We start from the raw sequence: 72089 nt of genomic DNA on the forward strand, positions 1-72089 counted from the left end.
CGAGCCAAAGCAAAGAGAATTGTGAAATTATGTAGTGTGTACACATAATAGCTGTCCCAAAATTTATTTTCAAAAACCAAAGTAGTTTCCCAAATGTTTTCTACTTTCTCAAAGGGACTTTTCTAGGACCAAACATCCCTTCAGAAAAAGGTGTTTTCTTTACAGAAAAGCAATTTTGATATTAACATGTCCACGGGTATCACACTGCAAACCCTCATGAATGCAGATTGCTTCATTGAGTAGTTTTCTAGAAAACGTATCTAGGAATAATTTGTTCATGTTAGTAAATATTGTAGGAATAATGCTGCTAAGTCTGAACAGAATGCATGCACTAAGCTCCCAAAAATCCATCCAAAGCATCCCAAAATCTTTCTTAGCCCAAATATGAAGGGGAGAGGAATTAGAAGGGAAAGGCACAAAATACAACAAATAAATTAGGGAGAGATGATTCTCAGGCGTGCCTAAAATTTATTAAGGCCAAGTGCATTCTGGGAAACAAATCTTTTTTTCAATCAAAATAAATTTTCTATTACTTGTTTTAAAGGACATAGTATTTTGCTGAAAGATATTAAAGTCTATGGATAACATGTTTCCCAAAAACTAGAAATGCTGAACATAGTACATGCAAACCATGATTGCCAACTTAATGGAATTCACGATAAAATGCATAAAAATGTCCACTTTCATTTACTCCTGCTAAACTCAATTTTGCATTATTTGCCTGTACCAATCCCCCCAAAGCAATTCCTCTCTGCAACTAATTTTATCTGTATTAAACTAGTCACAGTTCTGCAAAATTCTGATAATGAAATTAGGAGTTTAAGCACTGTTAGCGGACATAAGAAAGCCATAATCAGCTTTAGTGTAATAACTTGCATCACAGAAATTCAAACTGTAAAAATAATGAACAGGCATATTTCCATATCTTCTATTAAAATGACAATTTGCGTAGGATTCTCTCCCATGTCATAGGATGTGGCGAGCATACATTTTGAGCCTTCTCAGAAATCAGATTACTTTGAACATTGAAGCTAACTGTTTCATTAAAGGGATTTTAGACTAATGTGGTGAGAATCCCAGAGTAAGAGTAAAATGATTTTATTTTATTGCAAACAAACGGCTAAAGTTAATTTCTCCACCCACTTTCTTTAAAGTAAATCAGCAGGCTAAGGAGACACACCCATCTGAAAACTAACATGATTAAAAATTAGATATAAAATGGGTGAATCACAAGTTCATTTGTTTACAAAATGGTGGAGTATACTACTACAAGCACACTAAATACAGTTTTGTGGGGAAAGGGTTACAGACACACAGCTAACTTCATATAGATCCCATTAGACAACTGGATTTACAACAAGTTTGTTTAATAAGAAATGGGCAGAGCCAGCTTTTTCAGAATCAAAATGCAGAACAATGGAAAAAGTTGTTGATGGTGTGTACCTTCACAAGTTGAGCCTCTACAGAGAAATGCAACCAGATTAGATGTGCACTCCACCTTCACTATTTAGCTTTAAGGTTTGTTTTACTTCTTCAAAAAACATTGCCAGATTAAAAACAACAACAACAGGAATATCCCTTTATTGCCAAAAGACTGATTTGATTTTTCTTCCCTCTTCCATACCTAAAAACTGTGTAGAGAATGGAGTGGAAGATGGAGTGTAATGATTATTTACATTGTGTTATTTGGGGAGGGGAGGCACAAAATAGCCTGGTTGCTAAATATTCTGTTTTGATGACTCACGACTGTTTCCTAGAAATTGAGGGGAGGGGAGAAAAAAAAATCTTTAATCAGAGGACACCAGATACAAAGCAACATTTTACTTTTGTTGTGGTAAAAAAAAATCACATTTTACAGATAAAATGTAAGAACCCTGAAATACTGACACATTCGCTTATCGTGCACAATGCTGAGGTTCTTTTTAAGATTCACTTTAAAACTGCAATTAAAAATGTACAAAAAGAAAAAAGAAAACCAAAAACCAAAACCCACAAAGCTTCTAAAAAAGGAACCTGCAGGCACTTCCTCTTGTGGAATGTTTAAAAAGTTAGCCTACTAAAGAAAACAGTCGATTTCTTGTGAAGGTTTTGAAGAAATATGGATCAGTTCATTTTTATTTGGGAATTCAATAATATCCTTGGTGGTAATGCTGACTCCATGGCTTCTGACCCCAGAATTGCTGCAAAAGAACAAAGAGAACACAATGTGATATCAAATTTAAGTTTATGGTTTACTTATGAGTCTTATAAAAAGAATGAGGTATTTACAAATTATGTTTTATTTAAAATTGAGAAGCACACTTACACCCTGCTGCCACTGGTTGTAACCCTGAGATTGATTTTTGTAGCCACGATTGTTTCCCCTTCCTCTGAAATTCTACAGCAAAACAAGAAATGGTTTAAACTGGGTTATCTGTTGAACACTAACCCCTCAATCCAATCAAGTAGTTGAGAAAAATAGGTTTTGTATTCCAGCTGGATATAAATTCTATTAAGAAAATACTAAACTTATTACTAAGAGCATGTCTCCAATACACCGTAGTATATTTCTTATCAAACACAAGAGCCATGAACCATTTAGAAAGAAGCCTAAAAGCTTTGTTCAGGTTAATAGCTGTGATTATACTTATGTGATACTGCACTAAATACAAAAGAGGTGAGAATTCTAGATTAAAATGTACTATTTTATAAAACAAATACTGAGTCAACCTACAAGTAACAGTTTAGGAATAGATTCATTTAGCTTAACCATTATTTGGGGGGGGGGGGGAAATGTAGGGATTGGGGAACCAACTGATTGCACATTTGTATTAACACTAAATGTGATTTGTGATGTTATGTTTATGTCTTTATAATCTTAACCATTTGGAGTCTTGTACACAAAATGGCATTACAAATAATGATATCATTATTAGGATATCATCCTTTGATTAGAGATCACTGGAATCGGATAACGCATGTAAGGAAAAAAACCCTGATTCAAAGTAAAAGTGACTGGAACAACTTTAGACATACTGTTAGCAACAGGCTCATTCAAGTTTAGTTATCAGAGCTACATTCTACTTTTAATTAAAGGTAGATTACTGAAAGCAAATTATTTAAGAAAATAAGACCATCTTCTTGGTTTTAACAACACATTTACCTGATTATAGTTCCCTCTGTTGGGCATTCCACCTCTGTTATAATTTCCTCTGTTTGAATAGCCTCCACCTCCACCTCCTCCTCTTACTGGGAAGACAGGACCACGAGGATATGGATAGCCTATGGCTCCACCACTGCCGCCACCACCACCTCCACGCTGGGGCATATTGCCACCTCTCCTGTTATAGCCGCCACGATTTCCAGGGACTGTGAAGGAAAAAAAATGCTACTCATACTATGTCTTTTTTTTTTTAAAAAAAAAAACAACTATTACCCCAGAAAGGCATACACAACTACAAGCAACTGCTATTCTTCATTGGTTAGCCTCTGCCCAACACCCAGATATGCCATATGGAAAAACTACAACATGAAAACCTTGCAGCTAGAATCCAAAACCTCAACTGGCAAACCTCTGCAGGACCCCAAACAGAGTTCCTTTAAGAATTACTGTAATGAAAGGAAGTGACAAGTCCCAACTTTTTCAGCCACCATCTGTCACTTTCATATTAACCATGAATCAAGACAATCTCTACAAAAGGGATACTCAACAGCTGTATAGCAGTCATTATCCTACTTTACAAATACTGATACTGCCTTGTGTCTGAGCCTGAGAACTTTCTGGAAGTAGATATAGGTAGCTGTAAACCCTTCATAGCTTTTCTCTTCTTTAGGATCAGGCATTTAAGATTCCTACAATATATGGAACATAGGACAAATTGCACTACTGTCTACCTCCTCCTCTGAAGTTGCCACGCATGTTAAATCCACCACGTCCTCTCTGTCCACCTCTGTTAAACTGGTTTTTACCACTCTTTTTATTACTTTTCTTTGAACCAGTATTCTGCTTTTTTTCTGGAGGAAGGGCCTTCTTGCTTTCTTCTTTGTACTGCTCCAGAAGTTTTTGGGCTTCATCTTTTTGCAACTCTACGTAGATTATTTCATCAAAACATTCTGACACCTCTGGCAGAGTAAAATTTCCTATAAGACAGAGAGCCCTCAATATTCAGTATTTATTTCTGAAACCATCAGAACAAGCCAAAGTTCCCCTCCTATATAAAAGGAATATAAGACAGGTAATCTTCACTCAAGATGCTAAAAGCAAGATTCTTGAACACTTGACACATTCTCCCTATAAGGTTGAACTGGGAATACATGCCCACTAAACATGTTCAGCTTCGTTTTCTAGGGCACTTTAATGCCAAGACAGCTTTGTGCATCTGCATGAAGCATATCATGACTGAATAGTGTTAAGGACTGCAGCAGAGGGAACACAATATAGTGTTGTCTTAACAAAGTTACAGAAGTCTTCCAGTTTTTTTTAAAGAGGCATTAATTGTTTAAGGCAAAGAAATTTTGAATCTTTATAGATTTTACATTACTCCTTTAAACAGATACTCAACATCCTAGAACACAGTATAGATTATGTTCCATGCCTTTCATTTTGAGCACTGCATGCTCTGGAAGATCTTTTCCCTCCACCTCTGCCTTCTTTTGTGTTCTTTGCTTGTAGTCTTCATCTTTTGGGCAAACAACAACTGCTTTGCGCTGGAAGCCTGCAAACAGGCACATTTTTCTCCTCTGCGCAGCTGCAGACACATTTGTCTGAAAAAAATGCAGTAACTTACTACACGTAGCTGTCATTGTTAGAGCGAAGTTAAATTAGTGTGCTTAGATTTCACCTCCACATGTATAACGCAATGAAGTTTACAAGTAGAAGGAAGTTATGTACGTTAGGCCTAGACTCTAGGGTAACCATTTTCCCCGATTTTAACTGTACTTTGAGCACAATTGCTGTAATTTCAACTTTATGCCTCAAACACTTATTTCCCACTGAAGTTTAGACTCTATGCCCCTTAAACTGCAGCTTATTTGTCTTAGTAACATAAAGAATTCTCGCCCCCATACCTGATCCAGAATAAAGTTCCGTTTCTTACGAGCAGCAATTTCAATAAATTTGCCAAGACACTGAGGTGCTCTTTGAAGCAACGTGTTAAGTTTTCCAGTGTCAGCCATTTGCCGCTTAAAACCTGCAACCTATAAAAATCAAAGTAGCATATATTAGCATAACTGATTTTAAGTTTACTTTATTATGTTTTAAGCTTAATAAATTAAAATTTCTAAAATAAAGCCACTTTATCCTTTCACACACCAAATCTTAAGAATTAAACATGCTATCCCAATTTATTTTCAAAGTGTCAACTTGATTAGCCAGTTGCAACATCTTGCAAAATCAGAATACTGATTATTGGAATGTTAAAGAAATATCAAAAAGAACTGCTTCATGTGAACAGCCAGGATAGTTTTAATAGTATCTGTCAATCAAGAATCTGAAAAAACATTAACAGCCACATTTCCAAATATGGTGATCAATGTAATGAATTCCCAACTCACTTGAACTGTCCTTGGCCCTTTCCATAATGTCACATCCTCAATAGAAAGCACACTACAACTGATAAGACTAATCAACTAAATGACCTGTAATTCCACTGCCAATTTACAATTTAAGTTGCTATATTTAAAAATTGTGCAATAAATTAGTACAGTAATACCTTACCATCATTTTGTCCATAATAGTATTTGTTCCAAGGATGTTGTACTTTCCAGGATTTTCTGTTGAATGTTTGGTGACCCATGTAGTCTTCCCAGCCCCAGGCAAACCAATCATCATGACCACCTGACGAAAATTTAGTCATGATTTTAATTATAAGGCCTCAAAATAAAACACTTCATTATCTACCAAGTGTTTGACTTGTACTATGAGCTTTCAGCATTGCAGGACATAGGTACCATAAAAAATAATCCTTTCTGAAAATAATAAGCTTTTATATTAATTCAAAAATGGGCTATTACTTACTTCACAGTCTTTCTTATGTTCAGGTCCTTTGGGTCCTCTAACTCTATCTTCCAGATTAACATTTTGGATGAACGTATACCCCTCTGGTATGGGAAAATAAGGCTCATCCTTCTGGCCAAAGTTGAATTCCACTGCACAGTTATGGCAGAGGACATGTGGGAAAATGGGCCGTTCAGAAAGAACTTCTTTAGGGATCTTGAAAGCAATTCCAAGGTCCTGCCCATTCTTTGAGTAAGAGAGTTCCACCTCATCACCATCAAAATTCTGTCATAACAAAAAATACTTTATTAACATAATGGCAATTCCTCAGTAGTTTAAGATATCAGAAAGAATCCCTAAATCTAAACAGATTACTAGTTAAGATTTAACAGTAAATTTTAGAGTGAAAGTCAAGCTAAGCTGCAACAAAACTAGAGAAACAATGAGTCCGAGAAATGTTCTGACCTCATTAAGTGTTTTGGTTCACTTTTAGACAAATGCTAAACCTCCTCCCTGACTATCCTGTTTCAAAGAAGTTCAGTGCTATTAAGTAACTCTCCAAAAAGGAGTTAAGACATGAGGTTCCAGATGAAATATATTACTTTAATATTTATCTCTTGAACATCTCAAATAACTTCCAGTTCAGAGGATTTATTTTTGGAAAGTCTCTGAAATGATATGGTACAGGAGAAAATTCAGCAGTCTTAAAGGGAACATTCCCAAATTTTCCAGAAAATTCTCATTATTGCAATAAAGTTACCAAGTTAGTTGTTCAATTATTAAAAATTACACTAACACATAACAGCAAAAATGGAATATTTACAACCCAAATAAAAACTTACAGCAAAGCATCCGATCACATCATTTTCATCAAATTTCTCACCAAAATCTTCAATCTCACAATTGCAGGTTTTTATCCCTTTTAATGAGTATCCATAAGAGAATTCCTCCTCACCTAATAAATGTGAACAATTACAGATGAGGCTTTCAAACTGTAGAAAACACAAAAACGTACTACTAATGGCACAAGGCAAATTACATATTGGAGAAAAACAGCTGTAGTTCTTTGGGAGGGATGTTAAAATGCCTATGCCAATGGAACAAATTCCACTGTTGTTTATCCAATGAGATTTTATCACTCTATGCCAACCTCTGAAAAATTATTAGGTCAAGTAAACCTATTATCGTAAATGGGGTAAAGCAGGTAAGAGAGAGCACAGCTAAACAACAAAAATGAGTGATGCTTCTAAAAGTTATTTATTACTTTCTTTGACATGAGAATTCTTTCCAGTATTACCCTACATAGAGGAAGGAGCTACACTTATTCTAATTCTAAGAACTTCCAAAAGTAAAAACAAGTTTTTTTGGTAACATGTATTGATTTCTTACATTTTAATCACTGCACTGTGTGGCTTGGACGTTTAACACAAAACTATTCAATTTGACTTGTGAATACAAAATTCAGTTTCAGAAGCAAATCATATCCATGAATGTTTCAACTTTGATAACACCAATGCAACTAAAACAATTCAAGACAAATGTTTTGTATACCCTAGCACGTATATAAAATATAAATCACATACAAGCTGTTTTATCTTCCCATTATTAAGAGAACCAAAGGATAAAATGTTTAGCTAAGAATGGGAGATGGGGGAAGAAGGACAAGAGATACCTAACTGGCCTACTGTTATATGTACGCTTAATTACATTTTATTTATATATATAACAAATTTAGCTAAATCTAAACAGGCTATAATTAACCAAAGTTTTAAAAAAATTGAACAGTTTTTCCTCTCTCATCTCAGAATGGCAGAAAAAAAATCTTACCAAGCAGCATCCCACTTGTGTTTAGTGACCAGCCAACTCTTACTTCATGTATGTCAATGTCTTTTGTATACAGATGCTTAACAGGAATTTTTTCAGTTACCTATCCCACAGAAAATAGAATTTAGTTTTGACAAAAGTAGGCTAAAAATATATTACAAAACCAGGAATTTCTCTTCAGAATTTCTGCGACACACCCATCTTTCCTCTCCACTTTTCATGCTATAATATGTATACGAACATGGACATTTTCTTGCTATTTTTGCAAACCTAAACCCAAAGACATATTTCTTCTTGTGTGTAGATGATGCTATTTTGGTTACATAGATAGAACTCTGTATTTTATTTTAATAAACTGTTTAGGATTAATATACAATATCTACATTTTTCCCAAGAACCAACAATTCTTTCCTGGTTAGCTTTTTCTTTAAAAGCAAAGGGAGCATTATACTCTAAGTATTAAAGTTATTTTTAATTAAACCTGGTACATATTCATAATACCTTCAGATACCAACAAAGTATCTTCTTTGCCTTTACAAGTTGTGATTCAGCAAAAACACTATCAACATCAATGAGGACCTAAGACCACTATTATTTTCACTTACTTTCATCTCAAAACAGACTTTTCCTTTCGAAACTCCATAGGAGGCTCGTCCTCCAGCCCACAGAAAGGCAAAACTTTCCATAGTTAATGAAGAAGCACTAAAACGATCTCTTGAAATTTTAAAGTGTAGGTCACAGTTATCTGTCTCAAAAAAAGGGGGGAGGTGGGATATAGTTGAAATCTGTTGTAGTACGTTATAATATAAAAATGAGCATCTTTAAAAAAATGTGGTTCACATTATTTTGATTTAAAAACAACTTGCATGTATTTCTGAATTACCATGGGTGTATTTGCAAATGAATTCATCCCAAACAAAAACAAAAGCTACAAAACAAAGTCGCAAGATCTATGTATAGGATACTTAAATTGACTCCAGAATTAAAATTTTCTACATGCAGCTTAGGTATAAGGTGTGATTATCATGCAATTAAACAAATGTGGATAGAAAATCTACCCATTACCTGATGATTGGATGACTTATAAAAAATTTCCAAACTCTTTTTTTAACAACTCACAGAATGTCAACGTTCAAGTTGCCCTTATATCAATTATTTCATATCCTTTATTTACAAAGTTACCTTTGACCAAGAGCTTTTAATGCTCCATGAATCAGATTTTGAGTTCTGTGAGTATCCCAGATCAATACCCAGATAACTATGCAAACAATTTCAATTAGGTTGCAGTAACCACATAATTTGCTTTAGTCCGTTACCTAACTTGCTTAGTTTCCTTCTGTGTGTTCACCAACATGTATCTAGCATAGGATTGTGGACACAATACTAGTAGCAAAATAAATGCCAAAATTTTGCTGAACCTTCATTTGGGGTATGCTTTGCTATGTCTAAAATTCAAGATGGTTTTCAAGATAACGGGTATCAGGTTAAGCAATTTTCAATGGTGCTTTAAAAGCTTTTTAACAAAGAACACCAAATAATTAAACTTCCCAAACTAATGTTAACCTAATACCATATTACAGATACAAGCCATATGCAATAGCTAAAACTAGGTTTCAGAGATAACTTAGAATTTTTGATAACCTGGTTTTTACATTAACCTATTCATATTGCATGACAGTATCCAATATCATTACAGTAAGCATCATATTAAGGTACTTCCTATTTTCTTCCCGTATTTCCAAAAATTTCTATATCATTTCCAGCTTGTGATGTACCTCTAGATTTATAGATGGGTACAAAGAAAAATATTTTCCATCAATTTCAATTTCTTCTGGCAGATACTACTGCATTTCACTCAAAAGCAGCATAATTTTATATTACAGTATTCAGATTTTTTTGCCTTTAATGACAAACCTAAGTTTGACCCCTTAACAGGACTTAATAAACTTATTCAGAACTAAATCTCCATGATCTAGTCGCTCTCTATCCCAAAATCAAGCTCACAGTTCATTCAAAACTACAGTGAACATGCAAGTGATAGGCTCTTTTGTAAAAGAGAATAGTTTTCTTCTCCAATAGTCATGCTTCATGTATTAGGTATACTTTTCTTTTTTTTAAAAAAAAGAGCTTTAATATAATCACTCATCAGTTAAACCGTTCATGGGCAACACAGCATGACAAAACTGAACCAACCTGCAGCAAAGAAAAATCTGATTTACTGTAAACTTGGTATAGACAAGCATTTATAAACTGGTTTCTATCAGTTTGTAATATTTACCAATGCAAGCTTATGTGCCTCATTCCAGCATTTAATAATAATTTATTACAGCTCTGAAAGTGGTATCCACAATATAAAATTCCGCTAGCTTTTTGTGGAAGATGTTATTTTAAAAATTCATCAGTAATTAGTATGTTGTATCATATTGGCTTTCGTGGGATTATTTGTTATGATGTCTCTATAACAATAACTAGAATATGCCTGCAGAGTTAATTTTAAAAGATAAAAGTTAGGCTTAGGTACAAAATACACTCAATCTATACCCGTGTATGTTGTACCACTTTCTCATTTGGCTTTTCATCATTAGCATATTTCTAAACAATCTTGATAAATTATGATAGTGATGGATATTGAACAATCAATTCAAATAAAAGCAGAAATTGTACCTCAGGTGTGGTATTAAGCATAAGTAGATCCTCAAAGTCTTACCCAAGAAGTACTTTTTAAGAGACCAGCACACTTTTTTTTTACTTACAAGTATCAAGACAAACCACTGTGTCATCAAAGTGTTCATCCTCTTCTTCAACAGGTGGCTGTGGTGATTTGGCCCTGATCAATTAAAAAAGGCACTTGAATTCATCTATCGGAAAACATTTAAGTATTTCATTAAAAAAACTAAATACCACTTATTACCTGCTATATTTGTTTTCTTCAATATACTCAAAATAGCCTCGTCCATGGTCTTCCCGTGGTCTTTTCACTCCCCTTTTTTTCTCACCAGGTTTTTGTTCAGATTTAGTTTCTCCTTGGAAATTTTAGAGGAAAAAATAAAGTACGTTAGAAACAACATAGTAAAATGCAAAGGGACAAAAACCCTGCTCTGGAAACGATACGCCCTGCAGCTGACTAAGCAACAATCCGTCGCTATATTCATCCACCGCTTTCCGTTTTATTTCCACAAGTAGCCGGCCATTTCGTGGCTTCAGGCATCATTTCCGCTCACTGAATTTGAAGACGGCTCCAAAGAGACTCGTAACCCTCACCCAAAGAAACAAGCCGCTGCGAGAGGCCTCCATCGGAAGAAAAGGACTCGCCCGCCTCCATCGCAGTTCGCGTTTGAACTCGAAGAGGCCTCAGCGCCTCACGAGCGGATATGACGCAGAGGCGCCCAAACGCTCCCCCGCGCGTTCCACAGCGCGCCCCAGCGGCTCCTCTGCGCCGCCCTTCCCCCGCGCCCCTTCCTCATTGCTCTCGCGAAATGGCGCAAGCGCCCCTCCCCCCTCCGAAACACGCGGCGCGCGAGGCCTGGAAATCCCCGAAGGACGAGTTGCCGCGGCCGCCGAAAGAAAAAGAAGATGGCGGCGCTCCCCGACCCCGCGAAGAAGCCACCAACCGCCTCCGCCCATCTGGGCTCCGCGAAGTACTCACCCGCAGGGCGAGCGGGCCCGCCAGGCTTTTGCTGCTGCTGCTGCTGCTGCGGCTGCTGGGTGGGCGAAAGCTGCTTGGCGCTGGGCTGACCCGAGGACGCAGGAGTTGGAGTCGGAGTCGAAGCCGAAGCCTCGGGAGCGACGGCGCCCTTGCCAGACGATTCTTTCCCCACGGCGCCATGGCCGTTGGCGTTCCCGCTGCTGCTAGTGGTGGACGGGGCGGCGGCGGCGGCCTCTTCCTCCTCATCTTCCCCCTCCTGAAAGCCTTGGTCGTCGCCATTCTCGTCGTCTTCTAGATCGTCGGCCGCCTCTTCTTCACCGGCGGTCACCCCCTCGCCGTTCTCTTCGCCCAGCTCCATGCCTTCTTCCTCCTCCTCCTCCTCCCCCTGGCAGCCGCCGAACTCCGCCTCCTCATCGTCGTCGCAGGCCGCGGCCTGGTCGGGGCCTCCGCCTCCCGAAGCCATCCCCAATTGCTCCTGGGCACCTCCGCTGCCCGGAGCGGCTTCCCCCAACTCCTCGATGTTGCCATTGCCGGGCTCGGTGCCGGCTAAGCCCCCTCCACCGGTCTCCTCTTGGTCGAGCGCGGCTTGGAGCCGTTCCATGAGATCGGCCTTGAGGCCCTTGTCGGAGAGGCGCCGCTTCTTCAGCTCCTCCTTGAGCTCAGAAACCTTCAACTTTTTCACGTTCACCGGCGAGCAGCTCATGGCGGCAGCGGCGACGGCGGCAGGGAATCGATGCGGTCTGGGCGTGGGCGGCTGGCTCGTATGGCTGCGGCAGCTGCAGAAAGAGACCCGCCTGGCGCCAAATCCTTTCACCGAGGCTCGCGAGGCAGGAACGAGGAGCGCGACTCACGGGCTCGAGCACGTAACGCAACGTTTTCCCCGCCCCCGCCGCGCGCCTCCTATATAGCCTCGCCCACCTTGCCCCACCACCTTAGCTCTCCTCTCTGGCGGAATCCGGCTATAAGTCTTGGGCGGGCCGATCTTCCACATCACGGGCTAAACAGACTCGCTTGATGCCAGGCCCTGTGCCTTCCCTCCAAAAACATACCTGACTGAATTAGAGACAGAATATTGCTTATGGTTTTTTTTCTAGCAAATGGTAGGTTTTAGGTTGTTTTGGGCACAAGTTGCAATTTTTTATTTATTTTATTTTATTAGATTTATATACCGCCCTTTCCCGGAGGACTCAGGGCGGTTTACAGGGCATTTTAAAATCACATCAATACAAAATACAAGTTAGAAGACAAATAAAAGATTAAATTATCCCTGAAAATAAAACCCCAGTTAAAATTCTCAGCCTGGGTCAGAGAGCTCAAAGAGCCAAGAGTTCAGGTCTCGGCGGAATGAACGGAGGTCAGGGGCAGTTCTGAGCTCCACGGGCAGCTGGTTCCAGAGGGCAGGCGCTCCCGCAGAAAAGGCTCTACCCCTGGGTGTTATCCGCCGGCATCGGCGGCACCCTGAGAAGACCCTCCTTCTGTGAGCGCACTGGACGAAGGGAACTTGATGCTGGCAGCAGGTGTTCCCTTAAATATCCCGGACCCAAGCCATTTAGGGCTTTATAGGTCATCACCAGCACCTTGAATTTTACAGGAAAGTTATCATTTATGACTACATTAAAAAGTATGTAGACAGAAAATGGAAATATAATAGGACCGAGGATTGTATTGGTTGCCATATATTGTAATGACTTAGATTAGAAGCTGCGCATGTGCACATACGCTAAAAGGAAAAAAAGCACCCTGAATTCCACCTTTGTCCGTGGCATCTTATTAAAAATTGTTCAATTTCCACTATCTCAGACTTTCAATTCAATGATGGTTGAATGTCCTTAACCAAGGAACAGTAGCAGTTAAGATGGCTACACTGGTATCTTTGGAGATTTGGAGATTCCAAAGATTGTCCATCACTGCCCAAAGATACCAAATTAGAATACCTTACATCTCTGCATATGCACTTTGAATTCATATTCTATTGTATACCATTCAGTTATTCAGCATAATCTTTTAATTCTGTAATCTTTAATTGCTCTCTGCATTTGTTGGGTTTTATAGAGCAGCAGGTTTTGAACATTCTTTAAACAACAAAGGTCAAAGAATAAAACTTTAAATTATATATTAGGCAAATTGAGGCAGCCAATGACAAACATAAGGCCTACATAGAGGTAAGAACAATTCACTAGTAAGACACTGTTTTTAATGGGATATTAATAAGTTGGAAGGGTCCTTGGAGGTCATCTAGTCCAACCCCCTGCTCAGGCAGGAAACCCTATACCATTTCAGGCAAATGGCTGTCCAGTCTCTTTTTTAAAACTTCCAGTGTAGGAGCATTCACTTCTGGAGGCAGGTTGTTCCACTGGTTAATTGTTAGCTAGTTATCAGTTTTTTCATGTGATATTAATATTTCAGCATACCTCTCACATATTACAGATTCCTAGTGTGCTGAATATGTGGATGAGGTGACAATTACATGCTTTTTATCTGCCTTACAAATTAGACAATACATTTATGTAAGTGCACTACTGCTGTTTAGAAACCAATGTACATAAAATAACGAACAGTTCATTTCCATCACTTAAGGCAAACATTTCATTTTCAAATATTGTCCGATCTTATTTTTTGGATAATATACAAGAAAATGATTAGAAATTAAGTTATCAAAACAATATCAAAAGTTGCTTAAAAAGCTCTCTCTGATTATATTACCGAAGTAAATCAAAATTACATTTAAGTCTAGTTTTTCTGCTTTCTCATCTCTATCTGCTTTCCAATTTTACATGTTATCTTCAGAGATACATGCAAATATAGTATCAATTAGAAAAATTCGTAAATTTTATAAATATATACGTGTGTATGTATATGTATTTGTATATATATATATATATATATATATATATATATATATATATATATATATACACATACATATATATATATATATATATACACACATACATACATATAATGAATTTCACAATAGTTAGTTCTCTTTCTCGTGGCTAAGTTAAACTGCACCAGTATAAAATATGCTCCTATTGGCAATACTTGATCTATCACAGGCATTATGGAGTGAAAAATACACAATGGTAGAAATACATGTACCCTTTTACCTTAAATGGCCTAGCCTTCATAATCAGATGGATGAATCAATTGCTCAGCAGAAAATGACAACTGAAGGAAGATGCAGTCACAAACTGGCAGTTTCGAGAACAGTGTATGTTGAACAGTGAAGGTGATGGCAGTAACAGAGAATTTCAGAACATGTCAATTGAATCCTTGCCAAAGGCCCAAGCAAGTGAAAGCAGATCAAGTCACTGGGATTTAGACAATGGGGCCAGGGCACTAGCCGTCACCATGTAAAGACCCAAGATACTAACCCTTGGGGACTCACGGATTAGTAGTTTTAAAAGTCCATAGTAGTGGTAATGAAACAGCAGCATCTCATGCTAAAGCAGAATACTCTGAAAAGCCTGGAGCAAAGTCATCCATCCTCAGAAAGTCAAAATGGTAGGTGACTAGGACATGAGTTGACTGTTAACAGGAATTGTTGGTCCAGGAAAGGGAGTAACTGGTGCACAACCCACAGTTGCATAAAAGCCCTCCTGGCCACGATTGCCACCTGCTCCTTGAGCAGGAGTCGTGAGTCCAGAACAACCCTCAGATTACACGTTGGGTCTGTTTGGGACAGTGCCACCTCATTTAAGACCAAAGGTAGCAATTCTCCACAGACCAAAGAATCCAAAATGCAGAGCCACTCGTTCTTGCCAGGGTTCAGTTTCAGCCCATTGCTTCCCAGCCAGCCTTTAACAGCATTGCTTAGTTCACCATGGGCCGAGACATACAGCTGGGTGTCATCAGTATATTGATGATATCTCAGTCCATGATGGCAAATGATCTCACCCAGTGGCTTCACATATTGTTAAACCGAAGTGAAGAGAGTACTGAGCCCTGCAGCACTCTGCAGAACAGTGGATGAGGACTGGACATCTTGCTTCCTATCAACCCCAAGCGGCCACAGAGGAAGGAAATGAACCGGGAAAGCACAGAACCCACCACTCCCATACCTGAAGCCACACCAGAAGGATATCATGGTCGATGGTATTGAAGTTCTCTGAGAGATCAAGTAGAGCAAAGATGAATGCACTACCCCCTCCCCCTTCCACCAGAATTTATCAAAAGTGCAAACAACTGCCATTTCCATCCTGTATCCAGGCCTGAGCATGTACCGGAAAGGATCTACATAATCCATTTCATCCAGAAACTTTTGGAGCAATATATGAATTAATGTCTGCTTAGTTCTTGCTTTATTATTTTTATACGTAAATGAGTAAACCATCTAGTTACTTTGTTGATCAGTAATCAATCAAGACTCACTTTGGTTTTCCATGCATGTGCTCAAAGGAAGCCTTGCTATCAATACTAGACTGCTTTTGGTTTACTGCTATTCCAGAACAGCAGATAGAACAAGCAGTTATTATGCCTTAGTCTCTTTCCTGATGCACACATCTTCAGCGGTAAAATCTTTCCTCACTCCAGCAATTTCATTGTGTCTAAGTTAATCACTTTGGAATTAAGTGAATCTAATAGGACAGCACAGTTAGGCTTGGGTACCATATGTCTGGGAATGATATTCTTCATAGTCCTTTTTCTCAAATTGCAAAAAGTTTTTTTCCCTGAATCTTCTTCTTGGTTACCTATTTTTTTCTGTAAAAATTTTCCACCCACAAAACAGGATTTGCATTATGTTATGGTATGTGTCCCATTTACAAAAACTGTTTAAAATATGCCATTTTGGTCTGATCCTCAAGACACATATTGTAATAAAGATGAACCATTAGAATCTCAACAATAACAGTAAAAGGCTTCTTTTATTTATATGGGCAGTAGCGTTTTTCTATTCTCTCTCTGCTCCATTTCAACAATAATCTTATTATCTTAATACAATAGAACTAATTTCTATTATTTTCCCAACTTTTCTAAAAATTGGATTATTCTTAACCATGTTGATTTCACCAGACGGTATATATAGAGTATTTTGTACTGCAGAAATTATGCCTGATTCTACCCATGCTGACACAGTGCCAAGACTTTGAATATATGTGGAAAGTAACCATGATGTCTACTGTTCTGAGAATTGCAAACTCTAAGCCTTTTTATCCTGTACTTTTCTAGTTTTCTCATCTATGGAATTAACATGAAGTTACTAAATTATCTTCCTAAAAGTTTCTGTGACATAATATCCATTCCCTTTCAAATGTATTTACTAAAGAATCAGTGCAATCAACCTTGAAGAATCCCCTGTAAAGAATGCTATTTCTCTGCTAACATGTTCCTTACTAGGCTTTATTTAGATCTCTTATTAACTTCAGGTCCGTCTGAAGATCTGTTTTCTGAAATATGATCATTAATTCTCCCTTGATCTTCTTGATATCTGGATATATTCTCAAAATTCCTCCAGACAATCATAAAATCACTGAATTAAAATGCACCATGGAGATCTAGTCCAATATACCTACTGTAGATACTTCTTACGCAGACTTGTCATCTCCACTTGTGCTTTTTATTATACCGTAATTCTCAGGTGAGGGTGCACACTCATTTTAAAAGCCTTTGACTCTACACTGAGGCCACATGAGATCTCTGATAATCCATTTGCACTACACATTCACCAACATTTTCTTTCTGGGTGACTACCTCTATTCATTGTATTATCATCTTTCCATTTCTCTGAAAGACTATGCATTCACTACCCCCTTGAATCTTTTCCTCCCCTGTTATCATCCTTCCCAGTTGTCTTTCCCATCTTTTGGCCTATTTTTTCTCATTTCTTTCTATTTGCTGTCTCCATAGTTTCACTGATACCTCTGTTCTTCTTCAATTTACCATGTTTTCCTTATTAATTCAGTATTTTGGAGCAGACATGGAGCAGTTATAAGGAAAGAACTGAAATCCATTCATATAACAATGGATAGATTTTCATTTTTTATAAGGACTGAGGTTCATCACCCTGAAGTTCTGGTGCAAAATATCAGATCTAGAAGATAAAGAAATATTAAAAATTAGGGGAGATGATTTTCTAAATTCTTGAATAAATGACAGATAAGAATTGCAAATTTGCCATCTAGCTTAGGAGGAAATGAAACATTTTGTTATTTTTTTATTATTAGTTGTGTCTTAAGGATGTTTCTTGCAATATTTCCTAATAGTTCCAAAATAGCATCCTTCTCTATCGGCTCTACAATATTACGTATGTAATTGCTGTAGAATAAGTAAAAGTGAACATGATGATATTATCCATTCAGTTATGTCCGATTCTTGACAATTCTATGGACCGGGTCTCTCCATGTCTTCCAATCTTGCACTACTTCATTGAGTTGTTACTATGCTTTGTCTGGTATTCACTTTGATGGTATCCAACCATTGTGTTCTTTGGCAGCCTGGTTTCCTTTTACTGCTAACTCTTCCAAGCATAATTGCTTTCTCCAATAAATTCCCCCACATGACGTGGCCAAAATAATTGAGATGCAGTTTTGTGATTTTTGCCTTCAAGTGACATGTCTGGTGTTATACGCTCCAGTACTTGCTTGCTAGTCACTTTTGCGGTCCAAAGAATACACAGGAGCCTTCTCCAGCACCACAGCTCAATGATTTTCTTCTTAAACTGAAAACTGAGCACAGACTACAGATTAAAGATTAAACATGAATAGTACTACACAAAAATGCATCACTCACAATGAGCCATGCAAACCAATTCTCACTGAAATTGAAGTATGCAAATACTGTATAATAAGCATTCAAATTTCACTAATCACACTGGAATTACCATAGATAACACTTAGAGTGCTGATCTAACTTCATTTTCTAGTACTAGAAGTGCTTATAAGTAGCAAATATCTTCTAAGACGGGGGTTCCCAAGCCCCGGACTGCAGACCAGTACCGGTCTATCGGCCACTGGGAACCAGCCTGTGCAAGCAGCATGCGAAGCTTCATTTGCACATGTGCGGAAACTAGGTTGCGTGCACAAAACCATCCCCCCCTCATGCCGCTGCTACTCCTGCTGAAACCAGAAAGATTGGGGACTGCTGTTCTAAAATATCTTGGATACTAATATCTCTACTATATAGAATTTCAGTATACCCCTTCCATCTTTGTTTATTCATATTGAAATAAAGTATTATCTGTTCATTTAGTGTACAGTAGCTATTTGAGGTTCTAACTTCCAACAAGTTTGGAGATCTTCTGAAGACTTGCCTTGCTTTTATGTCTGTTTCCATCTTTATTGTCTTTACAGATGTAATACTCCTTGTTGTCTCTTCTACCAGCTATCTGAAATTCTTTGTTAAATTTCTTCCTTAGATCTTTGTCTTTCTTAGATTTGACATCTCTTTTTAACAAATTCCATTATTTTGTTCTGACATCCAGTTTTACTTCTAGAGAGAAGTAAGCAGTGGGGTACCACTAGGTTCCGTCTTAGGCCCAGTACTCTTCAATATCTTCATCAATGACTTAGATGAGGGCATTGAAGGGGAACTCATCAAATCTGGAGATGACACCAAACTGGCAGGAGTAGCCAACACCCCAGAAGACAAACTGAGGATCCAAAAAGATCTTGACAAACTTGAACAATGGGCCCTATCCAACAAAATGAGTTTCAATGTGGAGAAAACTGTGAGGGGGACCTTGGAGTCCCTAGTGGACGATCACTGAACCATGAGCCAACAGTGTGCAGCAGCAGCCAAAAAAGCAAATACAATCCTGGATTGTATAAACAGAGGTATAAAATCAAGATCACGTGAGGTATTAGTACTGCTTTATAAAACCCTAGTAAGATCACACCTGGAATACTGCAGCCAATTTGGTCACCATATCACAAAAAAGATGTTGAGAGTCTGGAAAAAATTCAGAGAAGAGCAACTAAGTTACTAAGATGATCAAAGGCCTGGAGACTAAAACATATGAAGAATGGCTGCAGGACTTGGGTTTGACTAGTCTAAAGAAAAGAAGAAATAGGGAAGACATGATAGCAATATTCCTGTATTTGAGGGGCTGCCACAAAGAAGAGGGAGTCACGTTATTCACCAAAGCACCAGAGGGCAGGACAAGAAACAATGGTTGGAAACTGATCAAAGAGAGAAGCAACCTGGAATTAAGAAGAAACTTCCTGACTGTGAGGACAATTAATCAGTGGAATAGCCTGCCCACAGAAATTGTGGGCGCTCCATCAGTGGAGATTTTTTAAAAAAGGCTAGACAGTCACTTGTCTGAGATGGTATAGGTTCTCCTGCTTAAGCAGGGGGCTGGGCTAGAAGACCTCCAAGGTCCCTTCCTATTCTATTCTATTCTATTCTATTCTATTCTATTCTATTCTATTCTATTCTATTCTATTCTATTCTATTCTATTCTATTAATTCTAATTCTATTCCTATTCTATTCTTTTCTAAAGTTTTTCTGTTTCTTGATCTCTGAGTGCCTCTTTTCACATTTATTCTTAACAACTTCTAAGATTTCCTTCCACAGTTCCCCAGATTCCCTATCAATGAGGTTAAGGAATTCAAAATAATTCCTGATGTTCTGTTTGACAAATGTAGATATATGCTCAAGATCATATCATGAAAATTGGCTGGCTTTTTTCCTCTTTAGTTTAATCTGGGACTTGCCCATGAGCAGTCTGTGATTTTGTTCCACAGTAAGCCCCTGGCCACGTCTTTGTTATTATAACTGATGCCTACCACCTTCTTGTAACAATATCTTGTAACAATCTGATTTCTGTGTACTCTATCTGGTAATATCCATATGTATAGGCATTTTATAGGCAGTTGTTAGCCATTGTATATAGGCAGTTGTCCTAAAACTGTTAGCAGTAAACTATTGGATTGGCAGAAATTGGTTAAGTCATTCTCCTGCTTCACATTAGTTTTCTAAGCCATAGTCTACCTTCATTTTTCTCCTTAATATTTCCAACTTCAATATTCAGCCTGCCCCCAAGCAGTATATCTTACCTGCATGTTCTGTTGGATTTCAAATTGAACTTCACCATAAAATTAATCAGCCATCTGTTCTTCTGCATCAGTGATAGGAACATAAACTTGAATGATTTGTCATACTGAAGGATAACTGCAAAATCCGATTGATGTTATTTGGGCATTGGCTACACCATTCCTCCTTTATTTTTCATGTCCTCAGTAATTAACAGTATAATCTTCTGACCAGAAGTGTCCAATTCTATTCCATTTCAGTTAGCTGTTGCTTAAGATGTCAATATATAATATTTTCATTTCATGCTTTCTCAAGTTCCATGTTCATGCTGTAATTCCTTTTTGTAACTTTGGATACTTTTTCTGCACAGCAACATCAGCAACTAGAGACCCCAAAGGCTTTAACCTAGCTACTTTATAAACACTATTGGCACTCCTAAATGTCTTCAGTTCTTACACAGTAGCATGTTAAGTGCCATTTAATCAGAGATTCCCATCATCTGGCATTTTATGTCATCAATATTCACATTGTTTATCCAATGTGGCTTTCTTGGTAAAATACAGGATTAGTTTTATTATCTTCTCTGGTGCAAAGAACTATTTTGCCATTGTCATTACAGTAAAATCTTTATTTATTTAATATATCATGCATCTTGGCTAGAGGCGAATCTACCTGGTTACAGCAAATTAAAAACAAAAAGATAAAACATTAAGATAGTATATGTCTTAATAGTAAAGATGGTAGCAAGATACACATGGGATGGAGCTAGAACCTTCTCTCAGTCCATTAACAACCTCCAATGGGAGCCCCAAGACAATATGCAGAGCCCAGTTTTCAGGCCCTCCATGGAAGGCCAAGAGAGTGGGTGCAGATATTCTGCTTCTAGAATCTTCTTAAATTGCAGCTGTCCACTTTAAATGCCTGCTTGCTTTAGATGGGCAGCAAAGCAGTGAGCTTTCTAAGTTTATATATTCTTGACATGTTTTTTACTCATCCCTCCCAAGAACAGTCCTTCCCCCCCAAGCAACACAGCTGGAGTTTGGGGGAAGCAATTGCTTAAAGACAAAGTACACAAATTGGCTAAAAATTTGTTTGCTTGCCACTTTTTCCAAAAGTTGTCTTAATTCAAAAGAAAAATATTCTAACATGTATGTGAATGCACATCACTTGTTTTTTCTAACATTCTCATATTCCTCATATTCATCTACACGGCTGCAACAGCATATTTAAAATAATTTTCAGTCCTAAAACTCAGTTCACATAAACACAAAGGATATGATTTATGAAGACAGCTGTTTTATAAGAGAGCAGTTCATGGCTTAATGTCTCAGCCAATTGTAGTATTATTATTATTATTTATTAAACTTATATACCGCCATTCTCCTGTAGGACCCAGGGCGGTTCACAAGGCAATTAAAACAACATTACAATACAAAAATTAATAACAATTAAAATAGATTAAATTTTCCTTAATTAAAATCTAAAACCCCTATAACTCTGATTAAAAACCCAATTACAATAAGTTAAAAATTAAAAAATCCTCGGTCCTGGCCGGAAAGCTCAAAGAGCCAGGTATTCAGGTTCCGGCGGAACGAACAAAAATCAGTTTATATTCAATAAACTATGATTAAACAAGTAATAGTTTGGTACCATGCCAAAATTTACCCCAGACCCTAGATTAAACGATGTTGCATCTCAAAACAGAAGACAGATTTATCTTGGAAGCATTCGTTCTTAAACATTTCATGATTTTAAAAAGAATTAAATCAGTAAAAAAAATTTCAGAGGAATGCATGAGGCTCACCAAATCAAGGTTTACTCCTTTCCATCTGGTATCTTTTGCCCAGCCAGTTCCTGTTTTTGTTAAGTATTTTACACACCATACTCTTCCTAGAAAGATTCCCAATTTCCAAATTGTAAATGCTGTAAAAGCTGGCTTTGAGGCAGACTTAAGCGATATGGCCTCTTCTTTTGGCAACATGGTAATAATTATAAACAGAACCCTTGCGTTATATTAAACAAAAAAACCAAAAAAAAACCCAACAAGCCACAAGTTTCTGAGAAGCACTTTTAAAAAGCACTTTTAGCAAACTGGTAACGAGGTCGCTGCTGATCGGGACACTTTACCTGCAGTGAAACTGCGCCTCAACTTGAAGGTCCGGAGGGAGGCAGGGCGTCGCCTCTGGGCGGTGACCGGGAAAGCCGAGAGAAACACTAGCTGGGACCCGGCCCGTGTCGAACGTCTCCATGGCGACCGCTAAGAGGCCGCCATGGCGACGGAGGAGCGTGAAGCAGGCGCTGCGGGTAAGAACAGGGGATTAGAGAGCAACTTCACCATTTCCTCTGTACTTTGTACTTCCAAGCCCGCTGCCTCCTACAATTTTTTTTTTTTAAAAAAAAGGCTTTTCGCTGGACCCAGGGTTAGGTTACATCTTTTTCCTGGCCTACCGCCTCATTTTCAAGTTTTATTTACGTTCAGTAGGACTCTCCTCGGTCTCTTCTGTACAAACCCGGGTTTCTTTCCTCAGATAAATCCTCGGAACCAAATGTAGCCATGCTGCTCCATCCCTTGCGGGGCTAGAGACAAAATTCTGAATTTCAAAACTTTTGTTATCAAGGATAACGGAGACTTCTACCAATGTGTGCCTTCTCCAACTTAATAACAGACTTCGTCCCTATTTCAAAGCATTCATTGATGGTGGAGTATTTGGTTTGCTTGAGAACTGGGAACGCTGCCCTCAAGATAATCCAGAGCAACTACTTTATTAATGCAGCCTTTCTAAGATGGAAACATATAGTGTGGCATTTAAAAAAAACACACAGATTTGGCACTAGACTGTTATTAAAAATCATGTGTGATTCACAACCACTCATCTTTAAAGAATCAGAAGCTGTTCTTGTTACTGTGTCTGTCCTGTAGACTATATTGAGTCAAACCAGACTAACTATATTTTAGTATAAAATGTAGGAAAATATAGACTCTGTTGATATTTTATGCTTCAGTGTGTCATGAAAACAACAAAATGTGATATTTTAGTGAACTATGTTTATGTAAATAATGGGTAGGCTTATTTTGCAAACATAGGCAGTGCTTCAACATTCTTAGGGGAAATATAAATATAAAGATAAATATAGCAGGTGTATTTTTTTCTCTCAAATCCATACAAATTGGATAAAGTGATAAAATTTGAAATGTGTAATTACTTAAAATGTATCAGGAAAGAAAGATTTAACAGATTTATTCACAAATGCAACATTTAAGTATACAAATCCAGGCCTATCTCTCATAAAACAATACAGTATCAGCCAACAACGATTATCAGCCTTCAAGAGCATATGCACACTTATTTACATCCCCAATCAATACACCTCTAGCATCACCACAACTGTTCCTTTATCCATAAACATCCTAAACAGGAAGATATCACACATTGTCTTACTCCCTGCTCAATGCCATACTATTCTCAGAGCATTCAATATATTCTGGTACATCCTCTATTTACATCAAATGGTGTTTTTACTGCATTTAGCATATGATTAATGCAATGTCAAATTTAGCACAAAAGATTGAGGGATGACATTCACATTCAATATTGATGAAAAAGAGAAAATCAGGACAGTGACAGTGAGACTGACAGTGAAAACAGAATTACGTCCCATTTATTTATCCACTTATGTTACGCCTAACAACAAAGCTAACTCTGGAAAGCTCAAAACGTTTGCTATGCTGTTTTTAATGAATACTTGACTGCTAATTTTGACAAAAAGACTACTCTGATTGACTTTTAATTCTTTGCTTTATAGAATCTGGAGTAGCAGAAATCCAAAAGAAGATCACAGAAGCTTTTGAAGTGTTTGACCACGAGTGTAATAAAACTGTGGATGTCAGGTTTGGAAAATTTCAATTCTAATAGCTCTAGTGATAAAGCAGTGTGGGTTAAGAACAATTATTTTAAAGAGAAATGTGTAACACTTTGATTGGTTTTAGATTAATTTAGTTAGCTGCAATGTGGCTGCGGAATGGAAACTTCCCAGAAATCAGGAATCTGAGATCAGAATGGTTTGGCTGAATGCATAAGGGAAGAAGTTAATGTTACACACAAATCAGAGACTGGGAAACATCTGTGTTTACCATACAAAAGGCAAACGGAGAAGGGAGGGAAGTTCTGTTCTCTTTGTTATGGGCAAGGGTAGGCAACCTCGGCTCTTTTCTGACTCATGGACTTCAACTCCCAGAATTCTTGAGTCAGCTGCTGACTCAGGAATTCTGGGAGTTGAAGTTCATGAGTCAGAAAAGAGCCGAGGTTGCCTACCCCTGGTTATGGGGGAAAAGCCTGAAGTGTGAAAATTTGGGTTTGACAAGGGATAGGTTTGACAGAGGTTAAGTTCTAGTTCGGTTTGGTTACTATAGTTACCAGATTTCTCTTTGAGTTTTTCTTCCTACAGTTGGTTTCCTTTGCCTTTCTTGTTTTGTTCGTTTTATTGCCACAACCTTCTTCTTTCTTAACTACTGTTCACTGTGGCATAGCTTATTGCTCAGCTGGAGATTTTGCTGGGGTTTATTAAGAAAAATGAGTTAACTGTTTTAGTGCTGGACTTTTTGTATTTTTGAAAGCCAATTATTCAGTGTACCTTTTTTCTTTTGTATTTTAAATATATATTCTTTAGTTTATTCTTTAGTTTTACATCTCCTGGCAAATAAGTGAATTTCTGTGCTCCATTTCCATTCAACAGTAAAGATGATAGCAACTTAATCCTGCCTTCCCCAGCTTGGTGTCCCCCAGATGCATGAATTTTACTCAAAGAATTCTCTGAGGTGATCATTATTGAGAATTCTGGGAGTTGAAATTTATATATCAGAAGGTACTGAGGTAGAAGAAGGCTAGCCTACCACAACTATAAATACCAAGATTGAATTATTCTGTAGTAATCTAAGTTTTGGGTAGGTGATTGTCAGGCTCAAGCCTAAATAACACAATGAAATCCAGTTAAGTCCAATCCTTTGCTTACAAATAATGGACAGAATCTTACCAAACTAAAGCTGTAACCTTCTAACCTACTAGATATAGCCTACAAAAATTACAGGATGTAGCTATTCTCATCTCCGCCTCCCCCATCCTGCTCAGAACCATGCAGTCCCTTAATATGCAGTCTTTTAATCTGGGCCTATCTCTGATGAGATTTACTGCCTCTTTGGGAAAGCTCTATTTTGCTAAATAGAGTACTGATTCTCCAGGTCTACATTCTATCACAGCGATGAGATAAACCTAAATTAGGCCAGTTACTGTAAATATACTTAGTGAATAATTTTAGAACATCCTCATAATTTGCCATGACAGGAATTTAAATTCAATACTGCAGAACTATATTTTGATTAAGTAGACATTTAGTTTAGGTTTTGAAAGCATGAATTAATGTTATTATATATTGCAATGTATGTTTAGTCACTAAGACCTTAAAGATCCATCACATTCTTTTGTTCAGGTCCTGTAAATTAACTGTGTTTGGTGGCAGAAAGAATAATTGATACTTCTTTGTTAGTATATCTGAAAAACAATGCATTTCTTATACATTTTACCAGTGGCGTAGCGTGGGGGGTGCAGGGGGGCCGGCCGCACCGGGCGCAACATCTGGGGGGGCGCTCGCACTCGCAGCTCTCTGCCCCTGCCTGGCTCACTCTCACTGCAGTGCTGGCTGTGCGAATCCAATCCGAGCCGCCGGGTCGCCGCCCACTGTGGAGGGGGAGGTGCAGATTACTTGCCTTGCCCCAGGTGCTGACAACCCATGCTACGCCACTGCATTTTACTAAATGTATAAGCCATTCTACTTCACTAATGATCTGGGTTTTAGGATACATGGCAACTGTATTCCCTCTATGCCCTCAGTGGTTATGAACTTTTGAACCATAGAAATAGGCATACTATATGGCAGGGGTATCAAACTGCCAGCCCACGGGCCGGATGCGTCATGGGGAAACTGCGCCCACCCCATTGCCAGCAATGGAAAAAAGTCGCGATACATCGTGACACGTCACATGACATTGCGAGTTTGACACCCCTGCTATGTGGGGAGGCAATTGAACAAAACAAATCAGAATTAGAGATTTGCATTATTTGTATATTTAATAACAGATGTTCTCCTTTTTCAGAGAGATTGGCACTATCATTAGGTCATTAGGCTGTTGTCCCAATGAGGCGGATCTCCATGATATGCTTGCAGAGGTAGTGTATATAATTATAAAGTTTTGTTACGGTACTTAAAGATGTAGAGAGTAAATCTGATGTCTTTTCCTAAATTAATAAGGATTAGAAATGCAATATGGAGGAATTTCACTCAGCAAATGAATTATCTGGCTTATCTAGTAATAGTAGCTAGAGGCCCTATAAAAATACCTAGAGGCTAAAATTATGTTAAATTCATACAGAAGAGAGGACTGCTAGTGTAGTACTAAGCCTGAAGAGTGAAAGTATAGGTAAATGGCTATAGGCTATTTTATTATGGTCCTGGAATTTTCAATATTGATTATATCAAGTTAAGACAACTTCTTTTATAACCTTTTCCATCCTCTAAAAGAGAAAGTTGTCAGCAAGACAAATATAATGGACAAATCATTCATGGCATAGTCCCGTGGTGGTGAACCTATGGCACACGTGCCACAGGTGGCACGCAGAGCCCTCTCTGTGGGCACGCGCGCCATCGCCCAACTCCTAGGCCTTCAGCTAGGTTTTATAAAACCTTTTCGCTTTAGGCCTCCACCACCATGTGCAAAAAAAATGGTTCAATCAATCAATTTCAACTTCTCGCAGAAAAAAAAAAAACTCGCAAAGTTGGAATTTTTTAGTCCCACCCAGTCTGCCGCTACCACCAAAGCCATGCCCACCCAATGGGCCATGCCCACCCGGTACCCGACAATACATAAGTGGGTTTTGGGTTACAGTTTAGGCACTCGGTCTCTAAAAGGTTCGCCATCACTGGCATAGTCTGTCCCCCAACAGATGGTATAAAAGTCCCCTATGATTTCATGTCTCTTTGAACCATTTGCAATTTGGCTTTGGAAAGCTTCATCCATATCTTCTGTTTGGATGAGCAAGTGACAATAGATATAAACTATAATACTGCTTTCTGTTTCTATAACTCAGATGCTTTAAAGCATTGCCATGTTCATTCATTCTGATATCTGTGCAAGAATTGATTGTTTTAATATACAATGCAATTGTTTTTCCTCTACAATATTGCTTCTGTTCGAGTTATTGTATTTATTTATTTTATTTATTTATTATATTTTTATACCGCCCTTCTCCCGAAGGACTCAGGGCGGTGTACAGGGCAATAAATATAAACACAGAATATAAAAGTTAAAAAACGATTAAATATAATGCCCAAATTTAAAATTTAAAACAATAATTAAAAACATATTAAAACCCCAACCCTAACCCATCAGACCAGGTCAGATTGCCAGATCTGGTAAACTTTCCATCCAGGTCTCCATCATATCTATTAGATCGTACTGTATTTATTTCTCTGTACTAACAATTAAAATTCACCTTGTTTATTTTTCTTATCCTGAGCATAAAGGTATAATTAATGAAGGCCATATACTTTGTAAAAAGGGTTTTTTATTTTTCACAGTGTTTTTTAATAGACCTCTTTCTGAATTGTGCAAGTTTTTATCTGAGATCTAGACTTCAGGAGATTTGTTCTTATCCCTAAAGGATTCCACTTAAAGCCTTCCCAATCAAATTCTCAATACTTTCACCAAACACATTTTACCATATCTTGTGAGGCATAACCCAACCATAATTCCAGTAGTCCATCACATTCTACATAACATATTTCATGGTTTCAGAAAGTAGATACTTCCTGTTTGCATACTAAATATTGATTTTCAGTAAGAGTTTTTTTAAAAAAATCTTCTTGTTTTACGATCTGAAAGGATGGACAAGAACATTACCTCCCTTGAATCTCCTTCTAAGATTTTCAGAGTCTGTGAGCGTGATAGTCCTCACTTAGCAACCATAATTGGGACCAGCAACTCCATTGTTAAGCAACACATTTGTTAAATGGAAAATCAAGTGACTGTAATAGACATATGTCATTTCCTATTCAGTCATTAAGTGAGTCACTGTGGTCATTAAGTGTAACATCACATGATCAGGACCTATGATTTTATTTCAGCATTCTCTATTAACTCTTCTTGTCATAAGCAGATTGGGAAGCATGCAAATGGCATTCATGTGACCAGGGGTTCCTGCAAGGATCATAAATGTGAGGGATAATTACAAAGCGGTTGTTTTTATACCATCATAAATTCAAATGGTTGCGAAATGAGGCAGTAAGCGAAATTACATATAAATGTGAACTGCTGTAATTATTGCAGCTTTATTTTCCCCCTATACAGGTAGTCATTGACTTACAGCAATTCATTTAGTGACCTCTCAAAGTGATGACACTGAAAAATGTGACTTATGTGACATTTTTCACTGTTACAACCTTTGCAGCCTCCTCGTGATCGTATCAAAATTCAGATGCTTGACAACTGGTTCATATTTATGACCATTGCTGTGTCCCAAGGTCATGTGATTCCCCTTTGGCAACCTGACAAGCAAAGTCAACTGGGAAGCCAGTTTCACTTAACAACCAGGTTACTAACTTATCAACTACAGTGATTCACTTGACAACTGTGGCAAAAAAGATTGTAAAATGGGACAAAACTCAACAAAAATCTAATTTAACAACAGAAATTTTGGGCTCAATTATGGTCGTAAATCAAGAACTACCCGTATACTAGAAAAAAAAATTACTTTGCAATAAAAGTGATAAATTTTGAAAATGTTTTGTCGCATCCCTGATCTTTGTTTCTGGAGGCAACATACCTTGTGAGCCAATGAGCCCAGGCAGCACACAGCGTTTGTTTCAGGTCCTCGTATTACTGAGTCTCCAACTATTACCTCTGTTATTATTTGGCTATGATGGTATTGATGGTGAATTTTTTACAAAAAAATATCTGTTGTTAAAAACTACTATAAATGCAATTCTTTTTTGATATGGCTATTTACTTTAGCATTAATAGTAAAAAAGCAACAAGGGAAATCAAATTAAATTTGAAATAGACAGGAAGACAAGGAAGGGAAGTGATAATTTTATGTAGTTAGAGAAAATATTCTGTTTTGAATGAAATCTTAGAAGAACAGTTATGTTAAAGCAAAAGCAGTACCATGTAATGGCACTTTAAAGGTAAGGAACGTTGAATGTTATAAGTCAAGCTTTAATTGATTAGTTGGATGCAAGAAATATTGTCTTGAACTGCAACTATATGTATATATATATTCCAATTGCATAGGAGGCATATATGCTTGCAGCATAGCATAGCACTTCATTAATAAATATTGCTCTAAGTCATAGTTTTTTTGTTTTATGTTTTGCTTTGCTTTAATGGAAAATATTTTGCATAAAAATAATTTTACCACTAGAGGACAATGTTGCATAAATGTACTCTTACAATATTCTTTCTCTTGTCCATGTACAGCTGTAATAATAAAACAGATAACTAGAAGATTCTAAAACCATAATTTTAAAAGAACTGCTCATTTTTAATCTGGAGAAGCTAGCTTTGCTGTTTGACTACTTTTCTATCTCTCAGCCTTTTGGACCAAGAAACTTAATATACTAGAGCAGGGGTGCCAAACTGCCGGCCCACGGGCCAGATGCATCATAGCAAAACTGCGCCCACCCCATTGCCAGCAATGGCAAAAAAAAAAAGTCACGATACGTCGTGACACGTCATGTGACGTTGTGAGTTTGATACCCCTGTACTAGATAAAAGAAAGAATGATATCTTACATTCTGTCAGTCAATCTAGAAAAAAATATATCTTTCTTCCCCACTTTTAATTGGCCATCTTTCCTGCTGATTTGTAAATTGCCTGTTACACTCCCAAATCATAAGTCCTTATGAGACCATATGACACTTACATTTACTTTATCTGCTTTTATTATCTCATTGCACAGCAACAAAGCAACTCTCTGTATTTAAATTTCCATTCACAATGTTTTAAAAACAAATATAGCTTTTGTTTTTAAAGGGAGAGACCAAGAATGAATGTAGAGCTGGGGGAAATGTAACGCAGTGTGTGTTGTGTGCCGTGATTCTGCAGTAGAACAACAGAAGTGATACAGAGAGATAATGAAGGGGTAACTTTTTGATGGAGGTTGCAAATCTGTAATTATACATATCAGAATATATTTAGTTTAGATTTCTAATGACAACCTCAGGCATTCTGCTACTCCTGATTGTGCAACAGCTGACTCAAGCTTTCATAAACCAACCTTCCTGCTGCACTGATCATGTCTGTGCAGCTACAAATATATATTCTTTGCATACATGTGTAAACATTTTGCATATTGAATGTGTGGATGAGAAGAACACAGTCATGAGGAAACAGAAAGATGATGTCTTTTTTTTTCTGTCAGGTTACATGGAAGGTATCGCTTTCCTCAGTATTAGCTAATGGATTCTTAGCACTCCCATAGAGAACAAGGTTATTCCTTTTCTATTTCATACGTTACAAGGTAATGTCAGATGGTGTAAATTAGTTTCATTTTCCAATAAATCATCATCATTTATAATATGCTTCTTTTAAAAATTAGGTAGAAGAAGAAGAACCAACTGGGTTTATTCGTTTGGAAAAATTTCTTCCTATGATGACTAGAGTGTTAATGGAAAGAAGGTAACAAACAGAGAGTGGTATTTCAGTTTGTGAAACTTGGTTATGAGTATATGAGATTTTTTATTTTACACAAATCCAATTTAATGGACTAACTTCTCAGTACTAAATTTAAGATATTTTTGGCAATTATGAAATGGGTTTGGATTTATTACAGCGTCAGTAGTATGTTACGTTGGCTGTAGCTTTGGTCAAAATACACGGCAATCCCTTCAGTCAGGAGAGAAATCTATGGTCCTCCATACATTGCTGAACCATTAACAGCAATACCAGCCAGTATTCCCAAAAATGCAGATACTGAGAGTTATAGTTCAATAACCTCAGGAGGTCATAGATCGTCTGTTGCAGACGTTACCTGCTGTATTAGATGTGGCAAATAGTGTCTTCGCTTTTCTACAAATGCCTTGTCGGATTACCACAAGATTCACACTATTTATATTCTAAAGTAGACCTTTATTGAAATGGTTCTTGTGGATTACTTGGGGTTTTTAGTTTTATTTACCGGTAGTTTTATTTTTTAATATTTTATTTGTTCTTTTTTATGATGACTATTTTATTTTGCTCAGGTAAATCTCAGATAAATTACCAGTTAGGTAAACTGTCAAGAATTGATCTAGATTGCAGCAGGATAGAAATTAAATAAGTAAAACTGATTCCACAAACAAATTTACCAGCTTTTTAAAGTTTTAAATTTTAAAACTTATGGCAGAAAGAGTTGGAAGGCTGTTGTCATGATAACAGTCAAATCTTAGATACACACATTATCAATAACTATTTTATTAACTGCATTATTTCAGATACCGACCGATTCCAGAAGATGTTCTTTTACGTGCTTTTGAGGTTTGTATAATTCCCATATATGGGAAAAATTCTTAAACTTCAAGGCAATAAAACTAAAATTTACATTCAGTGTTCCATTTTATAGGTTTTGGATCAGAATAAATCTGGACATCTTACCAAAGATGATTTGGTAAAGTATATGACCGAGGAAGGTAAAACTTTAGCAAAATATTTACTAAAACTAATTTTATTTGCTTAGGAAAAAATAGTTCTACTCTCCATGTTAATTTGATTGTATCTGTGTGATACAGGATATACGTAGTCCTCGACATACAACTGTAATGGAGCTTTCCCATCACGGTTATATGTCATGATGGCTGTAAAACCAATTGTATGACATTTTTTGTGGCAGTTGTTTTCTGGCAGATTCGCTTAACAACTGCTACTCTAGTTGTTAAGCAAATCTACAGTCATTAAGCAAACCAAGGGTTCACTATGGGCACAGTTTTGCTGAAAACAGGAAGTGCCATTTTCAGCAAAACTGTCATAAAACACAGTCGGGATGACTGTGGGATATTGCCAACAGCTGTAACTGCGACTGTATTGCTGCGCACCTGATGTTCGCCCATGTAACCCTAAAAGAGGCCTGTGGAACTTCAAACAAGGTCTTAAATCCCCTTTTTCAGGTGAGTTGGAACTTCAAACACTTGCTAAGCCACTATTCATGAGATGAGGACTACCTGTATGAAGATATGCTTAGCAACCATAAGGCAACCTGGAGGTTGAATATGATACTATTCACCATCTTGTGGAAGTATCTGGAATCCTACAAATGTGTATTGCTCCTGGTCACAAAAAAGTGTGCCCATCCCTAACTGAAGAGTAAAATCCAACATAAAATAGTGCTAATGCCTTCCAATGATCAACCCAAAGGCATATTCAATAAGTTCTACATTGATTCAGACTTGTGTGCCTTACAAATTTGTATTAATATAAAAAAAGAAAACCATAAATGTCAATGCATTTCAAGTTGTATAAAATCATTGTGCTTAGGAAAATAATTATAAGCATTTCATATATATAAAAAAGGAAAAAATATTACATACCTAAAAATGTTAAATCACTGCTGCCAGTTCTTTAGTTGGTGTTCACCTTCGTTTTCATTAAGTTATTCCCAAGTACCTAGGATGTCATAATATATTGGTGTAGTACATGTCCAGTACTAAGCAGTGTGGCCATTTGTTATATTTCTTTGCTATGGATATATACAAATAGGTTTATGCTTAAACTATATACATAATACTAACATGTGCAAGAGTTTAAGCAGTTTTTGATAGACAAGCCTGGCAAATTAATTTCATCTGGTCATGAAGAGATGGAAACAACTGAATAGTAACAAGGTGAAATACCAGGGTTGCTTTGCATAAAGTATTAATTTGTATAGTATACGTTTATATTTTTTTTGTTTCTGAACATATATTCATATTTAGCAAATATAAATTATCAATATGACTCAAATGAGATGAGCTAAATAACATGAACATGAACTTTCTGCTGTAAGGATGTAGCTTTTAAACAGTTAATTCCAACTCTTTTTATATGAAGTACACTGTATGTGTGCGCTCCATACTTAACACAATAATGTAACTGAAGCCTAATTAAAATTCAAGCACTGGTAATAATATTAGTGTCTTATTTGAAGCTAAATCAAATCTGTCTAAATAAACATGTTTTTAGCAACTTAGGAATGATATAAGCAAATGGGGAAACTAAACCCCCAGCCCCCAAATTACATTCAGAAAGGTAGTTATTGTATTGCTAAACATGCAATATTGCTTGCATATTTAGAATTAGTATTTGTGTAGCCATCTGAATTTTTGTAAAATATTTTCATCTTCGCTCCTTCCGACGGGATCTAAAGACCTACTTGTTTGAACAAGCCGGCCTGGCCTGATGGGTTTGGGTTTTAATTATTGTTTTAATGTTTTAAATGTATATTAACTTATTGTTCTGAAATACTGGGCACTTTGTTTAATCCATTCTTAATTTTTGTATCTCTGTATTTTACTATTTATTGCCCTGTTCACCGCCCTGAGTCCTTCGGGAGAAGGGCAGTATGCAAATAAAATTATTATTATTATTATTATTATTATTATTATTATTATTATTATTATTATTATTATTATTATTAATCTATTGAAAAAATAATATTTTTTTAAAAGAATCAAATGTCATGTCCTCTTTTTAAACAATTTAACATTGTCTATTAATATTACATGGTAAAAAAGACACTGCCATAAATGACAGTTATAAATATGAAAAGCAATGAAATAAGAGCATGACACATATGGCAATCTCATCTTAAATGCCGTGTTCCATTCTAAAGAAGATGAGCCGGAATTTTTTACAGTGTCTCCCCATTGCCACTTTTGCCAGATTAGATGAAATAAAGCAATTTTCCTCCATTACTGAATCTTCAGCAAATCTGAAATGCTGCTGAAACTTTAAAAATAAATTATGCTGGAGTGGAAATTAGCATTTTGGGTAAACATAGTAAATAGAGAGTAAATAAATGATTAACAACTTCGCAAAAGAAAACGGGAGCAAGATTATGTTACAACATAATATTGTGAAATAGCTAGTATTTTGTAGCAAATTTTCAATGAAAGAATTTGGGTAGGATGCTTTTGCAGACATTCTAGAACATCTAATACTTGCTGGTTTTTCATATTCATATGTTACATGTTAAACATTTTAAATTTGAATAGTGTCAGTATAGGTAGTGTCAGTATAGGTTTCTCAGTAACAAAGTTTTTTACTAAAATTCAGATCTATATTTATGCCTTTGAAATAGTTTGAAAACCCTAAAATATGAATCATTTAGAAGGTTTATGTAGTAAGAAATACTACAGCCAGGGTTGTTGTTGTTGTTGTTTTTGCTGCAGGTGAGCCTTTTACACAGGAAGAAATGGAAGAAATGCTTTCAGCAGCAGTAGATCCAGAGACAAATACTGTTCGCTACAAGGACTATATTTCAATGATGGTTGTGGATGAAAACTAAGGATATTGTTTAATTTGTGGGTCTGAACTTTCTGTTTATATATTAACTTCATTGTAACTATATTTGCTGTTGGACACAAGTATAATAAATTAATAATTACACTGAAATGTATGGAATAAAAATATTTTTTTAATTTGTAAAAGACAAACATTTCTAAATATCTTAAAATGTGAATCTGATAGTATAATTGTAGAATTCAGAATTTGCAGAGAAAATACTAACTGGGCAATCTTCTTGATAATTCACAGGAAAGTTGCATTGAATTTAATAGGATTATTAGAAAAACGTACAAGATTGCAGTCTAAGGCTGAAATAATGGACTTACTGAAGAATAGGTTCTGTTGAATATGGTTACTGAAAAATAAGCGTAACTTATTTTCAAGAAAGAAAGCATAGGATTATAATGTACACTGCATAGGATAATGTAATTATAGTACTGAAAAGGAAAACAATTTAAAATTAGTGAAATAACTCAAACAAAAATAGGAAAAATAGAATTTCCAAATGTAGTAAAAACAGAAATACTACAGTTGTGCTGAATTTAGAACAAACTTCTCAAAACATTAAATGTTGACGTTCAGGCTTCATTAAAGACAGTAAGCAAACCTTGGTTAATAAGCAAACTCAAACCTCGTAGGTTGAAACTTGATATCTGAGCTGGGGAGAGTCGAGGTGCTTCTGCTATTGAAAAGAATTTCTGGAGCTAAAAGCAGATGTCCTCTTTTCCTTTTGCTCCAATAAAAGGAATTTGTTGACTTTCAGCTATGTTGCAGTGCCTCTGTTTGTTCTGTGTGTGTGTGTGTGTTCATTTGGGGGGAGTGTTTTCCATTTATTCACCTGAGTTAATTGTGTTTATCTTTAAGATGTCTTCAAAGGTTTCAAACATCATGGTTTTTTTGTTGATACCCTTTAATGTTTATCTAGCAATAGGCTCTAGGGGCCTTATTTCAGAAGTCACTCTGTTCTTTTTTGAAACTGTTTTTGAAACTTTTACACACATGCAGACATACAAACTTGCAAATAAATAAATATCTTTAACAAACTAAAGACATAGTTACAGTAAGTTATTTTATATAACAAGGATTGTACATGATCATGTACATAGATAATTAAAGAGAAAAGAATACAGCAAACGAGACAGTATGTGATATTAAATCAGCTGATGCTAAAAATAACAAATGAACTTCTGACATATTTAGAAAGTTTCTCTCTTCTCTCCGGTATCTCTTATCATTCAGCATATCAGTCAGTAATTGGCTATCCTGCCTGCTACCCTGACTCCATTTTCTTTTTCCTAGACTATCAGCAATAGTTGATAGTTTCTTTAGTCTCTTGGGCCTGAATTTTTATTCTTTCACAGAACTTAATACTATTTGTCAAATTTCTGTTGGTAAAAACTCTTAAGAAAGTTTAAACATTCCATAATATTGATTGAATGCCTTTAAGTGGGTATTAACTCTTGAACACACAGATAAATATTATAATATAGCATTCAGCTATTGACAAGAAAGAAGCATAGAGGAATGCATTCAGGGCACTGCACTGCACTGCACACTCAAGCCATGGGGGTGGTTCCTGCAGCCAGCAGCACAGCAGTAAAGCCAACTTCTCAGGCAGTTCCAGCCAAATCTGAGGTCTTTCCAGTATCCTTCTCTTTTTGGAAGAGAAGCAGTGATGATGGGGAGAATCTCTTCAACAGCTACTAAGTTGTCAGAAGCAGATCTGTTTGATGCTAGGAGGACTGGCATGGAAAAGATTTGCTTTCCCTCTTTCTCTCTTGCCAAAGCGGGCAAGAGAAGGAACAGGGCAAGAAGTGGGATAAATGGCTTCTATGCCACCAGGGATCACTTGAGAGTTGATAGAACATCCATTTCCACATCCCACCCTCATGTCTAGAGTAGTGGTGGGGAGAAGGTGGGGTGGGTCTGTCCCCTGGCCTCCCTTGTCCTGGGTGGCAGAGGAAGTGGAGAGGTAAGTGACAGAACGACACTGGCATCAGGATTCTGATACCACAAAGTGATCCCTTTGTGGGTTTGGATATCTGACAGCAGAAGTTATGTGAGTCTTCTGCCAGTTATTGGCATCAAAGAAAATAGTCTCTCACCATTCCTGCATATCTCTGATGTGGACAGAACCCTGTTTTATGATGACATTTAATATTCCATTTTTTTCTCTTTTGATAAAAGCTAAAACATTTTAAATTACATTTCTCTGTGTTGTAAAGTACAACCTTTAAATCTCCATAAAGCTATTTAAAATAATTATCTTGCTGATTTGGGATTAACAGTGACACAGTGACCATCATAAAATCAAATTCAGTTTCTTCGTGGGAACAAATAAATACTTGGAAATAGGGAATGGATGAATGATAGAAAAAGGAATAAATGTTTTAAAAATCACTGTTATCTAAAATCCTGGAGGTTGTAATTTGATAATGTGTCAGGGTTGTTTTTGTCAATAGGGCTGCATGTTTGCTGGTTGGAAATTTTGCATGTTGCATCCCAGTATGTTTGGATGGTGGAAAAGAGGCCATAGAGGCAGGGTGCACAAATTCTACTGGGCACCAGCTTTTGAATGGCATGCTAAGACCATGCTACAATATGCCAGGGCCATATAAATAAGGAAAGTGGGTAGGGGAAGAAAATTCCATTTGATGAAATATTGATATAATTACTTAAACCTTTTAACTCACATGTAGCAATTTCCACCTCTCTTCACCATTTAATGGATTGCCAGGTTTCAATCTAAGATGTGTGAGTGCAAATAATAATCCAATCTTTCATACATATACTTTCTCCTTCATACACACACACATACATACATGAGGCACCAGGATGAGGCAGAGAAGGGCAGTGGTGTTGTTTGGGATTGCTAGTGTTCAACAGTGATGACTCAAAGGGGGGATTCTCTGCAGATCATATGTCATTCAGGTAACAGCGTTCCGTGCGCCTTTGGCGTCTAGTCATGCCAGCCACATGACCACGGAGACGTCCTCGGACAAGCGCTGGCTTTTCGGCTTTGAAACGGAGATGAGCACCGGCCCCTAGAGTCAGAAACGACTAGCACGCATGTGCGGGGGAACCTTTACCTTTTTTATAACAGAATAACAGAGTTGGAATGGAACTTGGAGGTCTAGTCCAACCCCCTGCTCAGGCAGAACACGCTATATGATCCCAGAGAAATAGCTGTCCAATCTCTTCTTTAAAATCTCCAGAGATGGAGCACCCACAAGTTCTGGAGGCAAGCTTTTCCACAAATTAATTCTTCTCACTTACGGGAAATTTCTTCTTAATTATAAGTTGTATCTCTCTTTGATAATCTCCCATCCATTACTTCTTGTCCTGCACCCTCAGGTGCTTTGGAGAATAGGTTGACCTCCTCCCCTCTGTGAAAGCCTCTCAGATATTGGAAGATGCTATCATGCCATTTCTAGTCCTTCTCTTCGTTAGACCACTAGACATATCCAGTTCATCGTATGTTTTAGCCTCCAGTCCCCTAATCGTGTTTGTTGCTCTTCTCTGCACTCTTTCTAGAGTCTCAACATCTTTTTTGTATTGTACACAAGTGTGGCCTTAATAGTGCAGTAAAAATGGTACTAATACTTCACGTGAGCCTGATGCTATCCCCTCTGTTGATGCAGCCCAGCACTGCATTGGCTTTTTGGGCAAATGCAACACATTGCTGGCTCATACTTAAGTGATTGTCCATTAGGACTCCTAGATCCCTCTCATGCTTACTGCTGTTGAGCTTGGTATCACCTATTCTAGAGCATTTGTTTTTTTCTTTCCTGAATATCTACTATATCTACCCAGGCTAATCCATGACATAAACATACTGTGTTGCTTTGGTGCAAAGGCCTGAGCAAAACCTAAAAATATGTCATTAGATCCTTTCTTTGATCAACTTTAACAAAACTCCAGCTGCTACAAAAGCTTTCTGCTATATCTGAAAAGTTGCTACAAAAAAATTCCTATGCCCAGTTGACTAAATCTTTCTGGGATATCAGAATAGAATGCATTTCATATTTTTAATTTCCCCCCCCAGTTTATACTGCTGCCAGCTCCAAATATCTGAATATTCTCTTTCAAACAAAAGCATAATGACTACATCATAAGATCTTTTTCACTTGACCCCAGGAATAGTAAATTCATGCTTAAAACTCTCTACTACAGTTTTACATACTGAACCTATATCAGTGGCATTCATGGGGATTGGGGGTGTCAAAAGAGGCAAGGTGGCAATCACAAAAGTGCAACTGAAGCCCTACTCCTTTGTAGTTCATGCAGTATTGATACATATACACAAGGTGTGAATATTATCTCACCCTCCTGCAAAGGCTGTCTTGCAGATTTTAATCCTCTTGTGGAAACCACCGCCTTACATTAAAATATTTTGATTACAGAATGTTACCATTTTAATGGCATAGCTGTAGATTTTACAAAAAAGTTATATTTCAGGAACAGTAATTAAATCTTTCCACTTTCCACTAGCGCATAGGTTAGCATGCTATCTCAATTATATCTTACATGGCTTGAAAATGTTCATGGAAGGACTAGCTTGAGATGATATTTCAGGTCTTTGACATCAGTGTCAATGGTGAAAGAACCACTGACAATAGCGATTCAAACATAAGGGAATTCAGTATATGGCAAAGGCATATGTTTCTTACTGGTAGCAACTGGTATAGGGAATCCAACATTTTAAATGTAAAAATGGTTTTAATTTACATGATTCTTGAAATCCTTTACTTACATGCCCCTGACCACATATTAACTACTACCAGACTTTTTACTTGCTTGCTTTTATTAGAGCCGCTAATTAAGGCATATTAAATAATTGAGATGGTATCCTTCTGTATCAGTAATTTCTTCTTCAATTAAATTTTATCTTAGGTTTTAATAACTCCCTTCCCCACATACAATGCTAATGACTAATTAGCCTCAGTTCCATTTCATTTCAATGAGATAAACAAGCAATGTGATCGTTTATTAATTTTTTCCTAATAAAGAATAACAGTAGAATACTCTTGACTCCTATGAGTAAACACAAACCAAGTGTGAATAGCTTTTAACAGTAATGAGAAAAATGTTCTGCTTCTGGAAAACAGTGTTGCACTGTAATTTATAAGGCCATATATGAACAATGAAGTCTTTGATTAAGAACACAACTCATTCACGAGCCCACTGTTGAGGGCAAGCTATTATCATTTACCTTCTTTGAATCAACTTCTAGGGAGGGTTGGTTGAGCTAATAATACAAGCCAAGCTTAAAAATTTTTTGTTGGGATTGTAGGGGACAGAATTAATACAGGAAATCCTTGACTTACAACCATTCGTTTAGTGACACTTCTAAGTTACATTGGCACTGAAAAAAGTGACTTTTTAAAAACATTTATGACCATTGCAACACCCCATAGCCACATCTTCAAAATATGTCAGTTGCACTGTCCTGGGGGGTCATCTGATCACCATTTGTACACCTTCCCAGCTGGCTCCCAACAACAAAGTCAATGGGGAAGCCAGATTCACACATAACAACTGCATAATTCACTTAACAACTGCAGTGATAATTTCTTAGCAATTATGGGAAAAAAGGTCACAAAATGGGGTGCAACTCACTTAACCACTGTCTTGCTTAGCAACAGAAAGGTTGGGCTCAATTTTGGTCATAAGGCGGGGACTACCAGTATAGTTTACAACTAGATATAATTTTATATCATGTAACTGCATCACCACTGATCACTTGTAAGGAAGAAAAAGATTTAAAATAGAGCGTGGGCACTTATGCGCTTCTAATAAAAAATATTGATTGATGGGAAAAATTCTCTTTCCCTTCCCTCCTAAGTTCAGACTCTGGCCAAATTTCCTACAATTAAAGTTGTTATGGCTCTTTCTTCCTATTCCAGATATGTCAAACTCGCAATGTCACGTGATGTCGCACAACGTATCGGGAGAGTTTTGCCATTGCCGGCAGTGGGGTGGGTGCGGCTTCCGGATGATGCGTCTGGCCCATGGGCTGGCAGTTTGACAACCCTGTCATTCCTCATTGTGATTTAGCCAAGAGATGTATAATTAAATTCATCACAAAGCCTTCCTCTGCTTAATTATGCCTTCTTTTCCTCTGTACAGTTTTTAAAGATTTTCCCTTAGCAGGATGGGTGAAAGACTAATTTGTTATTTAAGTAGAGTAATCTGAAGAAGCCTGGTAGCATTTTTTCAGACTAGTACATTTTCTTAAAAGCTTTAAGCTTTAGTGAGCTACAGCCCAGCGTTTCTCAGCCTTGGGAACTTGAAAATGTGTGGATTTCAATTCCCAGAATTCCCTAGCCTGCCATGAGGAAATGGAGTTGAAATCCACACATCTTCAAGTTGCCAAGGTTGAGAAACAGTAGGTTAAGCTGATACAGCATTTAAATTGGGGTGAGATGGGGGATGGGAAGAAGGTTGATTATGCAGATGCAGATTAAAGGTGTCAGAGACAACCAGTACTTTGTCAGCTAACAATTGTACAGCAATGTGTTAAAAGACCCATTGTGTTTGTTCTAATCTGTCTCTGGCTGACTTTTAAAGTTTCTTTTTTACAAAGTGACTACTTGAGATCTGTAACAAAGTGTCCTGGATGGATGAAATCTTTGATTTTGCTTTGTTCTATTTTGTGTTCTGTTGTTACACTTGTGCAAAGTTTGGCCTACTTGTCCTATATAGAATTGAGAAGAGCATTGCTGACAGATGATGCTATACGTATGTAAAAGTACAGTCCCTCTAATCTTGTAGGTGAGGTTACTCTTGTGTGCTGATACTGTTGGTGTAAATGTAGGGAAATTGTAGCATGAACCATTTCCTGTGTTAGCACCATTCCATAATTATTGCTTATTGTGAGAATCTGCTTCAGGTTGGGTGTTATTGATATGCAAGTATGAGCCTGCCACCTAGTGCCTGAGAAAATACATTGTCATTGTCCATTGGGCTCTCTTGTAGTTTATTCATGTGTTTCAGTGGCGTGAGCAGTATATAAACAAGGGTTCCTGGGAATTGATGTAGTTCACCTGATTTTTTTTGTTGGTTTTAATGAATATTATTCAGTCTTCTGATTGCCAGGTTGAATTCCATTATTTCAGTATCTGTCAAGTAGGTCAAAACAAATGTGTTTGTAGAGCTTAGCAATGAATGCTAGATTTAATCACGTCTTCTGGAAGGAAGTTGGACATATGTAGATATGCCTGACAAACTACAAGTCTCTGTTCTGTACCAGCCTACTACCGGCCCTGCAGAAAAGGCAGGGACAACCCCTTTTACAAAACGGCAAGAGGCTGGAACTAAGCCTGCCAAATTTATTAACATAAAACAGAGCAAGCAGAGCAAAGAGAGCAAACACGAACCATGAAACAGGAGCTATTCAAACGGTTGCCTTCAGCAAACCAGCCCTCCCACACATTCCCCTTTTAAACAGTTCAGGGTGTGGCTTCTCTCTGCCTCCTTCCGAGGTGCCCCATTGCCTTCCTCTGTTTACTCCTGATTGACTGCCTCCTGCGTCGGGCGTCCTTGAACAGGGCCAGCTGTGGGTCATCTTCATCCACACTGTCAGGCTCACACAGCTGGGTCTGCGTCGTGACCAGATGGGAGGGGCCTGGCTGAGGGCTCTGCGGAGCCTCAATACTATCCTCAGCAAGGTCTCCAACACCCCCTCCTCCTCCTCTGAATCATCCGGCCCAACTGCCGAACCCACAGGCTGACCCTGAATCACAACAGTCTCTTGTATTCACCCATTGTGTAGCTGTATCATAACATTAAGGAAGTAGATTGACTCTGTAGTTCAGTCTAGGCTGAGGTTGATAGTGATAGTGGAAGTTATTAAGATTATGACAGAATTTGAAGAAATGTTAATACTCAAGTGAGCATTTTGAGCATATTGAAATTGGAATTCGAATTTATAAACATCAAGAATAGATGTATCACTTTAATGCATCCACATTCATAAAATGTGTAGGCTTTGCATTTCACATCTTTATAATAATTTGAAAACACACCGGCACAATTATTGCATAGTATGCCTCTGTATTTCTATCTATTTCACAGTCAAGATGGCTTAAAAACAACAAAGAAAAATCAATAATAAAGCATCATTAAAAATTAAAATGCAGATTAAAACAAACATTAAATTAAAGTATCAAATGAAAGCTTGGTGATTATTAATAAGCATGCACTGATTTTTACTAGGAAGAGCATAAAATATATGAAACTCAATACAGTGGCATGTAGGTCAATGAAATGTTAAAATAGTCTTATTTTAAGATCCAGAGTAATTGTTCTTTCAATATTAAATAATATCTAGTCCTAGGAGGAAAAAGAAATGGTCTTAGAGACACCATGAATTCTGTGCTTAGCAGATTGTTGTTTCAGAAGAGGAACTGTTTCTTTACCTACAAACTACAATCACTGACCATGTTTTTTATTCAAGTATCTTTTCCATTTTTAGGACAAAGAAACTCTCATATGAAAGGGGGAGATTCAAGCAGTGGTAAAATAACAAAGAATCAGGTCAGGCAGCTACTTCCTTCCTCTAATCTCCAATTAAAATTGCCCATTTTTGAAGCAGTCGATGCCATTTTTCCTCAATGTTTGCTTATACACAGGCCATCTGCAGGATACAGTAAAAAATCTGTCAAGATGGCATCTGGAACAGTGTGACCAAAACTCCTACACTGAACATAAAAAATTGGTATAGCAACCTATCTTAGAAGTGACAATTAAAATATTGAGCTGTGAGTAGTTTCTGCATTATAGTATCAACTATCAACAATAAATGAACCAGCTGTCAAGAAATATGTCACAAACTAACACTTGGTACAGTAGTAATAAAATCTTGGAAAAGATATTCACATGCTGTGACATGCTGAGACACAATCAGAAACACACAGGAAATGGTTTTCCCTGTGACACTCTATGACAGTGAAAGCTGGGCACTGAAGCAGGATAGACAGTGTATTGAAGCTTTTGAATTTGAACTTTGGCATTGGAGATGACTTCTGAGAAGAGCATGGATAGCCAAGAAAATAAGGCAATGGATTATAAAACAAATCAATTGTGAGTCCTTGCCCAAAGAACAATGATGAGGCTCAGATTGTTGTATTTTGGAAATATTTGTGGCAAGAATGGTTCTCCTGAGAAACATATAATGCTGGAAAAGGCAGAAGGGGAAAAAAAAGAGAACAGCCACCAGCAAAACAGATGCACTTGATTACCGAGGAGGTGGGTGCACTGTTGGGAGACTGAAGTGCCTGACTGGGAATAGATCATCCTGGAGAATGACTTGTCTATGTGGCTGCTAAAATTTGACACTGACCTGAAGGCACATAATCAATAGAAATACAATTTGCTTCCTGGTTAAAACTTCCATTTTCAGATATGATCCTCTGAAAAGTTTAAATCAAAGAGACACAATTATAAATATAAGCACTGTTTGAGTTGCAATAAAATAAGGCTTGGGTACCCAAATGAATACCTTTTTAAAGATCACTGTACTAAAAGCAAAACCAAATCAAAATTCAGTTTTTAGTTTTCTTTTCCAGCAGGAAAATCCTGTGAAATATCTTTTCATTTTGTGCTGTAATAACTTGAGAAAATGAGGCCTGACTTTTTTGCACAATTGTTTTTTATTTTTATGGTTTTTCAGAACCCCACAAATATTCTAAAGATCCAAACTGACTTTCACTTCAGTTAGCACTCAGAGTGCTTCTGCAAAATGGGCGCATACTATGCCGTTCTGCATGAGCATATTGGCCACATTGTTTTTAAAACAACCTTCATGAGCCAGCTGGCTCAGGAATTCTGGGAGTTGAAGTCCACGAGTCATAAAAGAGCCAAGGTTGCCTACCCCTGACCTAACTGAAAGAGGACAAGAGAATTAACGTATTCTAGACGCATAGCACAGAAAGAATTTCTGCAAAGTTTAATATTATACAAGAATGTAAAAGTGTTCTGCAATTTCATCACACATACAGACTGGCAAAAAATGAGGCGTGTATTAATTGGACAACCATTGTCAATTGTTTTAATATTTCAAAAACCTTTTGAATTTTTGGACAATTCCCAAAAGAAATCTATCATACCTGGAATTTTAGAAAGCTGTTCTAAATTATAATTATAAAATAAGCCAGTAGAGTGCAGGATCATTCCATCGTTACCTATTAATATGATTGTTTACTCCTTTGTAAAACTGTTGGTCGGTTAATATTATTGTATTTGCCTGGCTTTCTTTTTCTATGGAAGTATTTCTACATATGCAGTACACAGTCCTGAATCAATAGTGAATCAATTATACTGTATTATCTTTTCCCTGTTTTAGCCACCAGAGGTCACTCGCATCCCATGGAATCTCTTACTAGGAATCTGAGATTTAAAAACCTTTGTTTTGTTAATGGGACAAATATGCTGCTTTTTTAGTTTTACCATTTCTCCTCCCAAGCTCCCAATTTTGCAATTACAGCAGGCGAAACAAATTGTGTTGCTGAAAACAATTATAAGGCATTAACGAGTGCTAGTGAAATGCTTGTGAAGATGAAGTGAAACCAATGATAAATGTAAGAGCTTTGGCTATGTACTAAATAGAGTTGCAATTTGGGGGGAATTTTATTTGGATTGTCCCAGGACAGGCTATAGGAGAAACCTAGCATTTTAACCACTTTTAGAAGGTTGACAATTTTCACATTTTTTTAAAGGAGACAGATTGCAGGTTATTATAATATTCTCATTTATAATACACCGTTCTTTTTTAAAGAAAAATATTTGCATATTGGTATTAGTGAGTACAATATAGGTGGTCCTCAACTTTTCTGCTGTTCTGTTGCCCAACATTTCTGCTGTTAAGTGAAACATTTGTTAAGTGAATTTTGCCCCATTTTCTTTCCACAATTGTTAAGTAAATTACTGAAGTTAATAACACAGTTGTTATGTGAACCTAGTTTCCCCATTGATTTTGCTTGTCAGAAGATCACAGAAGGTGATCATGTGACCCCAGGATACTGCAACTGTCATAAATATGAGTTAGTTCCCAACCATCTGAATTTTGATGACATGATTATAGGGATGCTGCCACGGTCATAAATGTGAAAAACGGTCATAAGTCACTTTTTTCAATCCTGTTGAAAGTTTGAACAATCACTAAGTGAACTGTTGTAAGTCAAGGACTACCTGTACATTGTTTCATGGCAAAAATAGAATGTAGATAGAACTATGGTACCTCTGCATACTATGTCTATGTTACCACCCTTCTGAAGAAAAGCCATGTGGTTGCTGTGCTATACAGTATATAAAAAGGGACGCGGTGGCTCAGTGGGTTAGGACGCTGAGCTTGTCGATCAGAATGTCGGCAGGTTGGCAGGTCGAATCCCGAGTGCCGCGTAACAGAGTTGAGCGCCTGTTACTTGTCCTAGCTTCTGCCAACCTAGCAGTTCGAAAGCACATAAAAATGCAAGTAGAAAAATAGGGACCACTACGGTGGGAAGGTAACAGTGTTCCGTGCGCCTTTGGCATCTAGTCATGCCGTCCACATGACTACGGAGACGTCCTCGGACAAGCGCTGGCTCTTCAGCTTTGAAACGGAGATAAGCACCGGCCCCTAGAGTTGGAAACGACTAGCACGCATGTGCGGGGGAACCTTTACCTTTACCTTTACAGTATATAATTGCAGTATGGAGAAAGAGTTTGTAAACTCCTGTAGGTGAATGGAAAGCAGCCCATATTATTATGCAACAATAGACCGCCCAAGAGACACATATACAGATACACACACGGACATGCACACACACAAAAACAAGCACATATTCTTCTCCGTAGTCCTAGAGCAATATTTCTCAACCTTGGCAACTTTAAGGTGTGTGGTTTTCAATTCACTGATATTCACACATCTTAACGTTGCTAAAATTGAGAAACACTACCCTAGAGGATTATATCACAGTTCTGTGAATATATTCTTGAGATTGGTATCTTGTCAACTTTTTGATAAATACAGTTAAAATAACTGAACTTGCTTTATCTGATACCGTAATTGTCTACAACCGTAGAGCAAACAAACTACAAAATTAAAACAACTGAGAAAAAAAATAGATTTGGAATTACAAGGCAAAATAAAGCAGAAAAAATATTGACTCCAACCACACATGGCTTTTGAACAGATTTTTGCTCATACAAGTACATTATTCATGCTGGAGCCTGATTAGACAAAGAGCACAACCAAAATCCACCTTGCCTGTCTGGAATTCGAAGCAACTGAGTGGTAGGTATTATATTTATATTTACATTTATTAAATTTTTATACCGCCCTTCTCCCGAAGGACTCGGGGTGGTGTACAGGGCAATAAATATTAAAAAACAAAATACTAAAGTTAAAAAAACAATTAAATAATTTATGCCCGATATATACAATAGTTAAAACCATATTAAAAAACCAACCCCAAACCCATCAGACCAGGCCGGATTGCTCAAATAAATAGGTTTTTAGATCCCGCCGGAAGGAGCGAAGGTCGGGGGCCATCCGGAGCTCAACCGGCAAGCGGTTCCACAGGTCTGGCGCACCCACAGAGAACGCCCTCCCCCTAGGGGCCACCAGTCGACATTCTTTGATCGGAGGCACCCTGAGGAGGCCCACTCTGTGGGAGCGCACTGGACGGAGGGAAGTTGACGCCGGCCGCAGGTGCTGCCGTAGGTAATCCGGACCCATGCCATGTAGGGCTTTGTAGGTAAATACTTTATGGACATTTTTATAAAAAGTCATGCAAAGGTTTATAGGCTACTATGTCATGTTCTAACTTCCCTTGATCAATTTGAGAAAATGCTGTTTAGGAGTAGAATCTTCCTGACAGTAGGGAAAAGAGCAAAGTATGAAAAAGAGCCAAAATAAAACTCTTCCAATGACTAGAATCCATCAACTTGGGGAGAAATTTTGCAGGCATATTACTTTTTTTTCCAGATAAATCAAATGGTCATCATACTCAATTAACAAAATGATATTCATGTTCCAAACTCTATGATAATCGGTATTCACTGTATTTTTTCCAATTATTAGTTTAACCTTGTAATATAGCATGACGGTCACAAATTCAGGAGCAAGGCCATATTCCCAGTTTCCTTTTTTTTAACAGATCAATAATTATTTTGAAGAACCAAGGGAGTTAAAAGGTTATAGAAAATTAATTTTAACCATAATTAAAAGTAAGGTTCCACTCCTGAGCCTCCATCAATCTCAGTTCCAATTCAGTACATAGGAAGACACTTAAAACATCTTAGGGTATTCAACTGTCCGTAAAATTTCATTTGCACTCATTCTAGAGTCTTGAAGGACATACAACTACGCAGTACACAGAAGCTGTGTCATAGCACCTTGGTGCCCATTACAGTAAATTGTCTCTCTTGTGAATGGAAAAATATCAAAATAACATTAGAGGTCTCCTTTGCACCTCCCACTATATGTTGGCGAATTGGAAGCTGGTCAAATTATCAGGCAAACTAGGTTTTGGCAAAAGGGTGCTAAATAAAAATATATATATAAATAAAATCTGGCAATTTCAATTTCATATACCTTTCACAATTATTTTTTCTCTCGTGTCATTAATTCTACTAGTTCATTTTTTTTAAGGTGGTGGTATAGAGACCAGGAGACTGTGAGTTCTAGTCCCATTTTAGGCATGAAAGCTGGCTGGGTGACTTTAGACTAGTCACAAGTTGTTGTTGTTGTAGGGAAAATAAAAGGAGAATTGTGGTATGTTTGCAGCCTTGAGTTACTTATAAAGTAATAAAGCCAGCATAAATGTCTAATAAATAAAATAAATAAAAAAGCTGGCTTGATCTTTTTAAAAAAAATATGATCAAAATGGTTGCACAAATGGAAAAAAATTATTCAAGAATTTCTATTGGCTGAAAACTAATGTTATGTTATCACCACTTCTGAACTCTTGCCCTGATGTGCATCTAGCTTGCACATTACTTTGCCATTGGAAGCAGCTTCAAGGAGCGTCAATAGAGTTTCACAAATCATCAGACAGAGACTCTCTAATCTAGTATAGTACACTACCTGTTGTGGCTGCTGTTGGCATGGAAACAAATTGGTCACAGGCTACAACAAGGATGTAAAGAAGGCTCCATCCAAGAGAAGTTTCAAACATTGGTTAAAATGGTGCATTTTAGGCATAATTGACAGCTAGAATACTACCAATTAAGTAATGTGACACTTGAAGGTAACATGAATAAAGTCACTATAGCTTCTCATTTGGCTTTCCCTATTAAGCTAAACAGATGGTAAATGATCTTACAATTTTCAGTTAGATAAACCCTGGTTCCCTACACCCCCCAGAATTTTGCAAAATTTACCCAATGGAGTCTTATAATTAACATTTCTTATAATTAATGGTTTTTAGAATACCTCATCTTTAGGTGGTGTTTTCATGAGCCTTTGTGTACGTGTGCGTGTCTATATAAACAGACAGATGCTTCATTCCCTTAAGCATTTGTCTTTTCTGAATGATGGAATCTACCTGGTATTTAAATAGGTTTTACTTTATGCTTTCTGCTTTATTAGCCAACTGTAAAATATTGCCTGATTGACCATGTTTGAACTGGAGTCATGAATCCTTACTGTTCCTTGTCGGCAAACTTTCAGGGGGAACGGACAGCAAGATGTTACTGTTCTTATGCTTCCTGGTGTGTAACAAGGCACTACTCTGCAAATTGGAATTTACAAGCAAGCTGGCCAATCTGTTGCCTGCCCCCCTTTGATTCTCATATGTCTCTAATCTCCCATGACTAAGCATACCATTGCACACAATCTGACGATCCCTAACACAGCAGATGCAGTTTGGCAGGGGCATCTAACTGTGTGCTAATTAAAGGGCTGATGAAGAACAATGCAAGCCTGCCTGTTCTTCATGAGAAGTGCTGATCCAAGCCAATTAAGACTATAATACCATACTACACAGGGCACATGCCTCCCTTTTCCCCTCAGTGATTGCACTAGAAGAGGCCCTGACCACAACACTAACTTAGCTTTTCTCCTTTTACATTATATTATCCCAACCTCCACTATTACCAAGAAGAAAAAAGATGGGATGGATCAGCAAAATCATTGGGGGAAAAGTCCCTTCATTTGGAGAGATTTTGAAGAGTTGAGTTTCACTGCTAGTTTCATGAGGTGTAAGGAATGATTGTAGAAATTGTCCTACTTAACCAAAATCTGTTCTAGTTTTTGGAGATTTTTCCAGACTATTATTGAAGGGGCAATGATGATTGATGTAAAGGGAGGGTGGACTGATATACAGGTAGTCCTCGACTTACAACAGTTCATTTAATGACTTCAAAATTACAATGGCATTGAAAAAAGTGACTTATGACCATTTTTCACACTTATGACCACTGCAGAATCCCCAGGGTCATGTGATTTACATACTGATGCTTGACAACTGACTCCGTCGCAGTGTCCCAGGGTCATGAGATCCTCTTTTGCAACCTTCTGACAAGCAAAGTCAACGGGGAAACCAGATTCATTTAACAACTTTACTAATTTAAGAACTGCAGTGATTCACTTAACACAGACATGTCAAACACAAGGCCCGGGGGCCGGATCCGGCCCGCGAAGTGGTTTCATGTGGCCCGTGAAGCCATCCTGGAAACAGTGAGGGAACAGCCCCCACTGACTTGGCCCTGGCCCAGAGACCCTCCTCCTGCCAGAGACCCTCAGATCTGTCCCACTCCTGCCCAGGCCCCCATAGGCACCCTTGATGCAAATGATGGAGAGCTGGCCACACCCACGCAGCAGGCCATACGCACTCTAGCCACTCCCACCCAGCAGGCCACGCCCACCCTGGCCACACCCACCCGGCCCCTTGAGGGCAACCACAATGCTGATGTGGCCCTCAATGAAATTGAGTTTGACACCCCTGACTTAACAGGTCAAGGAAAGTCGTAAGATGAGACAAAACTCACTTAACAAACTTCTCACTTAGCAGCGTAAATTTTGGGGTCATTTGTGGTCATGAGTTGCCTTTTAGCTCACTTTTTGCCTCTTGACTGAATGTTATACTTCAGTCTCCACTGGGGGATGCTCTTGTATTCTGCATTCAGCCCAACTCACTTACTGGACCGGACAATGTTTGGATGTTGAGAGGCACATTTAACATTCTTCTGTGGGATGGAGATGGGGGTTAAAGGTCACAATGGGTCACTGCAAACCATACAATGCCATACTGTATTAGACATATTGGTACTTCGGTGTTTCTTATTGTTTTGGAGAGTCTTTGTGTTTTTTAAACAACATACTTATGTTAGGACATGCATTCTCTTACTTTTCAAATTTTGAAAAGATATGTCAATATACATCAGACACAGTCAGACAGGGCACCAGAGCCATAATCACAACAGGTGGCCCATATACACAATTTAGGGCAAAATGCTTCCATTTTGAATGTGAACACAACCCTCTTTCTGGATCTATTTCAGAATCACTTTTCACAGGGTTCAAGAAGGACAGATAAAGGGCCAACCAAAGGCTGGGAGATGTATGCTGTATGGGTTATAAGAGAGACCTTCCCTTGGTGGCTAGATATTACCCGCTTTTCACAACCAAATGACAAACTGGTTTTTCACACTCACATTCAAGACTTAGTTACACACAGACTGATCATGCCTCTTGTTTGCCTATTACAGAGAAGAGCAACAAAGATGATTAGAGGACTGGAGGCTAAAACATATAAGGAATGGTTGCTGGAACTGGGTATGTCTAGTTTAATGATGTGGGGGGACATGATAGCAGTGTTCCAATATCTCAGGGGTTGCCACAAAGAAGAGGGAGTCAACCTATTCATCAAAGCGCCTGAAGGCAGGACAAGAAGCAATAGATGGAAACTAATCAAGTAGAGAAGCAACCTAGAACTAAGGAGAAACTTCCTAACAGTTAAAACAATTAACCAGTGGAACAACCTGCCTCCAAAAGCGGTGAATGCTCCAACACTGGAAGTTTTTAAGAAGAGACTGGACAGCCATTTGTCTGAAATGGTATAGGGTTTCCTGCCTGAGTGGGGGGTTGGACTAGATGACCTCCAAAGTCCTTTCCAACTATTATTATTATTATTATTATTATTATTATTATTATTATTATTATTATTATTATTATTATTTTATTTTATTTTATTTTATTTTATTTTATTTTATTTTATTTTATTTTATTTTATTATTTTATTTTATTTTATTATTTGACTGTGTTTATCATTCTCTTTTTAATTAACTTGCTTCAGGGATTCATCTTGTTTTCATGGATTCTGATTTACTACAAGTTCTACAAAGTGGGCAGGACATAAATATTTCAAATAAACAGAATAGCCATAAACACACAAATTCAGAAGTCAACTTTTACATTTAAACATAACCTCGTTCCTGGTTTTCTATGGGTTAGGGTTACAACTTGGCCTACAACATGTATGCACATGTGCAGACAAAGTTTCTGGTGTATTTTGATGGTGGCTTGTAGAGCAACCTGCACAGCATTCTGCATGGTGACTAAGCTAGGGTGCTTTGGCTCTAGGATCATCTACAGAAAATCCCTTCTGTTTGTTTAAGGATTACAACGTGTATGTCTGTTGTTGCACTTCACGTTATTACAGCTGAACAGCTCAAGGCCCACTTGAGTCTATTTTTTGCTTAAAGCAGAAGCCAGACTAAGGCTTCCAAGGAGCCAAATCAAGAGTATAAATACCGTAAGTCCATAACGTTGATTACCTCTGAAAGATCCAGTACTGTCCGGGAATTCTGAAGTCCAATCTACTGTCTATTGATAAAAACTGAATAAGCACAGCCACACTCGCACGGTAGCAATGAATGAAGACGTTATTGACATTGCTTAGTCTTCATCATATTACTTGTCAACTTTATCTACAGTTCTAACTTTAAGGAATAGCAATTTTTATTTGCTTTATGTATTCCCCACATTTAGCTAAAATTTTGGGAGAGACTGGTTGAGTCATTTGTGTAGGGAACAGTTTGATCTTTATATGTCTTATTACAATATAATATATATTTATGCAGAAATGAACAACTGTCATCTTTTGCTAAGATTGCTCTATACATTTAGGCCACCATTTAATAAATCATGGATCTTGCTTGTCCTATATCCATTCAAAGGGACATGGTGGCTCAGTGGGTTAGGATGCTGAGCTTGTCGATCAGAAGGTCGGCAGTTTGGCGGGTCGAATCCCAAGTGCCGCGTAACAGAGTGAGCGCCTGTTACTTGTCCCAGCTTCTGCCAACCTAGCAGTTCGAAAGTACATAAAAATGCAAGTAGAAAAATAGGGACCACTACGGTGGGAAGGTAACAGCGTTCTGTGCGCCTTTGGTGTCTAGTCATGCCGGCCACATGACCACGGAGACGTCCTCGGACAAGCGCTGGCTCTTCGGCTTTGAAACGGAGATGGGCACCGGCCCCTAGAGTTGTAAACAACTAGCACGCATGTGCGGGGGAACCTTTACCTTTACCTTATACCCATTCAAATATGCCAAAAGAAATTCAATTGTTTTCTACATGGAAAAAATCAGCCTGGTCCCTAGTGAATTGATTCCTCAGAATGCCTACCCAGTAATATGGGATATCTACTGCAATAATAAGCATCCTAGTGCTGAAGCAGAAAATCTATGGCTCATTATGATCTTGCCAGCTTGCAAACCCTCTCTTAATCTACTTGTAGGAAATGTGGGGGTCTTTCAGATATTTTGGATATCGACTTTCATTCATCTAACCTAATGAAAGTTGGACTGAGAGTCACATCCAAAACATAAGGAATGCACCAGATTGTCCATAACATTCACGGAAACAATGAGCATGAAGTGCTTTGAAAACTAAAACGATATAAATGCTAAGCATTAATATTGTAACAGGTGCCAGATGGAGCAATTTCAGATATTTTCCATGTGGTCACTGGAATGCATAGGTGGGCCTAAAGGCTTTGATGACGTATGGAAAAAATAAATGCACCACATATTTCACAATCTTAACAGGAGAGGTTAGGCTGGAAGCCAATTTATCATCCCCATTTACCCAAGGCTATTAGAATTCTGTGCAGATTTGGTGGAGAAAATAAATTGAGAATTTCAAGCATTGTGTGTCTTCTGAATTTTCACACAATGTCTTTCTCTTTCTCATGATTGCACATAATGGAATGTGAATTTCACCCAAGGTCTACATAAGGGGAAAGTTTACATAGGCAGAAATGCTGTGTCTTGCAGGGTGTCCCTCCCTCTGTCTCTAGGCATATTCTTATCCATGGCTCTCCAATGTTCACACAGCCAAAATTATACTTGATTATAACCTGGATCCAGAACAAAGAAAATGCATTGCAAAATATCTGAAGATACCTTGGTTAGATGGGTTTGCCTCCACCTGAATCCATTTGCCATCAAAATGGCCATTGTTAACAGAATGGCTTTTCCCCCCTCTCCAGTTAGAGGGGGTTAGGAAAGGGTGGGGAGAGAGAAAGCTATGTATGAACAATTTCAAAAATACTTTTTAACCAAATAGGAATCTGCCCTAATTGAAGCAGCATATTCACCCAACTGTGCAGAAAAGCAATTTTCTTTAATAGTTTTTTTTGGGGGGGAAACCTGTGAAAATTTAGAACAGATGAATAAAACAAAAGAGACAAAGCCTCATATTTAAGATTTTGCAAGTTTTCTTGGTAACCTTCTTCGTCTTACTTCCAAAAATAATATAGCATCCCCTATCACAGGGGTGTCAAACTCAATTTCATTGAGGGCCGCATCAGCATTGCAGTTGCCCTCAGGGGGCCGGGTGGGTGTGGCCTGGGTGGGTGTGGCCTACTGGGTGGGCGTGGCTAGAGTGCATATGGCCTACTGGGTGGGCATGGCCAGCTCTACATCGTTCGCATCAAGGGTGCCTATGGGGGCCTGGGCAGGAGTGGGACAGATCTGAGGGTCTCTGGCAGAAGGAGGGTCTCTGGGCCAGGGCCAAGGCAGTGGGGGCCGTTCCCTCACTGTTTCCAGGATGGCTTCGCGGGCCACATGAAACCACTTCGCGGGCCGGATCTGGCCCCCGGGCCTTGTGTTTGACATGTCTGCCCTATCACGTAAAAGAGAGCCTTGACCGGAGATGGTCACTGCCTACTTCTTTCAAGCTTGCACATGCAAGAACTCAGACCTCCAATCTTATCCAGGAAGCTCTTCCGAATATGAACTATGCACGGCTGTTTTGATGGAGACAAGGACATCTCCTCGTCTTAAAGAGGGAGAGTTTGTTTTTTTCTTCTTCTTCTTCATGTTTTAAATCCCCAGTGCCACCGGAGCGATGCTGCAAGTCAATCTCTGTAGGTCAAGCAACAGTAGCAAGCCGCCTGCAGTTACGCGCCGGCCTCGCTTGCCTAGCCTTCAAAGGCAGCTGTTGAAGGCATTGCTTTACAGCTCCTCTACGGCTCCAGGCGTGCCGCTTAGCTAGCCAGTTGCTTTCCCTTTTCCTTTACAAAACTGTCAGGCAAAAAAAAAAATGGGCAGAAAGATATTGGCTGCAAGGAACTCGGAGGCTCCTCCCCGAATCTGGATCCCGAGATTTTTGGACGATTTCTTCTAACTCCGTTGCAAACGCTGGCGAAAGGAAACAAGTTAACCCGCGCTGCAAAATTGGCGGAGCAGTCTCCGCTTTCGAGCAAACCACCCAGGCTCTCTCTCTCTGCTCCTCTCTCGCCTTTCCTAAAAATCTACCTCGGATGGCAATGGTTATCGGGGGCAACTGGCGTTGGCGATCGGGGAGGGAAAACGCTGACCCTTTGGATTTCTGCGCAAAGAAAGCTTAAACGAGATAGAAGACAATGAAGGCAAAAAAAGGATCTGAAGCAAAGACATTCTCGCGGACCCTCATTCTGGTGGTCTGAGGTTTGGTCCGGCTTTTTTGGGGGGGGGACTCAAGGATTTTGGAAGGAGAAAGGGGACGGGAAAAGAAAAGAAAAAAAAGAAAAAAAAAGCACCTACGCACAATTGATTTGAGCCGGTGTGAACCTTTATTGGATTTGGAGAATCCCCATTGGATATACATTTTCAAGGCATTCTCCCGCGTGCACAAAGATCATGATGAATTCGGTGGCTGGCAATAAAGAGAGAATTGCAGTCACCACCCGAAACAGGAAATATGGGGTAAGTTAGTCCTCAAGTCGGGGCATACGAGGATGCTTGACACCAGTCTGGGGTTTTTTGGGGGTGTTTTTTTTTTTTTACACACAAAAGGGGTAGCCTCGCAGCCTCGCAAGCGGGATCTAAGCAGCCAGTTTAAGCGGCATGTTTCCAATCAAGGTGCAGTTGGTTATATATCAAATCGGGCAAGGTCTGCTCCGTCGTCAGAAAATTGCGTGAAATAAATCTGGGCAGGTTCCTTTTCCCTGGAGCTGCAGACTCCCGGTGCCCGTGGCGAACTTTTGCAGCCCCGGGCTCCATTTCATCGCTCGAGACCTCCTTTTGAGGTAGCGGGGTTTGCACAATACGTCGGGATGCCTTTCCTTCCAAGGGGAGCTACGGTCAGTCCTGACTCGGGCGAAGGAAGTAAAGGGCGGCCGCGCGGGGGAGGGGGGGAGGTTGGTGGAAAGGAGGAGGAGGGGGGGGAATCGGAAGAGAAGAGAGTTATCACTCATCTGGGCTCCTTGGGAAGGTTTGTGCATAGGACAGCCCCCCCCTTCCCCATTTTCTATGGAAAAATCGCCCTCGAGGTCTCCTTGAGTGGAAATCAAGAGAAGGGAGAGGTATTATACTTAACTGATTTGTATCTTAAGTGTATTTAAGTGTATTTTAGGGGTGTGTGTGTGTGTGTGTGTGTGTGTGTGTGTATATATATATATATATATATATATATATATATATATATATATGAATGAATATTGTATATATATATATATATATATATATATATATATATGAATATTGTATATATATATATATATATATATATATATATTTATAAATATATATATATATATATATATATATATATATATATATATATATATATATATATATATATGAATGAATATTGTAGGCAAGAAGGTTTGTCAGTCCGTTTGTACCGTGTCCAATGTTTTTAAATAATAAATTTAATAAAATTTAAAAAAAGAAGGGAGAGGTGTGGGGCGTTTTCGCCTGCTCGGGGCTATTGTGATTGCTAGTCCCGGGTCTGATGGATCGATAGGTGCACTTGGCTCGTCCGCTTCCCCCACCCACCCACCTTTTTTTTTTTAATCCGCTCCCCTTTCCTTCTCCGCTCAGGTGAACGACTCCTGCTCCCCCACCAAACCCGCGGCGCCCTTCTCGCCGGAAAGCTGGTACAGGAAAGCTTACGAGGAGTCCCGGTCCAGCAACCGCCCCGCCCCAGAAGGAGCCGGCTCTGTGGTGGGCTCCTCGGGCACCCCTTCGCCTGGCTCGGGGACCTCCTCGCCTGGCTCCTTCAGCGGTTCTCCAGGCCCCGCTTCCCCGGGCATCGGCACCAGCTCTCCGGGCTCTTTAGGGGGCTCACCCGGCTTCGGCACCGGCTCGCCCGGCTCCGGCAGCGGAGGAGGCTCCTCCCCGGGCTCCGATCGCGGCGTCTGGTGTGAGAACTGCAACGCCCGCTTGGTGGAGCTGAAGAGACAGGCGCTCAAGCTGCTGATCCCGGGGCCCTACAGTCCCAAGGTGAGTGGCCGGGGAAGGAAGGAAGGAAGGAAGGAAGGAAGGAAGGAGGGAGGGAGGGAGCTGCGGGCCGCCGCCGCCCTCTCTCGGCTCGTGCCGTCTCGGGCTGCCTGAACGGAGCGGGCCTGGCTAACCGCGAGAGGAGCCCGGGTCACCTCCTGCACGGCAAGGCTGGCGTTCAAGGTGGGGGTGGGGGGTGGGAATGGAGCACACCTCGGTTTTGCTCCAGCAGCCCCGAGCAAACTGATGCGCTTTCCAGCTGGGTCGGGGCTGCAAGTCAAAGCACTGCCGTCATCCTGAAGGTTAGAGCAGCGTTTCCCAACCTTAGGAACTTGAAGATGCGTGGACTTCAACTCCCAGAATTCCCCAGCCAGCTATGCTGGCTGGGGAATTCTGGGAGTTGAAGTCCACGCATCTTCAAGTTCCTAAGGTTGGGAAACGCTGGGTTAGAGAACCCGAGTTGATTTACCCACGCCAGGTCTGAAGGACCATTGGGAGGTGGTAAAAGCTGTAGGAGAGTGGACCGGCGATCACTAAGAACGTAGTCCTTTGGGCACAAGTGGTCCAAGCCGTGAAATGTTGGGCGTTAAGTTTTGTTTTTCTTTATAAGCACCCTTTAGGCACTTGTGAATTAACATTGCAATGTGGATCCCAAAGACCCATGGTTTGTCAACTACAACTCCCAGGGGCTCCAACAAAGGGAATTGTAATTCCTCAGCGACCAGAAATCCATATGTCTCCTACCTAGAACCTTAGTAGGCTTTTTAGCTGCTATGTATAACTCATGCCTATTGCGTATGTAGGTGATGATTGTATGGCCCAAGAGATAAACAATTTGCTGGAAATGCTGTCAATATGCAGTGGTTGTGGTTAATCTGATTGCGGTTAATCCTGGAACAGCCCTGGACAAGTTACCACTTCTCACAGTCTTCTCTTTGAATGGAATACACACTTTGCAAGTTACCTTATGCTGATTTTTGATCTCAGTACTTAACAATGGAACCTTCCATTGGCAAGTCCTCCAGCTCTGTATCTGCAAGAACTTCAGATTTAAACCTTCCCTTCTTAAGTTTGGCCTCTTCCAACAGTTGTTTTTATTAGTTATTTCTATAATCCTGATAGTATGAATGCTAACTCAGAATTAAATATGCGATGATAGCAGCTACAGTTAAGATTCCTTTAGTCTATAGATATCAAATGATGAGGACTAAGTTTCATTGAGACAGTGTGGTTCTGGGCGGATATTATCTACTAAATGAATGCATTTTACTATACTAATCTAGATGTCAGGAAGAAAAATTCTAGACTGATCTTTTCATCAACAAACTAGCTTCATGTACAGGCAGCATTTTCTTGGATGAATATTAATAATAGTTTATTCCTACAGTCTTTAACTCAAATATAGATTTTTCAGCTTAATGAAAAATCCATAGTTTACTATCTACTGAATTCATAGCAGATGTTACAGCAATCATGGCTTAACAGCACTCGTGGAGCAAAAAACATTGAACATTTGTAAATTTTAATATACAAAATGCATAGAAGAGATATTTATTTGGAGCAGTATTTGAGATTTTGAAATGTGTAAATCTGCATTAACAGCATACAATTTGTTCCATACACGGTTTAGTATTATAGGTAGTTCTTGACTTGCAAGCGTTCTTTTAGTGACTGTTCAAAGTTATGACAATGAAAAAAGTGACTTATAACCAGTTTTCACACTTGGAACCATTGTAGCATCCCCATGGTGATGTGATCAAAATTTGGGCGCCTAGCAAATGGCATGTATTAATGACAGTTCCACTGTTCCGGGGTCATGTGATCACATTTGTAACCTAACCAGGTTTTTCGACAAGCAAAGTCAATGGAGAAATCCAGATTTGCTTAACAATTGCATTATTTGCTTAACAATTGTGAAAAAAGATTGTGACAATCTCACTTAACTGCCTTGCTTAGAAATGGAAATTTTGGGCTCAATTGCAGTTGTAAGTCAAGGGCTACTATGTGTAATGACATAAATGCTTTGTAGTGTGATCCTGTTCAGGGCTACTCAGAGGTGTGTTCATTTGAGTTCAGTGGAGGACATGGTTGTTCAGTTGCTTTTATGAGTCAGAGGACATCATTTTTTAGGATTGTCCTTCAGTAACTGCTTCTTTCTATTCTTGTAAGGCCATGCTTGTTTTATCAGTGATAATACATAGCCGCTGTCTTCTGTTGACCTCTTTTTTAGTGACTTTAATTTTATCAAGTATCAGGATGTTCTCTTTTGCTTCCCATTATAAGCCTTAGCTTTGTTTTTAGGGCATTCCATGAACAAACTAGTTTTACATCATCTGTGTTCCATGATGCTCATTTACAATCCTTGGTGTTCTCAGCACGTTTTTCCATAATTCAAGGACATACATTTTTCTTCAGCTTTTTTTAAAAAAATGTCCAGCTTTCTGAATTGTATTTTACAAATGGGCTTGAAAACGTGTACTTTTCTTGATATTAAGATTGTGCATTTTAATACTTTGTCTATCACAGTCTTGCTTAGAAGTAGCAGACATCTCTTTATTTCATGGCTGCCACCAACCATTCCTATGAATTTTTTCAATCTGGAAAAATAATAGGATTGCTGACTTAAATTTTCTGCGTGGTACAGTATATATCTGTTATGCAGGCTTCTTTTTAATTAATTTTACAGTTAATAATGATCATTATAGCCACTGGGAGCATCGCTTGCTCAGTTCAGCATTTTGCCAGTATAATTTTACATTTTAAAAATAGTTTTATTCTGTAGTTTATTGTCCTATAATCTAGTTTAATAACATTTCTGCCACAATGTCGTCTTTTCTATAGCTATTTCTCTGTGACACTGGCATCATATTTTATCATAATTTCTAATGCAATTCACTTTGAGAGTAGGCAACTAAATTTCATTTTTGATGTGTGCTGTTGTGCCCACAGTAAAAAATGACAATAAAGATTATCTAATTAGACAGGATGACTTTGGTCGCATATTGGGATTTGTTTTTAATTATGAAATGTAGGTTAAGAAGTTTGAAATTAAAAACAAAATTACCAGCGGTTACGTTAAAGAGGATGGATTTTTGGATTAAGGTTAGAGTTGGAGTTAACCCAAGTTGCTCTCAATGCTAGGTTGATTATATCAGAAGGGAAATATGTCAGACCCAATTTTCCAAAGCTGATTCTTCCAAATATTTTGACACTGCAATTCTTAGATTTTTGAGCCAGCATCTGGAACACACTAAGTTGGGGAAAACTGAAGTACTAGCATAAATGTCTGCAGTAAATATGATCTCTAGGTTATGGGTAGTGAAAACAAGCATTGTCAGAAAGTCATAGCTTTTGTGTACCATATTATAATTATGATACGTAACACTGGTGGAAATTTAGAACATTGGTATATGTGGCAAATGTAAGTTGCTTAGATGGGTGACAAGGTCCTGCTTTGTCCATATCTAGAGAATTAATGCATGTTCATCTCATGGAATGTAGAACATAGGAGTAACAGTTCTCATGCCATACCTTACAGTATAATAATAATAATAAATAATAATATAATTATAGTATAATTATAATAATCCTTATAGTATTATGAGGATTATAACTTGAGCGTCGCGCAGTGGGGTTACCACTTGTCTTCTAGCTCCTGCCTACGCAGTGATTTGAAAGCATGCAAATTTAAATAGATAAATAGGTATGGTGCGGAAAAACAGTGCTTCACAACATCATGCTAGTCACATGACCGCAAAAATGTGTTCAGACAGTGCTGGCTCATGGCCTCGAAACATAGATGACCACCATCCCTTATAGTCAGCAACATCTAGCGGAGTTAAATTTGCAAGGATCCCTTTCCCTTCCATCATTACTATATACTATGTATGATTATACACAGTTCAGTTCTAATTTCGTCCCTTTGGTCCTATTATAAAGTCAGCAATTTCTTGCTTTTGAATGACTTTACACAATCTTGATTTTCAGCAATTAGCTAAACTACACTAAATATAATAGAAGAATATCATTTTGGAACAATATTATTTCATACAAAATAAACCAATTAATCATCACTCTTTTAAGGGCAAGTGCTACACAACACAAGGAAATGTTTAATATTATTCAGGTGATAGCTTTCCGACTGTCATCCCTTTATTATCTGGGACTGTAAAGTTTGTCATCTAATAAGGATACAGAAACACAGGGAATATATTGTTTCCTAGGATACATACGGTATATATGGTGAATTTCATATATGTCACTCAGAAACGCGCAGTCAGTTATGCCACTGCACAGATTATAATGATTGTGCAAAACAAAGTCTTGGCACGCCTGCTGTTGAGTGCACTTTAAGGGGAACAAGGGGCCAGTTCAGATTGAAGATATGTGATACCCAGCTAAGACCAATATAAGACAATATTTGTAGTTCAGGGTTGAACTGTGGGGTCCTTGGTGCTCTCTGAGCTTGATTGTAAGAAAACAACGAAGCTCAGAGAACACCAAAGACCCCACACAGCTAAGAAAATGGTATTGCTATGAAACAAGCTTGAGGAGATTGCGTGCAGGATGCTTTGCTTTCCCTCAGTATAATTAATTTCTGTTCCTTATGTGAAGGGCAGTTTGAACTATCGGTTTTGAAGCTTGTTACAAATGCAAGACACTGAGGTCTTAAGAGTTGATTTTCCCCTTTGGATTGCAGGTTGACTTATCATATTTTTAATGCTTCTATATAGCGCTACAGTATTTATTATTTCTGTTTATACCCTGCCTTTCTGCCAGTAGGACACCAAGGCATTTTGTAATCTAGAATGAAATAATAAGGAAACAAAAACAATTAAAATACCTGTGGGGGAAAAATGGGCCAAACACTTAGATAAATAAGAGCATCTTAACCCTTTAAATGCAGACTCTGAATAATTGTATTGCACAAGCAACACATTAGTGTTAAGTAACAGCAGAGAACAGGATAGATAATAATGTCTCCCTGAAATTTGGCTTTCTTTTCTTTTTCCAGTTCTAGATTTAACATCTAGGAGCTTTGAAAGTGTACATGTCTTGTGGTTGAAAGACATGTGACTTTGTTTGAAAGATTCTGGCTTTGAAAACCCAAACAGAAAACAGGAAAAAGTTAGTGGCTTTGGGTATATATTTCTTTGTTAGCTTCTGGGGGCGAGACTCCGTGGTATCCGAAGCAAACATCCAGATTCAGTCAAAGTTTTGTTCCATACAGTATTAACCTTGTGAACTCTAAAGTTTCCTCCTTCTGTTATGTATTCAAGATGAACAGTGATTAATATTTATATGTAAGGGTGTAGGTCTATACATATGTTGTAGTATGTTTTAATGTGTGTTATGTACATGTACACTTCGAGAGCTAAACTAAAATTTATTTTTAATGTGTGCCATTGTGCCCACAGTAAAAAATGATAATAAAGGTTATATCTATCTATCTATCTATCTATCTATCTATCTATCTATCTATCTATCTATCTACCTACCTACCTACCTACCAACCTACCTATTGAATGTATCTCCCTCAAATCAATAAATAACCATTGCAAAGCTCCTTTGTCTCTAGTTACAGAAAGAGGTTCCAAAGCTGGACTCATGACATTAAGGCAGAGATGAACCACAGCATCTCTCGTTTTAGAAATTAAACACTGTGGGAGAGGTTTTTGGGGGATTATGAGAACAGCTCTGCATATGTAATGTCATTCTCTGAACAATTGGTTCTTTATTTGGATTGGATTTTGAGCAGTTTAGCGAAATATACCCCCCACTACAGTTTGCCTTTCAAAGCAGCAGGATTGGAATATCACTGGCATTCCATAAAATGTTTAACAAGTCCAAGAGCTTCATTAGGGACTTTAGTAAGCATTGCTCTCTTCCATAGTAACCTTGTAAATGTGGCTGGGCCAGTAGGTTGAATGAATGAGACAGAATGGCAGTTGGCTTGCAGCGTCAGGCCCGAATGTTTATCAACTGGCAATATTTACATAGGCACTTGAAGCGATTGTTTTTGGTGGTTTAAATCAACAAGCATCAAGTTAAAATACTGCTTTTGAAGGTTCCCTAACATTTGTTTGTTCAGTTTCACTTATCACTGTTTATTTATGGCACTCTTTGAAATAAAGTACAGATGACCCTAAATTTCTGAATGGGATGCTACGTGTTTGCACAGCAAATTCGATCGTTTCTTTTATCAACATCCAAGAGCTGGTATCTCCAAATATGTAAATGACAACACACGCGCACAAAAAGTCGATTGTAAAGAAAGGTCCCTTTGAGTTGCAACCTGTGACTGCAACAACATTAAAGCAAGTCATTTATCATAAGGTTTGCTGGGTCAGCAGTTAGAGTCTGCATGAAGGCACCGAGCACCAAAAATACTGCTGCTACTTCTGAATTAGCGTCCTTCAGATGCATTGAGATGGGCATTTCCAGAAATCCTATTTGGTGTGGCTATCTGAAGGATCCCCATTTAAGAAAGTTTCATTTAATGCGTAAAGATAGACGCAGAATGTACACAGAAGGAAAAAAAAGAATGACATGATGCAGTGAAAGTGATCTAGCAGTATCTAAATGTCACAATTATAAAATGCAAAAGTTTAAAAAAACAAAAACTATTGCTAAAAATGTGTGACAGTCACACGTATCCGGTGCATGAAATAGTAAGGGTGCCAGAGTATCTATAATAACCATCCTAAGGCTGAGTGTTAGCAAACGCTTTTGTTCTGCCTCTTTCCTGACGTCAGGGTTAAAGCTGGGATTAAAATTGTTTTCTTATGGTTGCCTTGTTTGGGAACGAAAAGTCAGGAGCCCTGCCTCAAATGGGCAACTACGGGTAGTCCTCGAATTATGACCACAATTGAGCCCAGAATTTATGACTTAAGTCAGAAATTTGTTAAGTGAGTTTTGCCCTAATTTTACAACTTTTCTTGCCACATTTGTTAAGCGAATCACCGCAGTTGTGACACGGTTGTTAAGGGAATCTGGCTTTCCCATTGGCTTTGCTTGTCAGAAGGTCACTGTAGCTGTCATAACTATGAACTAGTTGTCAAGCATTTGTATGTAAATCACATGACCGTGGGGGATGCTGCAAAGGTTGCAAGTGTGAAAAATGGACATAAGTCACTTTTTACAATGCCGTTGTAACTTTGAACGGTCACTAAATGAACTGTTGTAAGTCGAGGACCACCTGTATATAATTTCTTCCTGTGGGAAGAAGTAGTGTAGCCACTCCTGTTTATGGGGAGAACAAGGTGGGAATAATTACTCGTGAATATTAAGCCAGAATTACCTTGAAGAATGTCTCATTTTAAAAGCTGTTGCAAGTTAGTCAGTCAGACCATTGCCTTTGCCCTTGTAGAATATGCTAGACTGCTATAGCAGCTATAATATATATGGCATTACCCAAATGCAACCTATATTTATTGGAAGGGAAGAGTATTCCATTCTATTTCTGCTCTAAGTTGTAGGGTACTCGTTATCATCCTCTCCCCTTTTTGTTTGGAAAGTGGGGACATTGACAAATCAATTGCCAGGAAGCAGCTGCCCAGCATTTTTATTTTGTGTGATTTATAGAAATTAAGGGCTTCTAGAAAATAAAAGTTAGTCCTACAGGCTTGTGCTTTGTCAGCTTTATTTTTTTTATGGTTTCTGAACAATTTAAATGGTAAAATTTCATGATAAAGATTTGGAGAGCCTGGGTGTCCACCAACGGGGGGTTTCAATGGCTCATTAGCTCCCGCAAATGCTGCATTGGGGATTTGAACATTATTGAATATGTGGATTAAAGATCTATGGTTATTTCTTCATTCTAGGCCAGACATGTCAAACACAAGGCCCGGGGGCCAGATCCGGCCCGTGAAGTGGTTTCATGCGGCCCGCGAAGCCATCCTGGAAATAGTGAGGGAACGGCCCCCACTGCCTTGGCCCTGGCCCAGAGACCCTCCTTCTGCCGGAGACCCTCAGATCTGTCCCACTCCTGCCCAGGCCCCCATAGGCACCCTTGATGTGAACTATGTAGAGCTGGCCATGCCCACCCAGTAGGCCATATGCACTTTAGCCACGCCCACCCAGTAGGCCACACCCACCCGGCCCCCTGAGGGCAACCGCAATGCTGATGCGGCCCTCAATGAAATTGAGTTTGACACCCCTGTTCTAGGCGGTGACATTTCTGGGGAATTAGAGTTCAGCAATTTTGTCAGAATACTTTGGGACAATGGCATGGAAGCCATCTTGATAATATAATAGAAAGGAAAGCAAAACAAATATATCGGTAGAAACCATGATTTAAAAACATTTAAGGTGTGTCTGATCTTTTGAAATTGAAATGGCAACTATATTTATGTGTGGTGGGGCACACTATAGGTTTAGAAATGATTTGAAATTGAAAATGATCAAAATAGTTAGAGTCTTCCTTCCCCTCCCATATTAAGTCACTAGAACTGGGACTTCTTAGAGATCTTACTTAAAAGGGGTAGTATGACTGTGTTTCACTCCTGTTTTCTCTGATCCATTTTGTTGCAGTTGTCCAAGATGGCATGTTTTACATGTTCTCCTGTTATGGGCCAAGGAAAACATTGGGTAGTTTTTAATTAACCAAAGTTCTGAGCAGATGTGTTCATATAATAGTTTTGGCTGTGTTCACTTAAAAATCTGGAAGTTATAAGCCAACACATCTGGGGAGCACTGAAGAGGGACAGACTGCATAACAATATGTTCAATGACTGAAATTTATAACCTACTATATATAGAATAACTAGAGACTTTTGACTACATTGCTGCCACTACACAGTTATGAGAATTTGTAGCATTATTGAAAGAATGATCAAGTCTATGTTCTTGTCCATTCATCATTTGTGAATCCAGCTGATTTAGCTTTTTTGTTGACTCCTGCTGAGAGCAGTATAGAAATTTCATTAGCTCTAATAACTTGTCAGCAAAAGTCCTTTATAAACCTAGATAGCAATATATGTTTTAAATGTTGCACTTATTCCTTATTTAAAATGCACTTCACTTGTATAGTTGAAGGTACAGCAACAGTAAACGTGAAAAATCCATGAGATATATAAAAGCATAGCTTTTAGTATTTCTTAAATATGTAGTGCATATGTATCTTTCTGTGTACTTTGAAGTATGAGTATATGTGAACCAAATGCTTTTTTATTGTTTTGTGATCTGACTGATCCTTAGACATGAAATTATGCAGCCAGGCGTTATATTTTGTACAGAAAATTGAATGTTTGACCTGGAACAAGCGTACATTTGACTAGCTCATAGTTATCATTGAAGTGTGGAACGTTAACTTTAACACACAAAACGTTTACTCGCAATATGTCAACAGGAAGAGAATTTAGGAACTATGGTTATGTAGCACATAGCTAACCTCTAATGATGGAAGTTCATATATTAATTTAACTATTTCATCTCTATCCCCTGGCAAGTTTCTGGGGAAAGGAATATGTCTTCTTTTTCTTTTACTGATAAATGCACATGATATAAAGTATGTTCAGTTAAAATATATATTTAACAAGAAGCTAAGCTATAGTTATTCTTCAGTTAACATGTTTTCTGGAGGAACAAAAGAAATGATCTTAGTGTTATGAGAACACAAGAGGAATCCTACAGAAAGTTCCTAAGGCTGTTCTTGGTCCAGATTTTGTTTCTCACAATGACCAACCAAATAGCTTCTCAGAAGATGGAGATACTTTTTTTTTCCTGTAGTTATTCCCCTGTGAACTGATATATGTAGGATTGTTCTCACCATCTGGAGATAACGCTGTCGCTCATTTGTGCATATCCTTCACTCTGCAAAGTCCCAAAGATAAATGTGGGTGGAAAGATCTGATTTTGTCCCCTATAAGAAAGCATATTTTATGGAAACCATCCATACTCATTTTTTATTTCTTTCATAATTTTCTTTATTTGGTTTTTATTTCATCCAGGAATGTGCGCGCGCACACACACACACACACACACACACACACACACACCATAGCGCCCCACAGCATCCTTTTTGTGTCCTCTGTTAAAAAGCTAGTAGGGGTGCAAATATTTACCTCCATCTTTTGCTTTGTCAGTAGTGCGCAGTATTGTAAAATTGAAAAAATCCTGTTGCTAATATAATGGAAGTCAGTTCCCTTCCCACTTATTGGTACTTAGAGATATTCCTAGCTGAGATGAGACAATAGCTTAGCAAATGGCAAAATAATGGAACTTCTAGATGTTTAATTTGTGAATAAACATAGCCAGATTTTATAGAGACTTAATTTTGTAGTGCAAAAATATCTGTCAGTCCAAATAGAATTATTGCATTAGAAGTGTGAATTTAAATAGCTGGGAGCAATAATTTGTCTCCGTTTCAGAAGATGTCTGTAATACTTTATGTCTGTATACTTTAGGCAGCAATAACTAGCCTATTGTATTTGCAGAATAGGTCATAATACCAACGCACAAAATTATGGACAGAATATTTTTCAGTTGCATATATGCTAACTGAATTTTCTAAAGATTATTTTTTAACCTCCATAGTGCTTTTTAAAGCCTCTTCTTAAAATAACAATTATTCATATAATAAGTATTATGTATTAATTTTCTCTTCTCTTGGAATAAGTATTCAACAGAAAAATATTTTATGATTTTAAAAAATATGTTAGGAAATGCCAGTATAACTCTTTCAGATTGTATCTTTTTGTTTGGCTATGATTACTAAAATCAGTAAGATTTTTATAAAGAACTTTTGCTTTGATTAGATTTTTGCTCAGCTTTCCCTGATCTGGATTTTTGCTATATGTTTTTGGTTATAATTCCAATGAGCTACAGTCAGTTTTACCAATTGTCCCATATCTTTTCTTCTCCTAAATGTTTGCATTCTTTTTCATTAGAAAATTGTTAACATTAAGTTTTCAGAGTGAGAAGAGAATTTCATTGAAGAATTATTCTACAATGATTTTTTGTTCTTCATTGAATGCATAATCTTTCTCAAATCTGGGTCAGCAGCTCTATAAACTGGGCAACCTGCCCAATTCACTGGATTGTCAAAAGATAGGTTTTTTTTTTATAAGGGGGTGGGGTGTAGAAGATTCACACCAAGTCAGCTGCATCAGCAGTAATATCCTGGATTATTTTTGGAACACTAGATGATTGGGATGGTTCCAAACAACCAAACAGATTGACAGCTTGCTGTTTCTCTTTGCAGAACCATTATGCCATGGATTTTTATTCAGGTCTGGTTTCTGCATGTGTTTGAAGCACTGAGAAAACAAAGGCTAAATATATATTGCGAATTGAGCTGGTTCAGTTTGAAACAGGCTGAACAAAATTTAAGTATCTCAGGGGAAGTAACTGGAAGCCTTGTGTCCATATTATAAGCTGATTAGTTTGAGTGAGTATTGTGTAATACCTTAGTCTTCCTACTTACATGTCAGAGGCTTAAAGAGGTTGATCATACCTAGGATTATGTCATTTTAAAATGCAGGCACAGAATGCTTGTTTTGAATGTTAATGTTAGTTAAGTCAAAAATTACTAAAAGAAATGTACTTCTCTATAGAGAATGAGATAATATGTCAGCAAGAGAGGCCAGCTGGAATCTTCTTCATTTTGCTAGTGTCTTGATGTGAAGTGTCTTGATTTAATCAGATGATCTCCTTATTTACACTTGGAAGTGGAGCAATTCAGGAAGATTTTTTGTAAGTTACCTATTCATTTTTATTTAATAGTTAGATTTATATCTTCAGAAGCTCAAGGGGAACGCATATAGAGCATGGGGGAACAGTTTACATTGTCCCAACAATAATCCTGCCCCAAAGTCAACCAGTGAGTTTCTATCCACAACTTTTATCCCTGCAGGAATTTATTATTATCTTTTGATGAGCTGCTGCTCTGCAATAAATATTCTCATGTGTGTATCCTTAAGTAGAATCTTATTTTTATTTTTAGAAGCTGGCTGCCTATTTCTCTTCTAGTCACAACTCAAGGATTTTTCATTCAAAAGTCCAGTAAGATTTCATTCAGAGAAATCTTTTTAAAGTTAGTGATGTCTACTTCAGTGTTTCTCAGTCTCAGCATCTTTAAGATGTACGAACGTCAACTCCCAGAATTCCCCAGCCTGTTCTAGTTCAGTGGAGAAGTCAATGCTTAATGCCTATAATTTCCAGCTAATTTATCTGATTAAGGCAAAGTGTGTGGAACCAACCAAGCTTCTAGAGGCAATATTACACTTTACAGTCTGATGTAGTTCCCATATTCAAAAAAGTGAAAAAAATGGATCCAGGAAACTACAGACCTATCAGCCTGACCTCAATACCTGGGAAGATTCTGGAAAAGATAATCAAACAACAAATCAGCGAACACCTTGATGCGAACAAAGTTATCACTAAAAGCCAACATGGGTTTGTCAAAAACAGATCATGCCAGACAAATCTTATTGCATTCTTTGACCAAGTGACAAAACTAGTGGACCAGAGGAATGCTGTAGATATAATTTACTTGGACTTCAGTAAGGCATTTGATAAAGTAGATCACAACCTACTACTTGATAAGATAGAAAAATGTGGGTTAGACAGCATCACCACCAGATGGATTCGTAGCTGGCTGACAGGCCGTACTCAGCGTGTGGTCCTCAATGGAACTGCATCTACATGGAAGGAAGTGTGTAGTGGGGTGCCCCAGGGCTCTGTTCTGGGCCCAGTGCTCTTCAACATCTTCATCAACGATTTGGATGAGGGGATAGATGGGGAACTCATTAAATTTGCAGACGACACCAAGCTGGCAGGAATAGCAAATACTCCAGAAGATAGGCTTAAGATACAGGAGGATCTGGACAGACTCGAACACTGGGCACTATCTAACAAAATGAAATTCAATTGTGAAAAAAGTAAGGTTCTACATTTAGGCAGGAAAAATCAAATGCACAGGTATAGTATAGGTGGTACCTTGCTCCATAGTAGTAACTGTGAGAGGGATCTCGGAGTCCTAGTGGACAATCACTTCAATATGAGCCAGCAGTGTGCTGCAGCTGCCAAAAAAGCCATCACAGTGCTAGGCTGCATTAACAGAGGGATAGAATCAAGATCATGTGAAGTACTATTACCACTTTACAATGCCTTGGTAAGGCCACACCTGGAATACTGCATCCAATTTCGGTCACCACAATGTAAAAAAGATGTTGAGACTAGAAAGAGTACAGAGAAGAGCAACAAAGATGATTAGAGGGCTGGAGACTAAAACATATAAGGAACGGCTGCTGGAATTGGGTATGTGTAGTTTAATGAAGAGAAGGATGAGGGGAGACATGATAGCAGTGTTCCAATGTCTCAGGGGCTGCCACAAAGAAGAGGGAGCCAAGCTATTTTCCAAAGCACCTGAAAGCAGGACAAGAAGCAACGGATGGAAACTAGTCAAGGAGAGAAGCAACCTAGAACTAAGGAGAAACTTTCTGACAGTTAGAACAACTAACCAGTGGAACAACCTGCCTCCAGAAGTGGTGAATGCTCCAACACTGGAAGTTTTTAAGAAGAGACTGGCCAGCCATTTGTCTGAAATGGTATAGGGTTTCCTGCCTGAGCAGGGGTTTGGACTAGATGACCTGCAAGGTCCCCTTCCAACAACTACTACTACTACTATACTTCTTCTTCTTCTTCTTCTTCTTCTTCTTCTTCTTCTTCTTCTTCTTCTTCTTCTTCTTCTTCTTCTTCTTCTTCTTATTATTATTATTATTATTATTATTATTATTATTATTATTATTATCTCTAAAGTCCCTTCCAACTTTATTGTTTTTATTGGTATTGGTATTGTATTTTTATTGATGTATTTTTATTACTGGGCTTAGACATTTTTGAATAATATTTTTTCAGTGCAACATTTCTAATTCATGGTAAGTGGCCCATATATAAAAATGGATGTGACGTTGCTTGAAGACATTGCTAAGTCAAAATCAGCTAAGTGATCTCGATCCTGTCACAGGGTTAAATATTTACCTTGCAGTCCAACTAATTGCCCATCGCTGGAAGGGAGAATTGAAAGATATCTGATTGGAGGTAGGTTACTCAAACATATCTGGTAAAAACAATGAATGACTTGTCAAAAATTCTACATGTATAAGACAGGTCTTGTAACTAGTGAGTATAAAAAAGAAGTAGGATGTCGGGTCATATGGTCTTAGATTAAAAACCTAACCAAGTCGTGAGACTCATCCATGGGCCCCAGAATTGAGTCCACCCAGCTTCTGTAGGCAAATAATCAAGTCTCCCTATGTACAGTGAAATCTATTTCCTTTTTTCTTATATGCATCTGTGGTTTTGGAATCATTTGAACTAGGTGGCAATTCCTTTGCTTAAAATTTTCCAATCCTTCTGCATAATAAAGTTTATTATGCAGGAGGATTGCAGTATAGTGTAGTTGAAAAGACAA

The 72089-nt window shown here is 38.2% G+C and overlaps 3 protein-coding genes and 1 long non-coding RNA gene across 4 annotated transcripts in view; 2 read left to right on the forward strand and 2 right to left on the reverse strand.

The window, feature by feature from the left end:
• Positions 1 to 440: 440 nt before the first annotated feature.
• Positions 441 to 12290, reverse strand: HNRNPU (heterogeneous nuclear ribonucleoprotein U). Its single transcript, XM_083349908.1, has 14 exons — positions 11445 to 12290; positions 10710 to 10821; positions 10552 to 10625; positions 8404 to 8543; positions 7802 to 7901; positions 6817 to 6929; positions 5996 to 6259; positions 5696 to 5815; positions 5047 to 5175; positions 4575 to 4743; positions 3874 to 4119; positions 3143 to 3348; positions 2306 to 2377; positions 441 to 2180 (listed from the first exon to the last, which is right to left on the reverse strand). The coding sequence occupies exons 1-14, from the start codon at positions 12145 to 12147 to the stop codon at positions 2127 to 2129; spliced, it is 2502 nt and encodes an 833-aa protein (XP_083206034.1). The 5' UTR covers positions 12148 to 12290; the 3' UTR covers positions 441 to 2126.
• Positions 12291 to 17671: 5381 nt separating this feature from the next.
• Positions 17672 to 22604, reverse strand: LOC310632634. Its single transcript, XR_014490890.1, has 3 exons — positions 22546 to 22604; positions 20442 to 21090; positions 17672 to 18109 (listed from the first exon to the last, which is right to left on the reverse strand). It is a non-coding gene; the product is annotated as an uncharacterized lncRNA (long non-coding RNA).
• An 84-nt stretch (positions 22605 to 22688) lies between these two features.
• DRC8 (dynein regulatory complex subunit 8) lies at positions 22689 to 35684 on the forward strand (the record flags this gene model as incomplete). The annotated part of the gene is made up of 7 exons (XM_083349944.1): positions 22689 to 22722; positions 24223 to 24307; positions 26567 to 26639; positions 31065 to 31144; positions 31939 to 31981; positions 32067 to 32133; positions 34867 to 35684. The coding sequence occupies 7 exons, from the start codon at positions 22689 to 22691 to the stop codon at positions 34980 to 34982; spliced, it is 498 nt and encodes a 165-aa protein (XP_083206070.1). The 3' UTR covers positions 34983 to 35684.
• Positions 35685 to 55955: 20271 nt separating this feature from the next.
• Positions 55956 to 72089, forward strand: part of KIF26B (kinesin family member 26B) — a 334140-nt gene continuing 318006 nt past the window's right edge. Inside the window, exons 1-2 of the mRNA XM_083349906.1 lie at positions 55956 to 56155; positions 57275 to 57676. Of these exons, the coding sequence (XP_083206032.1) occupies positions 56090 to 56155; positions 57275 to 57676 (468 nt within the window). The 5' untranslated portion in view covers positions 55956 to 56089. The remainder of the gene's footprint in view (positions 56156 to 57274; positions 57677 to 72089) is intronic.

The sequence above is a fragment of the Vipera ursinii genome (genome assembly GCF_947247035.1).
Source record: "Vipera ursinii genome assembly, chromosome: 1".
NCBI lineage: Eukaryota > Metazoa > Chordata > Lepidosauria > Squamata > Viperidae > Vipera > Vipera ursinii.

Coding starts and splice junctions, on each gene's coding strand:
- HNRNPU (XM_083349908.1), bottom strand. CDS start 12,147: ATGAGCTGCTCGCCGGTGAACGTGAAAAAGTTGAAGGTTTCTGAGCTC. Junction 10,822..11,444: donor CGGGCCCGCTCGCCCTGCGG/GTGAGTACTTCG, acceptor AAAATTTCCAAG/GAGAAACTAAATCTGAACAA. Junction 7,902..8,403: donor AAGTCTGTTTTGAGATGAAA/GTAAGTGAAAAT, acceptor TCTGTGGGATAG/GTAACTGAAAAAATTCCTGT.